Source organism: Lactuca saligna, chromosome 8 (assembly GCF_052625555.1).
Source record: "Lactuca saligna cultivar CGN05327 chromosome 8, ASM5262555v1, whole genome shotgun sequence".
NCBI lineage: Eukaryota > Viridiplantae > Streptophyta > Magnoliopsida > Asterales > Asteraceae > Lactuca > Lactuca saligna.
In genome coordinates, this window is record NC_136424.1 from 103,607,520 (window position 1) to 103,679,608 (window position 72,089).

Below are 72,089 nucleotides of genomic sequence, written 5' to 3' on the forward strand. Positions count from 1 at the left end.
TCGGGTCAAGATGGACTGTTGACTCGAGTGTTGACTTATGTTAACTTTAGGGTTTAGTCAAGACAGAGTTATGGTGACCATGGAGGGATAAAATGGTATTTTACCCATTCTATGAGTTTGAGAGAGAAAATAACTTTGTTTATTTTGAGTCGTGATTTAAGTGTTAATTAGAGATAATTATCCTATGTGTTAGGTGGAGGCTAGTTCGATATTCGTGTATGAGGTTATTTGCTTACTGGCTTACGAGGTGACTCTTCTAACTATTCTTACCTAGAGTGGTAATGTTTGTGTGACCGAAGGGTCTTATGTGCTTATATTGAGTATTGTGATATCCTGCATTATGTCTTTGTGATTTATGTTGTGCATTATTCTGAGCTTACTGAGTTGGGACCGTAGGGTCCCACTGAGACACATTGATAGGAGGGTTATATTTGAGTATATCCAAGAGAGGCTAATGAGTTATGTGTGGTATTTTGGGGAACTCACTAAGCTTAATGCTTACCGTGTTATGTGCTATGTGTTTCAGGTACTTCTCAGGATCACGGGAAGGCACCAGTTTGATTGCACACACACGAGTTGGAGATATGTTTTGGAGGATCCTGGATTTTGTTTTAAACAATTTACGAACATGTGTTTTTTTATAACCAGATTTGGGGTTTTTTTTGTGATTGTGTTAATGGAATTAATGTGATTTTTAAATGAAAATTTTGTTTGAAATTTACGGTGTTACAATTGTGTTATGATGATTTGAGATTTCTTATGTTCTTTTTATGAGGTAACAAATGGTAATTGTGGTTTTTATAACTAATCAAAACGAAATTTTTGGACCCCATTTTTCGGATGTTTCACTATTAATTTAATAATGATCGCAATACTTATATTGATCGCTTCGATTATCTTTCACTTCAGTCGTCTGGCTTAAGTCACATGTTATGTCGATCTTGGTTCTCTGAACCATGTAACGTACTCATCTTAGTCGGAATTGGTTTGATATGACTACTAGGGTCGGAATAACAATCATCTTCTTTGTGATACCGAAACAATGGTAATGACAGACATGAACAAAATGGGATCAATTACTAGTGCCTTAGTAACCTTTTGACTTTCCGTAATACAAGTGTGAGTCATGTGCTTCAGGTAGTATAGGCCTCTACTACCTTTCACACCTACTCATACTCGTCCCAAGTATTCTCTCGCAGTTCTCCAAGTCATCATACAAGTATTTCACATAGTCATTTAACACATACGAATGTATCCAAATAATTATAAAAATTTCCCTAGACGCTCGAGGACTTTTTCGATGGATATCTTCAACAACAATTCTGCTTCATCTCGGTTGTTGGTCGCAACATCAGACGATGGGATAACTTTAGGGATTATACTAAAAGTTATTTCTTTATGCCAATTAAAAGTGTACTTCTCTGGTACCTGACGTATTATCTATTTATATGTATTCTAAAGGCAAGATATCGCTTGTATGATATCTTCCGATAGGTATCATTCACTATCTTAAGCCTTCTCATTTCCTCCATTTGCTCAGTCTAGCATGGTTCACATTATTGCTTGAACTAATGCCTTTGTGATAGGTTCGGGTGCAGGTGCAACGACCGATGCTTGACCCATCACATGCTTAGCCTCAGGTTGTCGAATTCTGTTTCCTAATCCGTTTCGAGTTCCCACCATCTCGATCTATTCACCAAATCAGATGTTCGGTGTGCAGTGAAGATAATTTAGACTGGAAAGCTTTATTTACAATAAACGTATAAATCTCCTTATCTTTTCAAAAAGTTACACGCCAGTTCTAATACCGTGATTAAATGTTTAGAAATCTGAACACATCAAGTTTCCAAATCCAGTCGGCAACAGACCATAGATCCGATCAAACGATTACATCATAAAACATCAGAAGTCATTTAGCACATAAAAGAAATTTAGGAATCTTCCTTAAATAAGAGAATGCTTGTGTTTATTCAGGTGTACTACCTAAATTATATTAGACACACTAAACTCACAATCATCGCTTTGCATTCTAAGTTTAAATCTAGAAATAAATCCTTATTCCTAGTTTGCTTAAACTAACGCTCTGATACCAACTGTGAAATCCCCAAATTCACGTTCACTTTATAATATATATATATATATATATATATATATATATATATATATATATATATATATATATATATATATATATATATATATTGATGCTTATTTAAAATTCAAAGCATTTTTTTAAGAATAATATTGCGGAATTTGTTCCCAGAAAAACATGATAATAATATTATCAAACCATTTCCGAAAAAATGTATTTTCTTTTTATTAAAACTTTTGGGATGTCATCATCAATACAAAAACATAATCATAAACAAACATTACATTCATCTACACTAGTGATTTACATTTCCTTTAATCTCTCAGTGTAATGTAGCTTCATATCGATATCTGTGATACAAATAAACTGAATGGGTCTGGTTGAGAAATCTAGTAAGTACACAGGGATTTCAATCACACAATGTTATATCATATATATATATATATATATATATATATATATATATATATATATATATATATATATACGTTTTAGAATTCATAATATATACAATTTCACCTCATATAAGCTATTTTACCCCACCTCATCGATCCTCACAAAGACACGATCTATACTCTCAGATCTAAAATTAACCTCTTTACCTAATCCATATTCTCAGATCAAGTATGTCTAATTCATGCTCTCGGATCAATAACTATGCCCATTCCACACTCTCAGACTAATGACAATTGACTATGTCTAATCCATGCTCCCAAATTAATGACAAATAACTATGTCCATTCTCGGACTAAGGACAAATGATTATGTCTAACCCATGCTCTCGGATAAATGAGAAATCTTAAAGTTTTACTCTCCATGTATATCTCACCCACACTCATAAGTAGATACTACCCCAATATTCATCTTAATTAATTTAGGTTTGTCCAGTACCCTAAATCATCATATATTATCAGATATGCTCTTAACACATATTTCAAGGAATAAAAAATATTTCACATACAAACATATATCTAATACTTTATTCTATACGTGTATTAAAATGATGCTCATGAAAGCGACTATGTACTCACTTGTTAAAGTGATGATTCCAAACTCGAACAACGCTTTGCTTCTAACAATTCTACTCTCCTGCGGCAAAACCTAGTATCATTACCGCTAGATTTTAGCCTAATATTTATAGCGACTATTTATGAGCAATATTGTTTTATAAGAGTTTAACAATACTTTTCAACCACTATGTATAGACAGGGGCCAGACATGAAACACCGGAGGATATTATAGCACTTCTGAAATCTACCAACCCTATGCAGCCCTTCAAACCAGATTCTCCGTACCACGAGTAGTTAAAAGATATTATAATAACACTTTGTATATTATATTTTCTAAAATATTTATGGTTTATAAGTTTATAATAACAATATTGAACTTAAACATAAGTTATACTTAAAGTAGGGTAAGCATAACTCACTTACTAGGTGGTTTGGCTTGGAACCGGGCTCTACGGGGTCAGAACTTATCCAAAAGCTCTTCTTCTTGGAGCCTTCTGGCCCTCAGTGATTCAACTCTTATCATTTGGGAAGTAGTAAGGCTTGGGAGGGGTTTACTGAGATGTTTGAGAGAAAGAATGGGAGAGGTGTGAAGGATATTGAAGATTTGCGCCTCTATTTATAGGCTGGGAAATGGCCCAACCCGACAAGTTCTGAGCCTCCAACTCATCGATTTGAGTGCCAAGTGTCACCATCTGGTGGAAAGGCGTAGGGAGCAAGCAATGGTCAGAATTGTGCCACGAGTCACTCGGAGATTACTCCAAAAACTAATTATCTTCTAAAATTCGTAACTTTTGCATACTAGCTCCGTTTTGATGTTCTTTATATTCATGCGTAGGCAGCAACGTGATCTACAACTTTCATTTAGACTACGTCGGCTAATTTTGTATTTATTTTTAAAATTATATTTTAACAGACTTAGACAAGTAAAGTCCGTTAAAAATTCATAACTTTGTCATCCGACGTCCGTTTTTGTATGTCTTTATATCGTTGAACTCCTATTAATGAGATCTTCAATTCTCATTTAGATTATGTTGGTTAAAGTTTGATCAATATAATATTCAAATTCCGAGTTGTGCACTACTATGTTAAATCTTAGAAAAATCATAACTTCCTCATACGAAATTAGATTTGGACTTTCTTTTTATGAACGTTCTCGGTTTAACGTATACTACGACTTTTGTTTAGATTGAAAAAGCTAAAATTTATTTTATCACAAACTCACTTTTTACGATTCTCGGTGTCGTGTCGGTTTTGCCGTAAAACTTCGACGAGTCATAACATCTTCATTATAACTCGGATTTCAGCGTTCTTTATACGTACGAAACCTTTGTGAGATATACTATAACTTGGACAACATTATTTATTATAAATAATCTTCAACCAAATATTCATTTTTGATGCTTACTGTCTCTAAATTGACTAGCCCGAATCTGCAGACGTTACATTTTATAATCTAGTTAACGGTATATTATGTTGGATTAGGTATCTAAGCTCATAACTATAGTTGATACATATATATATATATATATATATATATATATATATATATATATATATATATATATATTGAATTGATAGTATCATAGTCCTTTTGGGTTGCCCTCAAGACTAGCAACTAGAAAATATGATTTTGGAGAAAGAGGTTGATTTATTATTTGATTAATAAGTTGAAAAAATAATTTATTAATATATTATGAGAATAATATATTAATTAGAAATAATAATATTTAATTAAAAATTAATTAGAATTAATTTTGGGATTAAAAGATTATTTAAAAGTGTAGAGACTGAATTGTAATTGTTCAATAGTTGAGCAAGAGGCAATCTAGAACCTCCATAGGCTATGGATGTTTTCATATGCCTTAGGGTTTCTAGAATATTCTTTATTAGATAATCAAGAAAGTGGATAATTACCCGAGTTAAGATAATCTTGGACTTGGGCTTATCTAGGGTTTCCTATCTGCACTATAAATAAGGACATAACCCTATAATTTATGGCTACTTGCACTTGAAGAATACTAGCCTAAATTTACAACCTCCCTCCTCCTTCTCAATCATTCTTACATTGCTAGTATTGGGTGTGAGGCACTAAAGGCATGACAATTGTGATGCTTGTTCTCAAAGTCTAAACAACACCAACATGTTTTGGATTGTTATTGCTATATAACAATCAAAGGGATGTTTCAATAGCCCTAATTGTGTATTTTTTTTATTATATACTAGTGCTCTAGGTTTCTACATTATTGTTAATATTATATGTTCAATTAGAGAAAACGTGGATCAATTTTAGGGTTGCATGCAAACATAGGATTGTTTCTTATGCTTAAAATCCATCAGTGGTATCAGAGCATAGGTTTACTTTTTATTGAGTTGATACAAATGTGAACTTAAACGAGGAGATCAAAACATAATCTTCATTTTGTTCCGCCACCACGACGTGGTGATATTCACCACAACGTGGTACCATACAATTTTGCTCTACCACGATGTGGTAATTGTTTACCACAACTTGGTAAGCTGTCAGATTCCAAATTTTAGGTTTTGAGATATATTATGAGTTAATTAAGATAATTACCTTTAATAATATTTTTTTTAATTGTATAAAATTGATTATTTTAAAATGTAATTTGATATCCTTATATAGAATTCATAATTGGTTTTATTTTTCCAATTTAATTAATTGAATATTAATTTTGAAATTCTAAAATAAAACCTAGTATTTTTTTGAAATATTTTAAAAATACACCATTATATTATATGTAACCATTTGTTGTCCCCAAGCTTGGTTATTGTCCCACCATTGATCATATTGAGGTTGATCAAAACTCCATTGGTTTGACCATTAGTAGCTTCCTTTCTCTTGCACTTCTTCCCATCTTCCTTGTAAATATGGACACATGTCAAAATGATGTCCATTTTGGGCGTAAAAATCACAAATAAGAGGCATAGGTTGCACACTTTGGTCACTTTAAATCATCATAACCAACTGAGCTAGCTCAGAAAGTTTATCTTCAATGCAAGGAGTGTTCATTACCAAACCATACTTTTTTCTTCAATTTTTGAGTTTTAAACTAGAGTACTTGCATAATGAGATCTAGGCATACATAAACAAACTGATTAAATATAAACCAATCCCCGACAACGACACTAAAATTTGGTGGTTGTCGAGGCCAACAAAATTAATAACCATAAATCTTTTACACTAAAATAGTGTATAGTGCTAAAGGGGTTGAATCCACGGAGATTGGTTCAATTTTATAACTTTATGAAAATCTCTTTGTAAAAATATTTCTTAAATAACAATAAAAATAAAAATGAGGGTTTTGGTGTTTTGAAATACTTGAAATAAACTAAAACTAAACTAATATTTAAATAAACAATTTAACAAAAATAACATTTTGATGTAAAATCAATAAGGGAAAGATGGTTGACTTAAGGTTTCCTCACTTGGACTTTTTGATGAACATATCATTAGAATCCAATGGTGCAATACTTGTTTTAAATCCTTAATTTGGCTATAGTCATCCAAGAAGCTTGAGATTACCTTGACTTTTCTTAGTTGTTGAAATTGTTAGAGAAGCTCATAACAATTTCCTTAGTCAAAGTCACTGATTCCAATAAGGAGAAATTAGTGAAAGTCAACTACATTAAGAACCAAAAAGTCACCAAATCCAAGAGGAGTCAAAAGCCTCCACTACCATGTTGGAAAAAATGTTTTTCTGATTGTGTGAAGTAAAACTAACACAAGAATCACTTGTTACTTGCTAATTTGAAGATCCTATACTTAATCAATAAATTAGCCAACTAATAACCACTAACACATTTAAACTCATGACTAAAAACATACAAGCAATGAAAAGATGTTAAAACACACAAAAAAAATTATAATGATTAAAACACAAATTCATGGATTCTTCAATATTCAACAAAAGTTCAAAGGATTCAACAAAAGTCAACTAATATTTGTTTAGCCAATCATGGCTAAACTCAAAGAAACAAAGTTAGTGAAGATTGTACCCAACATTTAACAAGAATCAAGAGATGAAATAATAAAGTTCTTGAGGGTTCTTGGCCTTCAAAGTGCTCCAAAACTCTAGAGAAAATGAGTCAAAATCGGATGTTAAAGATAAGGCTAAAGAAGCACACCAACATTCCCACTATAGAGCTCTCAACAAAATCCCGAAATTTTCCATTCAGGAATCCACGCGGGCTGCATGGAAATCTTACATGGGTCGCGTGACTATGACAAAGACTTGGGCTTCTTCAAGTCTTGGGCCCCCACAGCTATTCCATTGGCCCAGTTTGAATCTAATAAGCTTCTAGCCCATTTTCTTCAAGATTTCATCAATTTGAGCCCAAATTGCCACTCCAAATCACTCAAAGCTTCCGCAAACTCCCAATCATCGATCTCCGCATACTTGAAAATTCTCATGCGCCATGTAATTTAAAGTTCAAATCTTCCAAGCCTTCAAGCAATTGACAAGCCTACACCATGAATCACCTCCATACCCATCAAGATTGATAGCCCCATTGCCCTTCTAGTCCAATCGCCTCCTAAAAATCCTGCTCCGCTAGTCTCCAAAAAATATGCAATAATGCTCAAGAAATTATAAAGTACCTGAAATGGTCATAAAATAACAAAAACGAAAATATGCATGGAGATTAACTAAAATGCGGATGAAATGTGCTAAAATAAACTATAAAAATAAGTAAATAAAATGAAGCTATCAAATCACCCCAAGCTTAAACCTTACTTGTTCTCAAGTAAGACAAGACTAAATGAACCCGGGATGAACTATCATAAGAAAAGTAAAAAGAATGGATAGAACCGCGGAAACTGATAACCATTAGTCAGCATGGACAGAATTGATCTTGCTATTATTTCATTACTTTTTCATCCGATGACAATGAGACCATAAACCACAACTAAGAAAACTCCTCTAGGTGAGTAAAGAGGGATGGTCAGTCGCATCACCAATGGAACATGCATACAATGAAGAACATATGTAGTAGGGAGAAAACAACCGGATGGGCTCGTGTGGATCTTTTCTTTAAGTGTACACTCTTATCATGAATGTTGCATGATGTCTATCAGCCGCTCTCAAATGTGATTGGGTTTCATCGCTCGGGAAGCGTTGTAGGAATCAGTTCACCTAGTGTTGGCCCAAACCTCCCATAGTATCCGACTCAACAGTCTCCCTAACATCACTAATTTGCGAAAAACAACTTGATCTATATACAATAAAACATACCTAAATAAATGAATATCAAACGCCGAATGACCAAGATGTAGGAAAATTTGTTCAATACTTGAACCAGTGACCCATTAAAGATAATCGCCGCTTGGAATTTGCTTGAGTTTTTTCTTAAAGTAATGTACTAACATATCGAATTTTTTCTTTTTGCCAAGAAAACTTTTTGACTCAAAATTTGGTTCCCAAAAGTATGTACATGGAACCGAAAGACAATATTAATAATCTGAATGGTCTAAGTTATGAAAATGACCATGTGTGGAGCATAAATACGTAAACTCCTATTCAAACTTGTGATTTTTCCAATCATAATGAAAATGTCCAAATGTGGACTAAACGACTCTCTAAAATCCTAAGAAGATCGCAAAAAAATGGTGATGTAAAGAGACCAGTTATGGATTCCAGTCGGGGACAAGCACCAGTGCTTCATCCTATTGGTTCAAACATAATCAAGTGCTCATCTCGGAGGCATGGAATGCAAGGCTAAGAACATCCATTTGTATAGTATATCCTATAGTTGTTAGTATTTCATGCATAATTCTTCATGAAACTACATGTCCATGATCACTTACCCCTTTAAGCTTCCAGCATCTGATCCCGAGTATGAAATCCCAAATTGCGGCTAGTGGTCCCGGTTTCATGGGTGAGATAGCAACAAGATCCTGGACCAATAATGATACAATAATTATGAACCTGTTCCATGGCATCCAAGGAGGTGAGAATAAACAGACAACAAGAATGCATGAATGCTAATGCTTTATGCTAAATATTATGCAAAAATAAAAAGGGTGAAAAAGAAGAAAACAAATTTTTTTTTGGAATTTTTAAGAAAATAAAAAAATGAACAGAAACTAGCTTAAAACTAGAATGTTATGCAACCTAAAAAAATGCATGGAAAAGTAAAAGAAAAGGGAAATGCCCACCCCAAGCTTAAGAACAAGCATTGTCCTCAATGCTTAAGGTAAGGGAAGAAATGACCTAAATCAGAGGCTTGGGTAGAGCATAGGGGTTTGTAGAGGAGGAAAAATGGTGAAAATGGCAGTGGTATTGTGGGATTCCGACCGGTAGATCTCCGGGAAATCAAGTTTTTGGTCAGAGCGCGGGTGGTTCGTGGGCCGCGTAGAGGCCGCATGTAACATTCTTGGTTTCCTCTTGAGTTCACAGAAGGTTTAGAAGAATTTTGGGTCGAAACACGCGGGCCGCATAATGACCGCATAAAGGTTGCATGAACTGAAGCTCAAAAAATACTAAGTGTTGAAACTAGCCACGCGGGCCGCATGGAACCTGCACATTGGTCGTGTGTGTTGAACAGGGTTGGAGGTGATTCTTCTACGTAGGCAAGGAATGGGCCGCACATAAGTCGCATAAGACCTTAAGCGGGCCGCATGGATTTTCACACGGGCCGCTTGAATTCCTGCACTTCAAAATTTGAAGTTTTTCTAAAAACTTGATTTTTAGCCTAAGATAGAGTTAAGACAGCTTCAGCCCAAAGATAGAGTGGAAGATTTGCAAATTTGAGCATGGATCGAGCAACTTCGACAAGTGTTCTATTGCATCGTTCGACTACACCATTATGTTGTGGAGTGTATGGAGCAGAAAAGTTATGGTCAATACCCGTCTCGGTGAGAAAATTCTCAATGGTGAAGTTAGTGAATTATGAACCATCGTTACTTCGGATTCGCCTTAGTAGAAGTTTGATGAGAACTTCAATTCCTTTGATAAAGTTGATGATTTTGGAGGTTGTTTCTGACTTGAGCCTTAGGAAGAAGACCTAATTAACCTAGTAAAGTCATCCACAACCACAAGAATGTATTTCTTATGATGCAAACTCTCTACTGTTGATGGTCCACAAAGATCAATGTGCAGAAGTTCTAATGGCTCCAAGATAGATTTTCCAATAATGAGATGACCCCTCTTTGATTACTTTCCACACTCGCACGCAGTGCATAAATGATCATTTTCAAATTTAAGGAGTGGCAAACCTCTTACCATCTCAACTGAAACAAGATCATTCATATATCTAAAGTTCATATGAGCAAGCCTCCTATGCCATAACCAACTGACATCAGGAATAGATTTTGAGAGTAAGAAAACTTGGGGATTTCCAATGTTCATGTTGATGTCTAGAGGATACATGTTTTTGTTGCGGTTTGATTTTATTAAACATTCCTCTCGGTCTTCTAACATGATATAGTTGTGTTTCTTGTAGAATTCAACTCAATGATTTGCATCAGTGAGTTGAGCCACACTTATAAAATTACGCTTCAAATCAGCTACATATGCCACGTTTGAAATGGAGAAGTTGCCATTTGTAAGGACACCATAACCTCTGATCTGAGAGTTGGAGTTGTTTCCATACATCACATAGCCAATATTTAGTAAAAGTTTGAGATCTTGCAGAAATTCCTTCTGCCCGTCATGTGCATGGAGCAAGCACTATCAATATACCATATTGTTTCTTGCTCTAAAGCACAGAGTGCCTGCAAAATTAGTGAATTGTGGAGTTTTTAGGATCCGAGTTAGGTTTTGGGACAAAGGCATGAGTCTTAGGCTTCGGTTGTGACTTTTGAGCAACAGATGGTTTGGAAGGTTTGTTCTGAGATTCCTTGGGAAACAAACAGAAGGTCATGGCTCTTTCGTCTACCAAATCATCATACTCAGTGACTCGAGGATTCAGAACAACTTTTCTTGGACACTCAACTTCCAGAGCAGTGTTAGATGATACATTTGGTTTTGAAAGTTGTTGTGGTTTGAAAATTGTACCATCAGATTTGGCTATGAAAACAGATGAAACAGTCCAAGGAAAGTTAGTTCGAACGGTTTGAGTAACTACGATGCACTTTTTTGGATTAGGACTGACAATTTTCTTATGTTCTACCAGATTGGGAGGAATGGGACGTTTCTTGAGGGACTTAGTGGGTACGAAGGTGTTGTGACTCTTAGTTGGTGAATTGGCAGTCCGAGATACACACTGTGACAACTGTCAAATTTCGGTCAAGTCAAAGTCAACTAAAGTCAACAAGTCAAACCGTTTGACTCAATTTGCCCTTGGGTACTAGAATTTACATTATGAAATTTCTACACAACTCTCTATTCTAATGAGAGATCATAAATCAAAAAGTGCGAACATCTAGATCTCCTTAACCAAAAACTATGGTACGTGGCTAGCCAAACCGATAAAACAATGTTGCATACTCATCGGGAGTGTGTAAGATCCTTAAACAAGGCTTAACAGTATTTACAGACCTTGCATTGCGAAGCCGGACACTCACAAATACCACACTCGAAACCTCTCTCAATCGTTTTCACTCTATCTATCTTTATTTGAAATCTCTCCAAGTATGTGAAATCTCTCTCAAATATCTCTTTGTATGAGAAATCTCTCCAAGAATGTCAAATCTCTCCCAAATCTCTCTAAGTATGTGAAATCTCTCCCAAATATCTCTAAGTATGTGAAATCTCTCTAAGTATGTGAAACCTCTCCCAAAACGCTCTTTGTATGAGAAATCTCTCTAAGTATGTGAAATCTCTCCCAAATCTCTCTAAGTATGTGAAATCTCTCCCAAATCTCTCTAAGTATGTGAAACCTCTCCCAAAACTCTCTTTGTATGAGAAATCTCTCTAAGTATGTGAAATCTCTCCCAAATCTCTCCAAGTATGTGAAATCTCTCTCAAATATCTCTCTGTATGAGGAATCTCTCCAAGAATGTCAAATCTCTCCCAAATATCTCCAAGTATGTGAAATCTCTCTCAAATATCTCTTTGTATGAGAAATCTCTCCAAGAATGTCAAATCTCTCCCAAATCTCTCCAAGTATGTGAAATCTCTCCCAAATCTCTCTCCAAAGTTTCCCGTAACTTTTTAGAATCATTCGGGTCATTCCGATCCTTAATCGGGTCAAAAACGGCTTAAAACGGGGTAAAAACGAGAAAAATGGACCTTAGGAACCGAAACCCTCTTATAAGAGGTGAAGTCTCTTAGGACCCGAAGGTCCTCTTAGGGACCGAGAGCAAGGAGGACCCAAACCCTCCTGAGCCGAAGGTCCTCTCAGGGCCGAACCTCGCCCAGGAGGAACCAAACCCGAAAGAACCTTGCAGGCCCGAACCTCGTAGAAACAACCGAACCCAAAGGCTCCTGGAACCGAACCCGAAGGTACTGTTCATCTACTGTTCATTCGGCTCATTTCGGTTCTGACACCTTCGCCTCTCATCTCCGGACCGAGCCCTCCCTTCGCTTCCTCGCCCCCTCTCGCCTCCTCGCCCCCTTCGTTTCCCCCTAATTCGCTTCGTTTCCGACTACCGTCCTCAGCATGGACTGAACCTCGGCCTAGGACCGAGAGGTCTCGCTGGGAACCCATTTTCTCCCGGTTTTCGCGTAGTTTTGCGTTTAAGGCCCGTTTTTAATTATTTTAACGTGGGATTTTCACCCAAAATCATATTTTAACATAATAAACCCTAAATATTCACAATTTAATCATATTTTCATAAAAATATTTATTTAAATAATAAAAGCAAGTGGGTAAAGTACAAAGAGGTGGAGTGTTGACTTTGCTTTACCTTATGACATAAGCAACCACTCCCACACCCACTCTATGATCAGCCACACCTCCCCACCTTACCTAGGTCACATCAATGTCCTTTCCACTCAATTATCACTCCTTCCCACGTTTTTGAGAGCTGAATATTCATCCTCTCTCCTTACTTCTCTCATTTGCTCTCATTTCACAAGAAGATCAAACTCTTTCCTCTCTTACTTTCTCTCTCTAGAAATTCGAGATTCAAGGGATGATCTAGAGTTTTTCCTCCACATTTGGTAAGCATAATCCATTCTCCTTATGATTATTTCACTTGTTATACTCAAATCATGGATATCTTACACAAACTCCATCATAATTGTGTTAGAGCTTCGAATCTTCAAGTGATTCTTCAAGTGTTCTTGGGTTGAACACTTCTCTTCTTCAACACTTATCTACTGAAATCACTCAAGGTGAGTTCATACCCTTACATTTTCATGTTTTCTCAAGTTTTCAGGGGGGAATACAAGTTAAAACACCAAGAACATAACTAAACTTTTCTAACAGCCTTCATCAGAAAAGTTCAACTCCATTCACGGACTGTTTTGGGCATCTTAAACATTTTTGTTTTCAAAATTGTACAAGTTTCAAATATGTCAAGTTTTTAGCTTTAAAATGACTACTTGCACATCTCCATATGATTTTTCTACAATTTATGGTGATTTTTACAAAACTGTCTATCAGTTCAAACAACAATCCGGACCAGTCTGTGATTATGGACTTTTTCACCCAAGTTGGAGGTCATTAAAAATCGTGATAAAAATTATGAGTAAACTAGACACATTTTGTGAACTCTCAGAATTTACGGATCTAGTTTTCGACTTTGTATGATTTTTCTATGATTTTTACAAAACAGGGCAGAATGGCTAAAGTTAGCCAACAGCATGTAAATATCATAACACTTTGTATTATGTTGAGCAAAGTGTATAATCATAAGTTCTATTTATTGAATGTATTTCCTTGTTAGTTTTTCATCATGAACTGAAACTAAGTCATTCATAATAAATATTAATCATTCATTTTAGAACACGTATATTAAACTATAAAAGTATAGTTTAATAAATTCATAACACTAATACATTTCCATAAAAGAGTTCATACATATTACATACATTTTAGATAAACTATAATAGGTATAGTTTATGATACATCACACAACACACTTGTACAGAAAGGGTACATTCATACAGAAAAGATTTATATTCACACACATTTCACGTAAACTTGTTAACCTATATTGTGAGACTCTCTCTCTCTCCCCGTACGTCCGAGTGCAGGATATAATTCCTGGTAGTTATAATCAGAATCTCCTTGAGGGAGAACGTGATACTTGTATATAGATCTATATTAGGTTTGACACCCCACACCTTGCTGCTAGTTATAGTGGGACCTGCAGGTCTACGGGTGACAAATGTCATTTCAGTTTTCGCAACGCCTGAGAAACGTCGTGGCAGGTTCACATAGTCATAGTATGATTATAGCGACTCACATAGGGATATTACAATCCATAAGTTTACGGGATTTTATTTATAAAACCTAAATGAGTTTTATGTCTATTTAAAATCACTCTTTATCTCAATGAGTACAGATATTACTGTACACTTTTGGTTTTGGTAGTTACGACTACACATCATTTGCAACCACATTTATACCTTTAAGTATGGTCAATACTTGTTATTTCTCGGTCCTCGAATTTAGGACTACATATATATAAAGTATTAACAAACATGAGAACATACAGAAATTTCATTTAATTCAAACGCGTCCATGTCCATTTAAGTACATAACATTTTCTATTAATAAGAAAGGCTACTTATACATTTTGGTCTTCAGTCATAAGACTACATTACACATATTTTAAAGAAAATATCGGATTTTCTGGATACATATTCTAACGCTTTTACAAGGAAAACGATTTAATTTTCTAACGAAATCTCTTATGAACTCACCAACATTTGTGTTGACACTTTTCAAAACTATTTGTATTCTCAGGAATTCAGTGAATACAGGAAATCAACAACGTTTTGAGGATGGGACGATAAATTGTCAAACAGTTCATTCTGTATCATAATGTAATTGATGTGAATCATGTAAACATGTGCTTTGATGTAATGTTTTCAATTATATTTGTGATGGTTGTAATTACTTTGAGCACTATTATATTCATTGTTGTGATACTTTACATGAAGTCCTCCACCCCCGTATGTTTCCGCCATCCTTGGTTTGGGGGTATGACACACACTTTTTGGAGTTCTCAAGGAATCTAGAATTTTGTCTCGACTTAACTTCATTTTTGTGAGCATTATGGGCTTTACCTTAGGGTCAACAACATATATTCTATTCAACATGGGCTTCCTTTTGGAATGAAGCGAAGATTTGGAAGTTTGTCCTACGTAAGGATTGTTGAACATAGGTTTGATTGGGACTAGTTTTGTTTTGGAAATCACTTGGCGTTCAGAATCACATGAGATTGACGAATCATCAACGTCACTATCTAAATATGCCCAAACACACTCAGAGAATTCAGGTCCAGTTGTCTCTGGAAAATTTTCCTCAACAACACAGTTGTTAGAAGGACTGTGGTTTGGAATTTAAACAACAATGTTCAAAATACTAAAGTGGGATTCTGAGGTCTGATTCAGGTCCATGTTTATCAAAGGCGGAAGAGGCGTGAAATCAGGACACTTGACAACTATAGGCTTAAAACTCGAGAATTAGTGATACAAATTGGTTATAAGTCTAAGGAAGGGTTGACAAAGGTGAGACAGGGGTGTCCGAATGTTTGATGTTCAGAACGTCTCCCATAAAAGTTAGGTTTTGTAACTCCTTCAAGGGTTGAGCAGTAGATTTCGGAAACTCGCTTCCGAGACCAGGAGCTTTTGACCAAGGATGAAGAAAATTGTGAGTCATCCGTTCATTTGCTTCAAGAATCTCAATGGAATTATGCAAAGCATCTATTTTATCATTGAGACATTTTTTGTCAGAAACTAAAACATTTCTTTCAGAATAAGTGATTTCATATTTGTCTTTAAGAATGATACATTCATCTGGTGACATTACAAGCTCTCATTCTCAAGACTCTATTTTCAACTTCTTATCCTCAAAACGTAATCTAAGACGAATTAATTCACTTTTCTTCTTCTCACTGGCTTCTATGGCTAACTCATATGCTTTGTAAATGATGTTCAAATCTAATTGGATATGGGTTAGATATGGTTTACAAAGAGATAAGTCAAAATTATTATTAGTAATCATAGATTTTACATGTTCAACGATGCTTATGCCAGGTGGATCGTTGGTAGCCATGTAGCAGTTGTTTGCTTCAACATCTTCTTCATCTCTCTCTGACCCAGACGAACAATAGCCTTCATCACATTTAATTTCTTTTCGAGCCATAAGACACATGTTTTTGCCAGTGGTTATGTCATCATCATCTCCAAAAGACCAATACCCTTCTACATGCCTTGATACAGTGGTAACAAAAGCCTTTTCACTTCTGCCATTTCTTGAGCTCGATCTGCATAGTAAGCAGATTCATTCGTCTTGGGTTTATGTGGGACTTCGGCTAAGAAATCTTTGGCAAAGGGATTTGCATGACCACATTTGTGACATACAATCTTGGGTTTTCTGACTTCGGAGTCTGTGATGATTCTGAGGGGTGATTTGGTGTATGAAGGTTAGGATTGTAGGATGGTGGGTTTTCTAAAGGTTTGTTGAAAGGTTGAGGGTTATTTTGGTGAGGATCATGAAAACGGTTGTGATCTGCTTGTTATAAGGATGATTGTATTTCAGGGAAAGTAAGGAAAACTCCTATGGGAAGAGGAGTTCAGAGTCCATATCTTCAAGATTAAGGTCACCAATGGATTGATATGTTTTATTAGTGGGAGAAGGTATGGTCGGAGGTGAGGGTTGAGCAGGAGGGATATATGGAACAATAGCAGAGAAGGGGTCCGAAACAGTGAGGTTCGGAGTTTGTGAATCATAGGAATTGACTAGAGCTAGAGGGCCTCCAGTGCGTTCACGTAGGGTTTGTGCAACATTTGATTCATGACCTTGAAGCTCATCGAAAAGTTGGTAGAGCTTCATCTTTTTTCAGAGATCCATTACTCTGAATACATGATTTCACATTTCCCCATCCCTTTCTGAGGCTGTTAATGAACTTGAGGTTGTATTCAAGTGGGGTTTAGGCTATCCCATGAGCTGTCATGTTGTTAACGGCGATTCAGTATCTGTTTGACGCTGAGGCAAAAGATTCACCAGGTGTTGTGGTGAAAGTGTCGAACTCATTTACAACCGAGGTTAGACATTTGTCCTTCATGTTCTCTGACACTTTGAACAAATCTTGAAGTGTATCCGAAATCTATTTTGCATATTTGCGTAGTTTGATGTGCTCAAAGAGAGAAGGTGGAACACCAAACACCATTTTGGAAAAGGCAACTTGATCAACATACAGTTTTTCAAGCTCGTCAGCAGTAAGAGGTGCTTGACGTTGTTCATCTTGTCCCATGAGAGTTGCAGCAACATCTCTAACAATGGTTCGAACTAGAATATGAGGACCTTCTTTAACAGATATCCAGATTGATCCACCTTTTTCTTTTCCAAGTAAAAATCTTTCCATTCTGACTTTCCAGTGATCATACTCTTCAACAACTAGCAGTGGGGCACGTGTAGGGCAACCCACTCTATTTGGTATTTGCATTGAGTACATTTGTTGAGAAATAGAAGCAACCACTGAAGTTAAGATATCTTGAGCAAAAGTGGTATATAAAAGAACTTTTATCCTAAACACATAAATAATCTAAATACCAAGGTAATCTCGAATCAACTGTAATTTGTTCTTATGTATATAAAGGACAACCACTCAAGCTCTGATACCAATTGTGAGAACAAGGATCTAAGGACAACCACTCAAACGACGTTAACAACCTTTTCTTGTCTCATTAGTTGACCTTCTGGTGCCTCTGAAATCTTAGAAATGGGATACGTGTACTTCAAAGTCACGAGACAAATGAAGCACGCAACTTTCCCACCTACTTTCCCATGTCTGCCATCTACTCCCTTTAGGTGACACACTCGATCACCCTCCTACATTAAATGCCTTCAATTCATTTTGTCTCATCTAATTAATTCCAAGACCAAAACACGGTTCTAAATGAATCCATTTTTACCTTGGCTCGGACCCACACCCAATATCGGACCCTACCACTATGTTCAGACCCATATTTCTTTTGTGTTCAGACCTTCCCAACCCATTTCGCACCCTCACTTCTAATACTTAAAACTTCCAAGCCTTAAACCTTGTTCAGGAGTGAATACAATTTCATTATAGATCTACCTCCTAACCCATTTTTTAACTGTGAAATTTTTTTTCTCATTCCTTTTAAGTTTTTTATTAAAACCAATTCCCATTTTTTATAACTAATTTATTCCTTCATTTTTTTAAAACCAATTAATTATATTTAACACACATTATTTTTTAAAACCCATTATTTTTTTTAATACCAATTATTTTTATTTAAAACATTGTTTATTAAAACCAATTATTTTTTTAACACCAATTTTAGCACCATGGTTCAATGCTTCATTCTTCTTGCAGATTATGAGAGATGACATAAACGGTTCAAAGATTATTATGTGTGTCTCACTTCTACCGAGCTACTCGCATTAGCAGCCTCATATTTATGTGCTTTAGAGATTGATCAATTCTGAGGTTCGCATTTTTACTCCCTTCAGACTATTTATATATGGTCTTGGACCATTATTTGGGAGTTTGGGTTTGCATTTCGGTTTTCGGTATCACGTCAGTTCAACATTATGATTCTTCAGCAGCGGGTGTATATATATATATATATATATATATATATATATATATATATATATATATATATATATATATATATATATATATATATATTCTACAATGTTTGTTCAGTTCGGCGATACATCACCATGTCTACCCATGACCTAAAAATAATATCCTTATGTTTACGGTTAGATGCTCACATCAAGGGGGAGTGTGTGATACTCCATCCTATCCAACATAATCTCTTACCCGGTTTCATGATTATTTTTTATCTTTATTGCACTGACGATCAAAAATAGGGGATAATCATGAGCATCCATTCTGATTTATTATTGGAGTTTTGACATTAGAGACATTTGAAGACGAAGATTCATTTAGTAATGTGATGTGCCACTGGTTTTTGATCTTCACAGATCGAATTTTTGGCACTACTAGACCTTCTTCGGATTATGATTATTTATCTTCAGACTCTATACTTTGGGATGTCTCATTTGTGTTTGCATCTGTTTCATATCTTATGATTTCTCAAGTTTTCATTTGCTATATTTTGAAGACGTTGATTATTTTAGTGATGCGGTGTGACACTTATTTTTGATCTTCCGATCAAATTTTTGGCATTGCTAGACCATGTCTTCGGATTCATATTATTTAATATTCAAACTTCACTTTTGGATGCTTCACATTTTCAGCAGGTTATTCTTCAGAGATTATTTGGTGCAATATCATTCGAGTTCGGAATATTGAAGATGTTGTGTGATTCAATATTGTGCTCTCTGGTTCTACAATCGAGGGGGAGACTATGAATATGAATAGTTGTTGGGGACTGATCACATTCGAAGATTGGGACTCCATACTTTTATTCAGAGATTGGGGTTTCTTTGTTTGTTCTTTCATGCTAGATATTCCATTGCCATATTCCAAGATCATGACAGCTTCAACACTTCCGAGACCTTCAGCACCAGACCTACTGGACCCACCTGTCGGATGTTCTACCTTTTATCATTTCTTTCCCTCACCATTTCCAAGCATTTAGGGGGAGATTATTGGAGCATGAAAATACTCTACAATGTTGAGCGTTTATTAGGTTACAATATTCCTTTATATGAAAACATATTCCCTCCACTAGTATATAAAGTGGAGGTGATGGTCATTTTATTAGTAAGTGTTCGCTATTAATAAGTGTTCCCTCCACCAAGGGAGAGTTATCTCTCCCAAACCATGAGTGTTCTTGTAATATTTTATATCTCTGTCTATCTACTACAGTTTTTACTCACATATCTTGTTCATCATGTTCATACACGATTGTTTTCTCGATATTATATTTTTGCACCAATCCAATCGAGAAAATGGGAACCTACAATTGGTATCGTTGATCTCAGAGCGGCATGCTATTCAGTTTTCTTATTTGTCTATGAGGTGAGTTTTCTTCACTATATCCATAGGTCTAAGGCACCAATGTCAGCCCATTACTTGTTATGTGGAATGTTAGTTGTCTCTGTGATGCTTGCATGAAAGACTAGGATTTGGCCCCTCGCAATTGTATGAAAGACCAGGATCTGGCCCCAGACACTTATATGTAAAATCAGGATTTGGCCCTCGGTATTGCAAGGAAAGACTATGCAGGTAGCCCATGGCACTTATATGTAAGACCGAGATTTAGCACTCAACATTGCAATAAAAGACTATGGGGTAGTCCATGGCACTTGTATGTTTTGGGTATGTGGTATTTTGAGGAACTCACTAAGCTTTATGCTTACATTTTATGTTTATGGTTTCAGGTATTTCCTATTCAAAAGCGAAGGGCCCGACATGATGGCACAACAACCTCCCCTCTTGATTTCCGCATTTGAGATAATTGTACTCTAATGTTTTGAATAATATGAATTGATATTGGTTTTAAACAATTAATGAAACATTTTATAGACTTTTAAATGAAAATTTTTATTAGCGTTTTCGGGATGTTTCAAGTTGGTATCAGAGCTTTGGTTTGGGGGATTCAGGCACACTTTCGGGTGTGTCAGAACTCAAACTAAGGAAATGAATTTATTTAAGAAAAATGAAGAAAAAATTTAAAAAAAGATTTTTAATTAAAAGAAGGGATGTGATGCGTAGAATCAGCTGAGATCAAGTAAGTGGTTCCCAAATTACCCATACCTATGTATTATGATTAGTATGCTTGATATGAGAATGACATGCTAGATTAGGGTTAAGGATACCTTCAGGGATCATATGATAGAATTGCCTAATTTGTGTGATGTCTGATAGACTAGTAGAATGTGATGCTATGTATTACATGGAATTAATATTAGCTCAGTTAATTGCTAAGTGTATGCTTTCAAAGTAGTATATAATTAGGATTGTATGGCCCTAGAATGATCATTGGTGACAGATTGACCAAGAGTGTGCATCTCATACCGATTTTCGAGAGCATATATGTTGAGAAATTAGTCGATATCAATGTTCGAGAGGTGGTAGTTTGGCATGGGGTTCCAGTTTGGTGGTTTCAGACCGGGATGTTCGTGTCACCTCCAGGTTTTAGAGGAAGTTTCAATAGGAGTTGGTTACTCATCTGTATTTTAGTACAACATACCATCCTAGACTAGCGACCAAAGCGAGCGGATGATTTAGACATTCGAAGATATGCTCCAAGCTTGTGTGCTAGATTTTTGAGGGAGTTGGGATACTTACCTCTCACTGGTAGAGTTCTACTACAACAATAGTTATCATGCCGGTATCGACCGAACTTCATTTGAGATTGTTGGATTAGTGTCTAAGTCCATAACTATTTTGGTATGTACTTGACCCGATTGTGCATGGTCCTTTTGGGTTGCCTTCACCAAAGCAACTTGATATGATGATTTATGGAGAAAGAAGATTAATTATGACTTATTAATATATTATATAAATAATGTATTAAAAGATAAATCATATTGTTTAATTAATATTAGTCAATAATTAATTAAGAATTAATTTTGTGTCTAAAAGAGATTAATTAAACTTAGGGGGACTGGATTTGTAATTATAAGATAATTTCAATTGGGCTATGTATTACCTAATAATATATAGGTTGGACGAATTCTATCGGGAAGCCCATTAGAAATCGTCCAAGGGATATGTTAAAGGAATCCATGGGCTGCTTAGGGCCTAAGCAGTCAAATTAGGGTTTCCTTGTTTAATAACCCTAATAGCCTCACTATTTAAGTACCCCTAGAGCACCAAAAGTGTGGCCAAGAGTTTCCTTAGGGTTTCTAGATGTTTTTGGGTGCTTTTCCTCCTTTCCTAAGTCATCCTCTTGCTCTTGGTGTTTGTGAGCCATTAGAGGTACTATACTTGTGGTACTTGCTTTCAAAGCTAAGGAGATTCAAGGAACTAGTTGTTATTACTATATAACAACAAAAGGTATGTATTATATTCTTCTATGTGGATTTCGAAAATAGTACTAGCATGTTAGGTTTCCTTTTGTGCTCATAAAGTTGTATAACTAATAGTGAAAATATAGATCCAACTCTAGGGTTGCATGCACACATAGGATTGTTTGGATAAAACCCATTAGTGGTATCAAAGCCTTTGGTTTTTTGTTTTCAATTAGATTTTATACAAATGTATGAATATGAAAATTAGGGTTTATGGCTAATAAACCCTGGAGGCTTGATTTTCGAAATTAGGGTTTCTAAAGCCTAGATTTCGAAATTTTTGGTAAGATTTACTAAACCTTTTTCTTTGGCCCCAAGATTTTGATTTTAAGGTTGTCTAACCCTAGAATTTCGAAATTGCCTCCTTCCCCAAGATTAGATCCTAAATTTTAGGGATTTGGATAATGTCATATCTTCTATTTATCCTTTAAATGTTTAAATTTGGTAATTAAAGATTTTGAATTATCTCATCCCATTATTTCGAATTCTATGGGATTTAATGGATTAGGTTAAATTAATTGTTTAATTTAAAAGATATCCTTACCAAAATAAAAGATAATTGTCAAATTAATTAGATAATCATTTCCTTATGTGATAAACTTGATTTATTTGAATTATTTGATAGATTATCTTGCAAAAAATTGAATTAGGTCATATTTAGATAATTACTAATTAATTGGTTAATTATTATTATTTGTCATTTGATCTAGAATTTTCTTGCTTATGTTTTGAAAAGTTTCAAAACTTGCCCTCATGTTTTGGAATTTAAATTTTGATTAAAAGTTTAATTTTTGAAAGTCTAAATTCTAAAACCCTAATTTTGAAAGGTTCAAATTTACACCCTTGTGGTTTATTGATTTAATTACAAGTTTAATTAATAGAAAGAATTAGTAAGCCATAAATTGAAAAGGTTTAAGACTAATTAAATTAAATGTATAATTAATAGTTTAAACCACCTAGTATTTTAAAAGTGTAAAATACACCTTATATTATATATAACATTAAAAGTTTAATATCATATATGTATAACTTAAACTGCTAGTCTTACCGTTAGTATGCCTCATTCACGAAGCCAATCTATAAGTAGGGTATAAGGTTATAGCCTGTAAAATGGTCATTTAATGGGTGTCCACTCTCACCCACCGCTTCCTTGATTGGTGGATGGTCGTTAGCCGAATGGGTAGGATAGGGCAAACCCTCTCCTCATTAAAAGTATATTGAATAATAAAGTAGCTAAATGTTTACAAAATTCCCAATCTTAGTTACTTTAGGAAAAAGTGAATTGATGCAATTCCATGAAATTACACTTTGTACCCTTACTAAGATGTTAGTGGAGCATGTGTGGTTAACCAGCACACTAATTGAGTTCTAAGCAAAGGTGGCAAAGGGCGACTCAATGTTTGTCATAGTTCGGTGGAGCATGTGTGGTTAACCGGTACATCGAATAGGTGATTGTAGCATTGGGGGCACCATGTAAGTTTGCATGGTTATTCACACCCTGTTTTGTGATCCTCGGCATCCCAGTCATAAATCAAGGGGCATATCGAGATTTAAACATGCCATTGAAAAGTTCAATGAATCTTAAAAGATCTAGGAGTTTTCAATATATTTGAAACTTAAATTTCCTTTTCGTTTTTCATGGTGGAAATTGATAAATCGTCATTTAGCTACCTTCAAATATTCTACAACTAGATTACGGCATCCCACTTCTAGGTTGTAGAGTATTATGTTGCATCTTAGCTTGATGTTTCATTTGGGTGTCACATCAAGGATTCTAATCAACTAAACTTGATTTTTCTCCCGTTTTGTAGATGTCTAGTTATGACAATCATGGTCTTCCCAAATCCCATGGAACAAGCTTTCCAAATGAAGATGATGTTCCATGATATGATCGAGGAACAAGAGATCATGCTTCACTTCCTCCACCTCCTCCAAGTGTTCTCCCTAACCCACAAGTTCGAAGGCTTGAAAAGTTCAAGCTCACTCAAGCCCTTTTGGTAAGTAAACATGAAGATGGGAAACCTGTGTGTGTACACGTCTTAGAGATGGAGTCACACATTGATAGGTTAAGGATGTTGGGTGTCGAGATTTCTGGTGAGTTGACTGTTGACTGGGTTCTTCAGTCGCTTCTTGAATCATATAGTGAGTTCGTTAGAGAGTACTATATGATGGATCACGATGTGACCCTCATTGATCTCACCTATTTGCTTATAGTTGTGAATCAACAATGATTTGGCGTGCTGGTCAAGCAAATTTGTCTGGTGAGTCAAACTCCCAAACTGCAATGGACACTGGCAACATCGAAAGTCTAGAAAGAACTAAGTCTATGATTGTCCAATGTGTTGTGCCAAAGGAGTCCATTTGCTTTTATTGCCAAGAGAAGGGGAATTAGAGATGAAGCTGCCCTATTTACTTGAAAGATCTAAGAGATAGGAGAGTCAAAACATATGGATCTACTTCAGGTGAAATCCATTAACTAACTCTTTTAAGTTCCTATTCTAGATTCTTAATACATGATGTGATAAGATTACATTTTGATGCTTTGTAGGATCGAAGAAAAGAGAGGAAGCTTAAGGGAAGAAGTCACCTGAATCTAATCGTGAAGAAATAGTTTTCGATCGCATTACTTGTAGATTAGATTCTTGAGCTACTACTTGGAGTTAGAATAGATTGCTAAGAAATATGTATTAACATATTTTTTCAATTGAATTGCATTTTAAGGACAAATTATTCCGCAATAAAATAAATTTTGATTTTATATTCTTTATTTATCCTTGCAATGGTGTGTATGAAAAATTGATGTTTGAAGGTTTCTATCATTAGCAATAATGGATTTGATTCTTAATTATGTTATTTTTGGAAATGACAAGAATTTAAAAAATAGGGAGAGTTTCTCATCGCCTAAGTTTCAATTGGACAGAAACTTGGAATCATGCAACGAGTATTGTATGACGAATGGAAAACTTTCACATTTGGGAAATTTAGACGAATTCCTTGACAAAGTGTCAATTGAAGGACTAGGAGATCAAGTACACTAGGTCGTACGTTGATCAATTCTACCACAAGAGTGACAAAGATATTCGTCATGATTTACTAAAGTTTAGTGAATATGGTTATACTTATAAGATTGAGTATAATTCTGAGTTGATTGAAAGAGTTTCAATCAATAGCAAAATGAATAAGAATCAAGTAGGCAGAAAGATAAAAGTTTCTCTATTATAAGAAGAAGGGAGAGTACCTTTTATTATGTTTCATGATAGGTCTTAATGATTAAGAACCATGTCTTAATTAATCCTCCAAGTGAGTCTTAGTGCAATTGTATGTCTAAGAAGAGGAATCAAGAATTGAAGAAATGGTTAAATCAAGAAGTCAATCATACTTTGTTCCAAAAACAAGTCTTAGAGTTAAGATTGTGACATTGAGTGACAAGTCTAAAGAATGTTTATAACATTCATCAAATGTAGAATTTGGAAAAAGGTTTTCTTATTCTTGCACATTTGAAATTGGTAAGTTGTGATGTCTTGGATAATACAAAGACCAACTAGAACCAAATTTATGAAGTGTTTTGTCTTGGTAAAAGCTACACTAACTCTTGAATATTTGTTTATCAAGAAAAAGTTTCTTGACAAGAGAACCTTAAATGTAAAGGAGTCAGTGTGAGTCTTAATGATGGTCTTGAAAAGTTTCAAGAACAAATCAAGAATAAACCTAATTAATCATCACTAGCATACAACTTGAGGTTTATAACCTATCGTGTTGACATTATTTTGTTTCTGTGCCATTCCAGTTGAGTTAATTATGCATGTGAGTTCTATGAGTTCTAATTTGAATGCATAAAGACAAACCTCCTTGATCGATGGAAAGTACATTGATATGTAAGGAGAAGTTGCTAAACTACATGGAAGACATGGTGCGCACTCGTGTTACCATAAGGCAAGAAATCAAGATTGAGAAAGTTCAGTCCATATGAGTTTGGATTTGTCGCAAACTTTGGTTTTGGAAAATTCACATGGATAGGAACACATACACCATAAAATCTAAGTATCATAAGATTCCCTCCTTCATGAAAATGATTGTGAGGAAATGCTTTCACTAAGAGAGATTTTAAGAAGATAGAAATTGTGAAAATTGTATTCTCGAATTCGATTATCGTTACGGAATCCCTTTCCATAGTTCGAATTGTGAGATTTGGCAATTAGGTAATAGAAATATGAACTTAAGAACTTCAATAGGTATTGTTTTCTGGAAGTTCAGCTGTTTTCTGAATACATGTCAAAGCTAGTGGGAGCATAAGTGTTATGTTTATACGATAATAATCATCATGATAGTGGGAGCATAAATGTTATGCTTGTCTGATTATTAAGGCAAGTATTGCAAGTTAGCAATATTAATTATAGAAAACAAGAGTTATACTTTGCAAAGTCGTAAGGGTTGAAAAGTTGTTTTGCTATAATTAAGGGAGAGAATATTGTACTTCGTTTCAAAATCTAAAGCTTAGATTGAGAAATTTTAATAAATTTAGTCAAAGGATACATAGTGTGTTCTAAAATTTCGATTATGATTACGGCATCCCTCTTCATAGTTCGAATTGTAAGAATGTGACACATAAAATATTATGGCAAAAGATTGATAGAGTATCGTATCTTTATGTAAGACATTATACATCGTGTCCCATACGCTTCGAGTATAGGATCGATTGCAAGTGCTATAATATTTTACCATTCGAAAATTTTCCAAATGTCTAGCGCATTAAGAGGGAAAAAGGACAAAAATCGGTTTTGACTAAGATAATTAAACAACTATCAAAGGACGATCCAAAGTTCGCTGAGGATTGGTCGCTTGTGAGTAGTTGGAAGTATGGTATTGGATGGACCATATCGACATTATTATGAATATATAAGATTCTATTAAGAATGAGTTGTCATATGGAAAATATGGAAATGTTTCCATATTGGGAGTTGGATATTGAGAGTCTATGTCTAGATTAGAAAATTCTATGCAAAAGGTTGTTCAAAGGAATGTACTTTGAGTGAGAGACATCACGTCTATGGAATTGTCTTGTAACAATCTCCAAAACAGGACTTTGTAATTTCATTGGCAATAGTCATTGTGACTTTAGTGCAACGACATTATGAAAGGATTGTTGCATGAAACGTTAGAATATAACATATTCTATAAGTGGCAAGAATTTGATATTCTTACACTCGTGATAAGGATTGGGAGTTGTGAAATGATTATGATTGGAAATGTGTTCATTTGATCTATTTCATAATGTAAGGACCATAGGTAAACATTGTGTACATGCTAAGAGCATGGGACAATTTTAGTAATAATTCAAGTAATATGTTAATTAACAGAAACGAAAAATAATGAGTAATCGATATGGTGATGAATAAAAGGTGTTTTATTTATACTCAAAGGTTTGGGACCATATAGGATTAGTATTATTTTTGTGTTTCACTTTGCATGTTTTGACTTCCTGAATAATTACTTATTTCAGAATAATCAAATTATTCGAATGGTTTACAGTCGTTCCTATGTTGGAAGTAGGTATGAATGAAGACTGTCATGAATTGGTTTGTAGATCGTCTAAAGTGTATTAGATATAGCGAAGGTTTGCTGCAACGTTCATGAGTGATTATGAATATGATTTTGAGCATTGGATTAAACCGACGCTCACAAGAATCACTTCATGGATTTTATCACAAGTGATTGTGAGTCGATAATATTGTATATTCTAAAAACCGAGACGTGTGAGTTGTTATTTGCTAGTCGGTTGCACATTGATAATAAGTAAATGCACCAGTAACTTGGTGTCATAACACTTATTGTTGTGTGTGATTCGATGAGTGAATGCAAGCGAGCATATGAGTCGAAGTTTATCCATTCCTTTTACTCAAAGTAGGATAAAAGCGATATATGTGGGCCCCTCGATGATTTAGTGATGGCATAAAAGCTCTTGGCCAATTCGAGACTAACTTGATGCGTTCAATTGTAGTCTGTTGTTAGTCGTCATAAATCAGAAATTGGGAAACAAAAAATCGACTGAGAGAATGATCAAAATCCATGTCTCATGTCTATACGATATCTAGAATGGAGGAATATATGATCCCTTATCTAAAGGACAGGCTTCTGATAAGATCAGAGTTGACAGCGGCTTTTGAAAGCTATGATTGCTAATCAGGATCTGAAGTTATAAGCAGAATAGTTATTAGACTTATCCAAGTGGAAGACTGTTGGATTAGTGTCTAAGTCCATAACTATTTTGGTATGTACTTGACCCGATTATGCATGGTCCTTTTGGGTTACCTTCACCAAAGCAACTTGATAGGATAATTTATGGAGAAAGAAGATTAATTATGATTTATTAATATATTATATGAATAATATATTAAAAGAGAAATCATATTGTTTAATTAATATTAGTCATTAAGAATTAATTTTGTGGCTAAAAGAGATTAATTAAACTTAGGGGACTGGATTTGTAATTATAAGGTAATTGCAATTGGACTATGGATTACCTAATAATATATAGGTTGGAAGAATTCTATGGGGAAGCCCATTAGAAATCGTCCAAAGGATATCTTAAAGGAATCTACGGGCTGCTTAGGGCCTAAGCAGTCAAATTAGGGTTTCCTTGTTTAATAACCCTAATAGCCTCACTATTTAAGGACCCCTAGAGCACCAAAAACGTGGCCAAGAGTTTCCTTAGGATTTCTAGACGTTTTTGGGTGCTTCTCCTCCTTTCCTAAGTCATCCTCTTGCTCTTGGTGTTTATGAGCCATTAGAGGTACTACACTTGTGGTACTTACTTTCAAAGCTAAGGAGATTAAAGGAACTAGTTGTTACTACTATATAACAACAAAAGGTATGTGTTCTATTCTTATATGTGGATTTTGAAAATAGTACTATCATGCCAGGTTTCCTTTTATGTTCATAAAGTTGAATAACTAATAGTGAAAACATAGACCCAACTCTAGGGTTGCATGCAGACATAGGATTGTTTGTATAAAACCCATCAAAGATGTTGTATGTAAGAAGGTGTAGGACCCTGGTTTGTAGGGGGAGGTCAGGCTTCTTGTCATGGGGAGTACAGAGGTTATACTCAAGACTACTAACGTGATTCAGCAGGTGCATGACAAATTGCGAATCACGTAAAGCCGGTAGAAGAGTTATGCAGATCGGTGACATTAGAGATTTGGTGCTTCTGAAGGTGTCACCTTGGAAAGGTGTCATCCGATTTCGGAAGCGGGGCAAGTAGGGCCCTAGGTTCATTAGACCTTTCAGGACTTCGGCCTGGGTGGGCAACATCACATATCGGCTAGATTTGACTTATGAGCTCAGCTAGATCCATAACACCTTCTACGTGTCTCAGCTTCGGAAGTGTGCGGACGATGAGTCCGTAGTTGTTCCTCTGGATGATATTCAGGTTGATGATCGCTTGAATTATGTGGAGATATGAGTGAAAATATTATATCGGATGATGAAGGCTCTGCATAACAAAGGAGTGCCACTGGTTTGGGGCTAGTGGCAACATCGGAAAGGTTCCGAATGGACGTACGATCCTGAGGTAATGATGTGAGAGCACTACTCAAATGTATTCGCGGTAGCACAATTTGAGGACGAAGTCTAGCTCAAGTGGGGTGATAGTTGTAACATCTTGATTTTCAGTTATTCACTTTTAACCCTCGGGTTGTGTTTTGGTTGCAAGAATAGTCCCCATAGGCATTTTCGTAATTTTTGGATCCAGCTTAGTATGTTGGGCATACAACTTGGTACGTTGGCCGTGCTAGTACGCAGGGCATACGCATCTAGGGTACAAAACCTAATTTTCAGGGTTTGAACCCTATTTAAGCACCTTTGTAAAATCATGCACCCTCTTATCTTCAGCCTCCTTCCTCATTTTTAAACCCCTAAGTGTGTGACTGCATTGTGAAGCTTAAAGAGCCCTTCTTGGTGTCATTTTGGAGCCTTAGAGTAGAAGGAAGAACCTTGAGGTTGTGGTGTTTCACTCAAGGTATTTAATCCAGGATCTACTTCCCTTGGTGCACTTTTGGAGGTAAAAAGCTTCAACCTTGGTGTATGTTTCTTATGGTTATAGTTTTAGCTCAAAGTTGTCACCTTTTTGTCCCAAACTTGATCCTTGAGAGTAGAAGGTACTCCAAGACGTTTAAGTTGTCCTAGTAGAGGTTTTAGGGTGTACTAAGTCATAAAAATGTGTTTATGGTCACTAGTTTCTCTCCATGCATGAGCTAGAGTGTCTTAATGGGTAAAGAAGTTAGGGTTTTTGGAGCTAAGGTCTTAATAGGCATGCTAAACCAAAATGATGGAAACTTTATGGTTAAGGACATCCTTTTGAGCCAAGATTTGAATTTTGGATGTAAATGCTTAAGGAATAAGCACTTAATGACTTAAGTTGAGAGCAGCCGCGTAGACTGGGCGTACCAAGGGGTATGTTGCACGTACGTGGTCAGCTTCCCGATCCCTAGACAACCGCATAGTACACCACACGTACATAAGGAGTATGCCTTGCGTACTCACTGAGTCAACTCAGCTAAATATGTTGACTTTGACCTAGATTTTAGCAGGGTTTAACCTACGGGTATTTTAGGTGTTTTAACTTATATGCTGAAATTGTGTCCTTGAATTTATTATGGTGATTGGTAGTGTTGATCTCGGAGCGATGTGCTATTCAGTGTGTTTATCTGTCTGTGAGGTGAGTTTTCTCACTATATCCGTGGTTCGAAGGCACCAATATCGGCCCATTACTTGTGATGTGGAATGCTAGTTGTCTCAGTTATGCTTGCATGAAAGACTAGGATCTGGCCCCTGACAATTATATGAAAGACCAGGATCTGGCCCATGACACTTGTATCTAGGACCAGGATTTGGCCCTCATCATTGTAAGGAAATACCATGGGGGTAGCCCATGGAACTTGTATTTAAGACCGTGATTTGGCCCTCGTCATTGCAAGGAAAGACCATGGAGATTTCCCATGGCACTTGTATGTTTTGGGTATGTTGTATTTTGGGGAACTCACTAACCTTTGTGCTTACAGTTTATTTTTATGGTTTTAGGTACTTCTGATTCGAAAAGGAAGGGTCGGAATGATGGCACATCAACCTCCCCTTATGATTTCCACATTTGAAATAAGTGTACTCTGATGTTTTGAATATTATGACTTGATGTTGGTTTTTAACAATTAATGAATGATTTGATATACTTTTAAATGAAGAAATTGATTAGCGTTTGCAGGATGTTTCACAGACACACACACACACTCTATGTGTCTCTCTCCTCTCTCTCTCTCTCTATCTCTCTCTCTCGCTGTAAGCATCAATTATGACCCTTTCTTGGTAAGCATCATATTTTTTGTGTCAAATATGTAATGTTTTAACTATGTTTGTTACATCTATTGACAGGTGAAAAGTAAGAAAGTGAAAGCAGGTTTGAAGCTTAATAAGAATCCATCCTAACTAGGCCTAGTATTGATTTATATATTTTTAAGGCTTTCATGAGGTATGAAATGGTATATCAACTCCAATCGGATGGATGCTTACTGAGGTAATTCATCTTATTATATATCCAAACAAATAGATGTTGTAGTTTTCTTTCTTTGATTTTTACTTTTTGGAATGACTAACTATATAACACCCATAATTTCCACATATATCCCTATAACAGGTTTGATCCCTCGACCTCTCAAAGAGGGAGATGACGCCTTACCAATTAGGGGCAAACCCCATTGGTTATGTTTCTCTAATTATATTCACTTTATATTAGAATTTTAATGTCGCCAACAACTTTGCATTTTAAAGAGTGGAGACTATTTAATGAGATGGATGTTTGATTTTGTGATGATTAGAAAAAAATATTAAAAAGATAAAAATAGTAAAAAGACTGGTCATGGATATATAATCAAATAATATTAGACTTAAAGTTGCATTATAGAACCTGATTGCATAAAAGAGAACCACACAAAATAATGATACAAAAGAGGTTGATATTCTCCTTATATCCTAGTTTTTTAATTGAAACTGTGTTCTTTGAAACCTGAAAGGACCCAATTTTGTGTGATAGAACCGTGACCACTTCTCCTGATGTAGTCCCATTTTGTGTATTATAATCACCATATATGTCCCGGTTTTTATAAACAAGCATGGTCTTTTCAGGATAATAGGACCCGAGTTTTAAACCGGGTTTTATTAATTTTTTTCACACAGGACTCGCCGGTCATGTTACCTAGTTCAAAACTAGGTTATTTAATAGATTTAAGAAGGTTTTTTTTGTAGCAGTGAGGGAACAGAAAGAGGAAAAAATCCAAACTCGTGAAGATTAAGAGGGTTCTATAAGACTTGTTTCTGAAACCCATATTTTTTTTTTTCTAAAATCTAATTTTTGTTTTCCATTGCCACCAATCCCACCATGATTGTTTATAAAAACCCACGATTTTCTAGAGATAATTTTGGGTCGGTCGCGGGTTTCAAAAACAATTTTTACCACCACGATTGTTTATAAACTAATGAAGAAGATAAATACAATCTTGGGTCAGTGGTACAAGATTTTCTGAAAATCTTGTTTCTGAAACCCATGACTGACCCAAAATTATCTCGATCTAGTGGTACAAGATTTTCTAGCGGTGGACAAAATAAATTAAATGAAATACTCAAGAAGAGAAATACAATAGCAGTTACAAAACCTAACATACAAATAATAATGATTGTTCCAAACTCATTAAATAAAACAAATAATTTAGCAACGAATTAAAAGTGACCCAATAAATTAGATAGGGAAGTCTCTTCAAACCCAAGGACAAGTTAAAAAAATATTTACCACTCTCTTGTACTTTTAAATATATTTTTCAAAAGATAGTACCTTTGAAAAAAAATGAATCCTGAAAACAATTGTTTTGTACTTCTAAAAACAGGCTAGATTCATATGTGAGACGTAAAAGATCAATAACAAATAAACTTGACCCACATATTAATCAATCGCATTGATTTTGAATCAATTAGACGAAGTGAATTTTTATTTGTAAAGTGAGAATTCAATTAGACGAAGGGAACGATATACATGAACTGATAGAAATATCTGATTAATCAACCGAGAATAATTCTTGGATAAAAATGAATCTTTGCTTTAACATGGAATTCAGTCGTTTCTTGCTTCTCCACAGAATTCACCAGAGCGCATGCATGCCACCAAGTCTACTAAAGCTTATTTGGATGTAGCTCAATGGTACAATATACATGTTGTATACATTGTTTTTTATAAGTTGCTAGCCAGGTTATATGAAATCGGATGTTAATATAATATGGTATTTGGTTTTCTGTTTCAAGGCATTGATCACCCTGAAAGACATGTTGAAAAAGTTATCACATGGTTTTAAAAAGAATCTAGGATACCAACAAACCCGGAAGAGGTTGTTAAGGAAACTATGTAAGTTATAAGTTCAATCGTCTGGTAATTCTATTGTTGGCTACTTGACATGTTGATCACGCTTATAACCTTCTCGTCTTTTTCACTTTGTCTAATGTTTCTTGCTTGATGATACGGTCAGACAGAATCCAAGAATTTTGTATGATGTGATTAGTAATTGGTAGATGCAGATGGGAGGGATTGAATCAGATAATTAATTAGCAAAGGTCGCATGATGGAGTTGAAGTCAGTCAAAGGTTTCTGAGTGCACAATGGAACTGAAAAAGCAATTGATCGCAGTAGACAAAGTAGGGAATGTGGCCGAAGGGTGAAAGAGGACGAGAGTAAGAGGATTGATGCCTGTTGGAATACGTATACAGAAAAAGAGTGTGATTTTATTGATCTGCTTTGATAAACAATACATGAAACAAAGCTTCCTATTTATACACTTAAATAGGCATAACAACTAGAGCAAAAAAATCGAGAAATTATTCAAAAGCTAAATGACTCCTAAAATTACTACCTAGGACCAGGTCGGTATCACACTCATTCAAATTTTGAATCAACTTCTAACACTCCCCCTTGATTCAAATTTGCATACTCCTAACTTGTTCCTGAAGTACATGAACTTTGCAGTAGGCAGAGCCTTTGTTAGAAGATCGGTTGGCTGTTCATGAGTGTTACAATACTTAACAAAAATTTCACCATCTGTTATTAGCTTGCGAATGAAATGAAAATGAGTGACAATATGCTTGGTTCTGCTATGTAAAGCTGTGTTCTTGGCCATGAAAGTTACAGATTGATTATCACATAAGACATCGGTTGCTTGGTCCTATACTTCGTGTTCTTCCTTCAAGAGTGATCTAATCCATATTGCTTGATATGCTGCAGAAGTTACTGCTATATACTCAGCCTCTATACTTGAGAGTGCAATGATACTCTGCTTCTTGGAGCTCCAGGTGATGGCAGTTGTAACACACATGCTGATATACTCTTTCTATCATCCACACAGCTAGCCCATTCACTGTCTGAGAAACCAACTAGCCCAACTCTTTCCACGTGTGTGTACCACAATCCGTATTTTGTTGTTCCAGCCACGTATCTTAGATTTTTTTAGCTCCAAAATGGATTTTGGATGGTTGATGCATAAACCTTGATACCATTCCAACCACAAATGCGATGCCAGGTCTTGTATGGGTCAAATATATCATACTTCTGAACCTTGTTGGGTCAACATTTTCTTTTCCATCCTCCAGACTTAGCTTCTCATTAACATTCATTGGAGTTTCTATGATGATGTAGTTTTTCATTCCCATTCTTGTCAGAAGCTCTTTTGCGTACTTTGCTTGACCAATAAATATTCCATCTCTGGTTTGATGTACTTCTAGTCCCAAAAAGTAGTGCAAAAGACCCATGTCGCTCATTTCAAGCTCCTCTTTCATCTGGTCCTTGAATTCTTCGATCATTTCACTTAAGGAGCTAATATAGATGATATCATCTACATATACACACACAATAAGAAAGTCAAGTGCAACACCTATTTTTTTTGTGTACAGGGTCGGTTCAGTTTCACTTTGATCAAACCCCTTTCTCTTAAGATGGCTATCTAGTCTGCTATACCACGCACGTGGTGCATGTTTAAGGCCATAAAGAGCTTTATGCAGCTTGTACACTTTCTTTTCTTCTCCCTTGGCAATGAATCCTTCTAGTTTATCAACTTATACCTCCTCCAAACGTTCTCCATTAAGGTAAGCTGACTTAACATCAAACTGATACACCATCCATTTCTTTTGAGCTGCTAATGCTATAATCACTCGGACCGTTTCAAATCTTGCCACAGGAGCGCAAGTTTCCTCAAAATCCACCCATTGTTGTTTTTCGTATCCCTTTACAACAAGCCTTGTTTTATGCTTAAGCACCTTACCATCTGCACCATACTTTGTTTTGAAAACCCACTTTAGGCCATGAGCTTTCTTTCCATCTAGTAGATCTTCCAACTGCCATGTTCCATTCTTGTTAATTGAAGATATCTCTTATTCCATGGCTTGCTGCCATTCTTGTTTTCTTTCTGCATCAGTATACATGAGTGGGTCTGTGGAAACAAGAGCATACTGACACAAAGCATACATATCTGCTAAGGATTTGTAGCCTCGTGGACCAGCGCGTTCTGCTGATGAATCTGTTTCCGAGTTAGAGTTTGGTTGCATACTTGATGTTGATGGTGTGATGGGTGTTGAAATGATTTTTGACTGATTTTGTTGTTCCATAGAGCCATTGTTGGAGGCAACTTGTATTGCTATAGTTCTTTCCATGTGGGCTTGATTTTCATTTTTCCAACTCCATTTCTCTTTTTCAATCACAACCACGTCCCTTCTTGTAATTATTTTCTCTTGCTGTGGATCATATAACTTGTATGCCTTGGAATATGTTGAATAATCAACAAAGATGCATTTGGTGGATTTGTCATCCCATTTCCTTCGTACCTGAGATGGGATCAAAGCATATGCGATTAAACCAAAAACACGTATCGATGACGTAATTCCAGTCCAAGCCTAGAATGGAGCCATGTTCATCGCTGCTTTAGTTAGGGATATATTTAGCAAATATATTGAGGTTTCAACAGCCTCAGCCCAAAATTTATTTGGCAACTCCTTATCTTTCAACATGCTATGTTACATTTCTTGCACAGTTCTATTTTTACGTTCCGTGACTCCGTTTTGCTCTTGTGTGTAGGTTGTCGTGAGCTCTCTATGTAAAACATTTTCTTCACAGAACAAAGTGAATTTCTTTGATGTAAATAGTGTTTTGATTTTGCATTCACCTTGCTTTTCTACTTTGTCCTTGAATAGCTTGAATTTGGAGAATGTTTCTCCTTTGTTTTCCAAGAAATAAACCTAGCTCATCCTTGTATAATCATCTGTGAAAAGTAGAAAATACAAACTACCTCCAAGTGATTTGTTTTGCATGGGTCCACACAAATCTACATGGACCAGACCAAGTGGGCTTTGAGCTCTTTGCACACCGGCAGTGGGAAACGACTTCATGTGTTGTTTTCCATAAATACATCCTTTACACATATCCATATTCTTAATGTCTGGTAACCCATGAACCATACATTTATTAGAGAGAAGTTGCAGACCCTGTTGATTCAAGTGTCCATACATTAAGTGCCACACTCTTAACATGTCTTCACCTTTTGCAGTAAGTGCTACGCTCTAAAGCTTTGAAAAATCGAGTGGGAAGGATTTCACCTGTTGATCACACATGTTGTATCTTCAAAATGAATTGCATATCCGACCCTCATCATTTGCCCAACACTAAGCAAGTTGTACCCCAAGTCTGACACATATTGAACACTTTGCAAGGATTTCATTCTTCCATCATCTGTCTCTACCTTCACTGTACCTCTGCCTTCAACTTGTAAGGATCTCTTTTTGCCCATTCGTACTATCATCTTTTGTGCATCATTAATCATTTTGAATTTTAATTTCTTGCTCATCATATGATTAGAGCACCCGCTATCAACAAACCACACATCATTTTCAGTGTGACATGCACATAGAACAAACAATTTCTCCTCTTCATCTTTTCTTGTCTCGTCTCCTTCACCAACCCAATTTAATTGTTGATCTTTAAACCAACAATCATTATTGACATGGCCAAACCGTTTGTAGTGATCACATTGCAACAGAGAGTTGCTTCTTCCTCTTCCTCTGCTTCTACCGAAACCTCTTCCACGTGATCGTCCACGTTCACCTCCACTTGATGAGTATTGAGCTTGAAAGGATTTTTCTTCAACCTTGACAGGTGACCTTCTGATGATCCTGGCCTCATGTGACTGTAACGACCCCATGAGTTGGTTAAATGTGAGATCAGCAAGATCTTTTGATTCCTCAATCGATGCAACCACATGATCAAATTTCTCAGGCAAACTTCTCAATACTTTCTCCATTATAGTCTGATCGTTTATCGTGTCTCCGTTGGACCTCATCTTGCTTACAATGTCCATGCATTTTGATAGGAAATCTCCAATGGATTCATATTCCCTCATAGCCAGATTTTCGAACTCTCGTCGTAAGGATTGAAGCCTGATTACTGTAACTTTGGCATCACCATGAAATTCTTCTTTTAGCACTGTCCATGCTTCTTTGGATGTGCTTGCTGCTGCAATTCTTGAAGACATACTATCATGAACAGGTTGTTGAATGATCGCTAGAGCCTTTGCGTCTTTTTTTTCTCCGAGTATGTCATTTTCATCTTCAGTCAGGTAGCCATGTTTAATTATCTCCCACAAATCTTGTGACTAGAGTAAGGTCGTCATCCTTATGCTCCAGTACTGATATCCTTCACCCTTGAACATTGGAATCAGCTGTTGTATGGACGACATTGCATTTGCCATTCTTCACGAGTTACCCTCCTTTTTGAAAAAAGAGCTTGTGCTTTGATACTACAATGTTGGAATACGTATGCAGAAAAAGAGTGTGATTTTATTGATCTGCATTGATAAACAATACATCAAACAAAGCTTCATGTTTATACCCTTAAATAGGAATTAAAACTAGAGCAGAAAAACGGGAACTTATTCAAAAGCTAAATGACTCCCAAAACTACTGCCTTGGACCAGGTCAGTGTCACACTCATTTAAACACTCATTCAAATTTTGAATCAACTTCTAACAATGTCGACGCAAGGTCTGTGGAGCAAACAGGCGAAGATGGTTTCTCGTTAATGTTGATATCAGGGGTTCATCATTTGTGTCGCTGTAAGGGTTCGTCGGCAAAAGGAGGCCGGCAAACAACATGGGGGAATAAGATGGTATGAGTAATGCAATCGCGATGGCGAGCACAAATTTTGACCGTGGGGAAGATGACACTAGGAGAAGGTGGGTCCCTTCTTTTATTTCCTTTTTATAAAGAACATTTTCTTGTAAATAAATTTCAAAAGACAAACATTTTGTAAATATTTATTCAAAGTATAATTTTTGGGTAAAAAAATCAATATGGGACAACTGTAAGAAAATTTTTAATTTAATTTATACTATTTCTTTTCTTCTCTTTATTCTAATAAAAGAATAATTTTATTCTCATTTTGATATGTATCATTTTATTAGACCTCTTAATTAATGCATGTTTTATTTTTATTTTTGTCATATATCACCCTATTATGTCTCGTAATTAATATTTGCTACTTGTCAACCTATTTATTATTCATTTCAAATTTTAAATTTCTCACTCTATCTACATTAAATTAATAACATTAAAATAAAATTGATACAAATTATAAAGTGATGTAATTTCACATATTTATTTAAATCAATGATTATAATTTTATATAACTAAAAAAATCTCTTAATTAATAATTTATTTAAAATAATTGATTAATAACTTTAAATTTTTACTATAAAAGTTTAATTAATTTTGTAACCGTAGTTCCCACGAATTATAAACTAGTTTTTTAATAAGACAAACCATATCTCTTTTAGGCAAGACGCAATCCATAAATTTTGATGTTATCAACCGAAATGTGATAACTTTGGGAAATTGAATACTTTAACATTTATAAACAATCATTTTAATAAAACCGTACCTCATTTAGGTAAGACACGTCTTGATGTTTTGTATTTCCATCGATGTGGGACATCGATAAGACAATCTTTAATGCAATCCATAAATTTTGATGTTACCAACCGAAATGTGACAACTTTGGGAAATTGAATAATTTAACCTTTATAGACGATCATTTTAATAAAACCATACCTCTTGTAGGTAAGACACATCTTACTGTTTTGGATTTCCATCGATGTGGGACAGCGATTAGATAATCTTTAATGCAATTCATAAATTTTGATATTACCAACTGAAATGTGATAACTTTGGGAAATTGAATAATTTAACCTTTACAAATGGTCATTTTAATAAAACCATACCTCTTGTAGGTAAGACATGTCTTACTATTTTGTATTTCCATCGATGTGGGACATCGATAAGACAATCTTTAATGCAATCCATAAATTTTGATGTTATCAATTAAAATGTGATAACTTTGGAAAATTAAATAATATAACCTTTATAAACGATTATTTTAATAAAAATAATCAACATTTTATTTGGTAAAATGACCACATGCTCTGAAACATAACATTCTGGAGTTGTGGTCTCCGTTCCAGAATTCCTATTCTGGATTATAGCATCCGTTGGAATGTAGTCAACATTGATGTTCCCTAATTTTTTTGTGTTACGGTAAATCAATGCAATATATCCATAATAACGCTTACAGATGCAATTCGCGAGTACATTCAATGAACTTTCGTTGAACACAATTTAATGGCAGATACAATATCGGGTGCAAATATTAAATTATTTAATTACTTTTACACGAATCTTATCTAATCATATTTACTTTTTAGGGAGGTTGATTAACGTACTCATCCCATATGTTGAAACGGTGCTTCATAAAAGAATGCAAAAGTCTGTTCGATGACAAGCAACAAAGATCCTGCCAGAGATCTCGTTTCCTCTCCCGTCCGACATTTATCGAGGTTTTGATTTAAAAAAAAAAAAAAAAAAAAAAAAAAAAAAAAAAAAACTTGTGTTATTGTTCTGAACCGTCATACATGTTCATGTGGGAAATCGTGCAGTCTGGATATAGCGTGCGATCATGCTATTGGAACATCCCGTTATTCGAATATCCATGAATTACCTTATATGGTTCAGATATATTACCGGACTGATGTGTTTCTGACTGCCTACCAAAACCATGCACCCTCTTCCCTCTCCATCAGAATGGAAAATATCAGACCCTTTGATGACAGTTTTATTGCCAATATAATTGCAATTAATTATATTTGTAATTGATTTGTACTGTGTAATGAAATATATTATTATTACCCTAATATTTGTTACATATTACAAAGATAGAAAAAAAAATATAATCTACAAGTACCATAATAATACTAACAAACAAGAAAACATTGCATATTAAAAAGATTAATAAGCATTACAGAAACTTAGTTGATGAACATAAAGCTTACAACTTGTACACAAGAATTCGAAAAAAAATCCGGCTACAAATTAACGTTATCTTCAAGTGCATATTTTGGGTTTCAAGTTTCTTCTTCGATTGAAATAAGTTACCGATTATCGACGAATTATTGTCTTTTGCTTTGTCAATCCAACAGATAAACCCAAGCTGTGGTCCCTGAAAATTTAAGATCAAACACATGAAATATATTGTGTAAATTGATATTAATTCAAAGACAAATAATAAAAGGATAACACGGTTTCCTCTTTTAGACAAACATAACAAAGCCATCCATGATAAAGAGTTTGGACGCTTGATGGTGGTTGTCGAGGCCAACAAAATAAATACCCTAAATAATACACACTAAAATAGTGTATAGTGGTAAATGGATCATATCCACTGAGATTGGTTCAATTTTATAACTCTATGATAATCTTGTTGTACAAATACTTGTAAAACTAAAATAAAATAAAATTGGAGGATTTTGATCTTTTGATATGTTTAGAAGAAAACTAAAATTACACTAAGATTTAAAAACACAATTCAACAAAAGCAAAGTTTGATGTAAAATCAATATGATAAAGATGGTTGACTTTGGACTTTCATCACTTGAACATTTGGTTAAATAATCACGAGAATACTAAGGTGCAATATTTGTGTTTATAATCTAACTTGGCTATAGCAATTTATAAGCATAATTTGCCTCAAGTCTTCTTTTGTATTCAAATGACTAGAGAAGCTCATAGCACATTTCCTAAATCAAACTCACAAAACTAATGAAGTATGTAATTTTGTCAAAATCAATTAGCATTAGGTTTTAACAGTCACCAAATCCAAAGACTAATCTATTACTTTCATTACCACTATGGAGAAAATATTTTCTTAGTCTAAATGAAATGAACACAAACATTTAAACTTATTGTTGCTTGTTAAATTGAAGACCCATTACTTAACCAAGAATTTAACCAACAAAAATAACATTCTCATATAAATATTCATGACTAGAGATATATAAACATGAAGGAAGTTTTCATAGAAAATATAATCATAGATATTCGACACAAGTTCATGGAGTTCTTCAAAATAACCAAAACATTCAAGCAACTACATCCAAGTCAACCAAATATGAGTCTAGCCAAGCATACCCAAAATGAAAGAAATGAAAAGTAGTTTAGAAATACCAAACATTGTTCTAAGTGCAATATAAAATGAAATAACACCAATCTTCAAGTTCTTCCCAAGTATTCTTGAGAGCAAAAGAGTAGTTCTCCCCAAGTTTTGATGATGAATAATGCTTCAAATCTCCAGCAAAAAGTGTTTAATCCCGTATTCAAAAGCTCCCCCAAAATCCATCCACCAACCTTCCCAAAATATAGTCAAAAAGTCAAAATCCGGATTCACTTCAGCACGATCCACGCGGACCTTTTGTGGATCCACGCATACCGCATGGGTCTCGCTGATTGTGGGACTTGGCCCATTTAGAATATATTCCAGCCCAATATTCTCATTCACACTTAAACCCACATGCACAACTCTTAGGAGCCCAATTATGTTATTCTAAAGCCTCCAATGATGGTCCACTACTCCTTTTGTCTTCCATAGCTCAAGTCCTCGTCCAAAGACTAAGCCCAACGCGCTTCTCGCTTATACTGACATCAAGCCCAATTACACCACCTCAAGTCCACAAGCAATCGACAAGTCCTGCAATTCCTCCATACCTCCAGTAACAAATAGTCTTCAGTAAATCCTGCAAAAAAGCTCAAAAGACTGGAAAGCACCCGGTAAAGGAGAAAGATAATAAAAAGAGAAAATATGCATGAAGATTAACTAAAATGAGATGGTTTTAACTAAAAATAAACTACGAAAAGAAGTTATAAAAACGAAATTATCCCTTGAATTCCTTTATATAATGACATTTACTATGGTTATGATTCCTGACACTATTCTAAAAACACATTCCGGAGCCACATACCGAAATTGCTATTTCAGACCCTAAATTTGGAACAATAATTGTCATAGATTCCTGACATATGGGCAGTCATTCTGAAGAGTAAAAGTCATAGATTCCTGAAAGTATATGTATTCATTCCGAACAATAAATGTCATAGATTCCTAACAGTATTTCAGACCCTCATTCCAGAGCCACATCCCGAACTGGCTATTCTGGACCCTTGTTCCGGACATTGCTTTTGTACGTAATTGTCATAGATTTCTGACAGTATTTTGGACCCTCATTCCGGAGGAAGTTTCCATAATGGCTACTTTAGACACTTGTTCTGGACATTGCTTTTGGACCTTAAAATACACCTAACATGCATCCTCAACATTTGAAAATATTTTGAATGAATTCATCTTACAATGGTGTTTGGCATTCTGAAGTAGAAGATTGTTATGTTCGTTCAGATAATAACCCTTTTCCGGAAGGTCAAAATTTCCCACTCCCGGATAAAATGTCTTATGACATTTTCGTAGCTATGAAGGATACAAAAGAAGCAAACGAAAAGGACTCTGAAAAAGTTGCACACTAAATCAACATGCATATGATCTAACGGAACAAGTAAATTAAAAAGAAAAATGGGTTACTGAAGCTATGTAAGAAGCGAAACAAACTAAGAAGTGGATTGAAAATCCAAATGTGGAGATCAATAAGCTTCGTGCAGAATGGGACCGTCTAACAGATGTTGTTGGATTTAGAGGAGATTTTATTGACAGGGAACAAAAGGTGTATCCATTATAATTTCCTAAATTATGGAAACCAAATCTAAGTATGTATTAGGATTTATAACGCTCTTTGCAATAATGTTAATGAAAAAAGGATAATTGTCATTTTAGATAATCATATTGTTCCTTTAACAAAATTCAGTTTCATAAAACATTACAATATCCATACTTAAAATTAGATTACATTTTTGGCCGATAACTGGGAACTTGCATCCGATGCAAACTAGTTGTGTCTACATGATTTTCAAACAATTCAATGTAGGTCTCAATTAGTTTGAAGCCATTACCAGTCATTTCGACTTGATCTTTTATTATTGGAGTTGTCATACGTGTTTCTTCGATGATGTCCATTGTGTTCATAAATTGTCGTATATTTCATAGATGGTAATGAGGAGCATTTTCATGTTATACAATGCTACTTTTCTCCAGTCCTCAGCCGGTAATGAGATTTTCAGTATGACCATTTCTTGTTTAGCACATTGATAATCACGAATCATTTCTAATGTAGTCGTATCAACAAGACATTGTTGCTCGTCTTTAAGGTGTGGTATAACATACTTTATAGGTAACTCATCATCATCGTTCGAGTCACTGGATGTTGGAGACTAAAAGTAGAATATACTTAAATTATATTAACATGCTATTTAAAAACCAATGTGCATAAAAGTATTTAATAATAATAATAATAATAATAATAATAATAATAATAAACACTTAGTGAAACATATCCACACCAAAAAAAACATAATTACAGGTAGTCAATCTTAAAAGGTTTGTTTACACTTCCTCTGGTGCCATCTTGCGGAGTCCTATCTGTTTTTAATTTATGTCTTGACACCATTTTTAATTTTTTCTTAATTTTATGGGTGGGTTTGCTGATTTATTTTTTATCTTATTTTGAAACTCATCACCTTCTCTTTTTTATCTGCGAAAACAAAATTTCAAAAACATTTTAATACCTTACCGTTAAAATAAATTATAATTATAAAATTATTGTTTTTTTATTTTATCTTTATCGAGCACAATTCTGAAAACTCCTGTAAAGGGAATACAACTCCGTCGTCTGTAAAACCCACTTTTTTTAAGAACATCCACTCTAACTCACCATTGGACTAACATAAGTTATTATACAATACTTAAAAAAAATGTAAGTATAGTTATTTCAGATCATCATTCTGGAATAGATCATCGGGTTCCGGACTACGTTCATCATGTTTCGGACCTACACTACTATTCTGTAACCCCTACAATACCTAATTTTGGACTAAAACAACAGATCTGAAACACGTTATAAAATACTTACATGAGGTTTATACACGTACAACGAGGAAAAAGGATAACCTTGATATTTTGGAGTTGTTCCTCGTATTTCGAACAATTTAGAAATGCGCACATCGTTTTACAAAATCAAATGCAAAGTAACTTAAAGTGTAGAACTTACTTGGTTTAACGAATCCATATTGAAAATTTGGTCCGAAATGTGGATAGATTAGGGATGTCAAAAAGTCTCGTGGGACCCCGTTCCCGTGGGAGCCCCGTCCCGTTTGGGGGATTTTTTTTTAAAATCGGAGCGGGGACAAGGTTAACCCTCGTTTTAATATCGGGTGCGAGAGCGGAGGTAGACAATCGCGTCCTGAAATCCCCATGGAGACCCATTAATAAATTACACACACACACACACACATATATATATATATATATATATATATATATATATATATATATACATATATTAATTATATAAATATAATAAACAATAACATGATTTTGAGCTTCAAAAATTAATCAAAAAACATGTTTTTAAGTTGTTAGTATATTGATTTTAAGATGTCATAGCTTTTTTTATTTTTAACATCTAAAGTTCAGCTATAAATAATTATGTTTTTACCAAAAAAAATAGCTTCTTTTAGTTTAAATAATAACTTCTTTTAGCCCAAAAAAAGGAAGCCCAAATCAATCGGGGCGGGGGTAGGGATAGGGGAACGGGGAAATTTCGGGGGCGGGGTGGGGGCGGGGAATTCACTCCTCGTGCCGTTTTCCCGTGTTGACATCCTTAGGGTAGATTGTGCTTCGGATCTGCAAATTCGGGAATACGTATTCCTGGTTTTATATGTGGGACCAATATATATATATATATATATATATATATATATATATATATATATATATATATATATATATATATATATATATATATATATATATAAGTTTATTTAAAAGAAAAAGCTAAATATAAAATTCTAACCATTTGAAAAGTTTAAATTTATAAGAAAAATGCGAAAATATTAAATTATAAAAATTAAAGTATTTTTTTTTCTTTAAATTTAAACAAATAATTTTGATAAATAAATAAATAAATGAAATTAATGAAGTTTTAATTTAATAACTTTGAAATTAAAATGAAAGTTTGTTAACCAAATTAATATGAATGTATTATTGCATTTAAATATTATGTGGAATTAATAAAATAGAAAAATTATAAATGAATGTATTATTGCATTTAAAGTTTTTTCTCCACATTTGTCCCTCCAACTTGTGTAACTGTACACATTCAGTCCTTATGATCTGCTACTCCAACTGAGCTGGAAAAAAATAACTTAATAGTATAATATATTTCTCACTTTGTACATGTTTAGTGCTTAATATTTTTTTTTTCACATTTAGTACTTAATATTTTTTTGGTTACAAAATAAGTCATTTATGTTTTTGTACATATGTTTTTATCATAACATCTATTAACGTATCCCTCAGGGAGAACGTCAAAATAGGAGAAGTCAAACTAACATCGGGCATGGCCTGGTCAGAACCCAGTTCGAAGCCAAGATCGGACCTTCGCCAATGCGAAGATCACTAGTGTGGCGGTTAAGGTGTAGAACCGCGCCTTAATCTCTTCTCTAAGGAATTACATCCCAGCAAACGTGGGACCAATCAGAAAGTTTCACTTGCCCATTAGACGATAGCTACGATCTTCGTAATGATTAAAAGACTCCCTCTAGCCAATGAGAGAATGAGTGAAAAAGACGTGATGGAGGATCCTCCAATATGGGTCTGCCATGTCTCACCCCACAAGGGAATGCTTAATAGAATCAGTTAAGGGGCACACCTCTCAAACAAGTATAAAAGGATCCTTCTACCTCATGAAGAAGGGTACAGAACTCTTTTCCCTGTGATTTACTATTATCTCTCCGTGACCTCATACTAACTTCATCATCAGAGCTTCGTCCCGGGAATTCCTCCCGGACGTCGACTAACAGTCATATTTCTCTTTTGCATTGTGATATCAGGAGAATATATATACATGGATCTCATCTACAGTCCTAACCTCTCCAACATATCACAACATTCGGCGCCATCCAGGCGTCTCTCTAGAACGATACATCCGCGAAGGAAACCCAGAAAGCAACGATGGCAGGTGACATACCAGTGACATCAAGGATAGTGGAGAGAAGCCCACTACGTCCAATGCAGTCACTGGATAGCGAGCAAACTTCCTTTTAGGAACAACACGCCTCAAACCGCACACCAATCTCACATACACCATCTAGTTCTACAGCTGAAATGATGGCAACTTACATAGCCAGTCTATGGCGCCCAAAAGCCAGCACAACTCCACAAGTAGCAATCGTAACCACAACTCCACAGATTATTGCAATGCAACAAACAGATATCCTTGTTTCGCAACAACAATCCTTCTCGCACACTTCAGGCATCGGAACCTGAATCCATCACACTATCCAACTGCAACCACAATATCCCTCGATGGTCCTCCCATATGCCACCATGGCAGGGTTGCCTCATGTGCCGCTATTTCTACAACAACCACCGATCTTCAACCAGCTTGTACAACATACTCCAGGTTCAATCCCTGCATTGACTCAGCCGCAAGTAATAAGCGTCTAGACCTCGACCAGTCAGGGATCCGACGCTTATGGATCCGGTGTTCAATTCTCAGAATCAGTAGAGGGGCACACCTCTCAAACAGGTATAAAAGGATCCTTCTAGCTCATAAAGAAGGGGACAGAACTCTTTTCCCTGTAATTTACTATTATCTCTCTAAGACCTCATACTAACTTGATCGTCGGAGCCTCATCCCGGGAATTCCTCCCGGACGTCGACTAACAATCATATTTCTCTTTTGCATTGTGATATAAGGAGAAGATATATACACGGATCTCTTCTACAGTCCCAACTCAACCCTCTCCAACATATCACAACATTTAGCGCCATCTGGGCGTCTTTCTAGAACGATGTATCCGTGAAGCAAACCTAGAAAGCAACGATGGCAGGTGACATACCAGTGACATCAGGGACATTGGAGAGAAGTTTGCTGCGTCCAATGCAGTCACTGGATGGCGAGCAAAATTCCGTTCAGGAAGAACACGCCTCAAACCGCACACCAGTCTCACAGACATCATCTAGTTTTGCAATTGAAACGGCAGCAACTTACATAGCCAGTCTATGGCGCCCAACAACCAGCACACCTCCAAAAGTAGCAATCGTAACCACAACTCCACAGATTATCGCAACGCAACAAATAGAGATCCCTGTTTCGCAACAACAATCCTTCTCACACATTTCAAGCATCGGAACCCGGATCCATCACGCTATTCAGCCGCAGCCACAATATCCCTCGATGGTCCACCCACACACCACCATGGCAGGGCTGCCTCATGTGCTGCTATTTCTACAACAACTGCCGATCTTTAACCAGCTTGTATAATAGACTCCATGTTCAATCCCTGCACTGTCTCAGCCACAAGTAACAAGCGTGTAGACCTCGATCAGTCAGGGATCTGACGCTTATGGATCCGTTGTTTAGTTCTCAGTAGCATCTAAATTCATCCCCCTCATAGCAGTCTCTCAACCGTTGAGCCTGTACACACAACAGTACACAGGAGCAACCCCATACATGACTCCCCCGGCACGGCAATATGCAATCCAGCTCTTTGGATTACTACCAAACCTACAACTGTATCAACCGTACATTTCACAGGCGGCAATTCATAACCAGATGTGCGCGAGCCCCTACCAATTGTAGCAACACATGGCTTATGGTGGTATGTCGTACTCGTACATGGACAACCCCATGTGAAGCGCAAGCTGCAATTTCAAAAACGAATTGTTGTAGTATGAGATCCTGCACAATGCGATGATACCAAACATGCCAAAGTACGACGAAACTACATACCCAGATGACCACATCGACAACTACGAATGGATGATAACATCTCCTAAGATGGATCGCTACTTCAATTGCACGTATTTCCCCTGCACCTTAACAGGAAATGCAGGCAAGTGGTTCAAGTCTCTAAGGCTCGATAGTATCTCGAGTTTCATCATCTGAAATATCTTTTCCACAACAACTTCATGCAATTGAGGAAGGGAAAAGGGGATGCCAACTCTGTGATGGCGTGCAAGCAAAAAGAAGGAGAATCGATTCGTGACTGTAATGATTGATTCACACTAGCTACCTTGAATGTCCCATTAAAGACCCAAACTTTCATATTTCTGAAAGTCCCAAACTTTCATACTTGACAATTGTTACTCCAAAACATGCTACATCCATATTCATAAAAACAATATTTTTCATTGATAAAGTGATTACAAACTACTGGATACAAACCGACTATTACAAAGTGTTATATATTACATAACTTCCCAGGATACTATAATTTATACATACATGAGTACAAAATATAATAGTATCATAACTATTCTAAACCTTCAAACAGTATACAACTATACTGGTTAAACATTGAGAGGGGTAAGTGGTGACACTTAGTGAGTTCAATAATAGATACAATATAACGTTATGCCATATATATACTTCAATATGGCAGAATCAAAGAGGAACAAGGAACAACAAAGGCATATGTGAATCATCTGACAAACTTTCCATATCAATCAATGATTTGATTTAAAGATATACAATCAATGACACATAATGATTTCTATACTTGATATACATCAATAAAGCTTTAGCCCAAATGGAACAGAAGACATACAACTTTTGATTAACATTTTGGTAGATTTCAGGCTTATAGTCATGTCTAACCTTCTACAAATGCCATAGAATAGAAGTCATTCTCTTACGGAGACACACTCTACGTAGCCAAAGGCTACATACCAGTACCAATGTGAATCTAAGTCCTTTCACTGATAATATGGTCAAAGGTATTACTTTGCTATTAAAATAACGAATAAAAATAACACAGGAAAATTACACAGAATAATAACACTGAAAAGCTCATATCACATACAACACATAACATACAATTGTTCCTATATATTGAACTCACTGTGAATTAACCGGGGGTTAAAATAGTAGTTTGTACAGCACTTCGTTATAATAAATAACTTTATTCATTGAAAACTAGGAGATTTATTGAAAACTGGGCCCTACGAGGGTTTAGCTTTAAACCAAAAAGATAAATTTATCGGGCTCCTCGGGCACTTCGGGGCGTGTTTTGGGTGCTGGAAATGATCTCGGGGCTTCGGGGGAAGTGGAAATAGCTAAAATATGAAATTAGGGGTGAAAAATTAGCAATATTCTAAATCTATCCGGGAGGTCTTACACCCTTTATATAGGTACGAACCTCAGATCCGAAGCGAGAGGAAACGGAACACGTGTCGCAACAGTGAGGCTCGGAGGCGAGGGAAGGCAGGTGGCGACTTCTGATGGGACCGAGGCTTCAGGTGCGAGGGGGCACGCGTCTGACGCCAATTGACCTGCGCTTCGGACAGCTCACCGAATCAGACACACTTCTGCTGACTCACCGAGATCGTACACGGGGCGGGTGACGTGTGCGAGATCCGACCTTATCCATACGAGATTCCTTAGAAATTGAGCCCCAAACATCTAAAATCCATAACTTTCCCATACGGGCTCCGTTTTTTACGTTCTATATATGCACGCGTAGGTAAAATTATTCTCTACAACTTTTGTTTAGACTTCGTCAGCTAATTTTGACTTATTTTTAATATTATTATTTTTAGCAGACCGGGATAGGAAAATACGTTAAAAATTCATAAGTTCTTCATCCGACATCTGTTTTCGTCTGTCTTTTTACCGTTGTACTACTATTGAGGAGACCTTCGATTCTCGTATAGGTTGTGTCGACAAAATATCACTCGATCTTCATTTCGAGTTTTTAGCTGTCTACTACTATTCTGAAATGTAGAAAAATCATAACTTCCTCATACGATGTCACAACTAGCCTTTTTGGCTAGGAAATTTCATCCTCAAGTAAGCAAGGACTATTGTGACACTTGTGCTAACACACCTAAGTGTTCAATACGAGTTCTTAAGGAGCCATATAGTGTAGAATGAAAATCTCTCCAAGTAAAGTGAATCTCTCCAAGTATATGGAATCTCTCCCAAATCTCTCCAAGTGTGGTGAATCTCTCCCGAATCTCTCTAAGTATGCGAAATCTCATCAAGTATAGTGAATCTTTCCCAAATCTCTCTAAGTATGCGAAATCTCTCCAAGTATAATGAATCTCTCCCAAATCTTTCCAAGCATGTGAAATCTCTCCCAAATCTCTCTAAGTATGTGACATCTCTCCCAAATCTCTCCACGTATCTCAAATCTCTTTCAAATCTCCCTAAGTACCTTCCTCAGTCGAAAACAGCTCAAAACCGGAAGAGGAAACCCCAAAAGGAACCTCTTGGTCTGGAACCCTCTTGGTTCGGAACCCTCTTGCTCCTGAACCTTCCTTGCTTCGGAACCTCCTTCACTCCGGAATAAGCTTCCCATCCGGACATATCAGATCTGCTTTGGAATTTCCTAGCCGGCTTCGCACCTCGGTCCGGACTGCTGGCTTCGCCCTAACTCGCACGCGACTTCAGATCCGAGAAGGTTACTCCGAATCTCGCCTGTGGACTCTGGAATTAGGAGAGGAGCTCCGAAACTCGCCCAACACCTCCGGAAATTGTAATGTAGCTTCGGAATCCACATGATACCTCCGGAATTCACCTCTTAGCTCCGGATTTTGGACTATTTCAAATCTTTTTATCATTTTAAGGTATTTTAACGTTAGGAATCCCACCAAACTCGTGTTTTTCTTAACTAAGACCCCTAAAACCCCTATTTTATGCTAAAATTAATTATTTTAAGCATATTCTTCATAAAAAATAAATGGTTGGGATTTATGAAAACCTTATCCTAAATGAAGATAAGGACAAAGAGGTTGACTTTGTGATTTGATGGAATCCTCATTTCCCATGCAAATCATAGTATCCCATGCTTTACCCACCAAATATCCATGCATAGACCAACAGATTCCCATGCACCAAAGTTTCCCTCCCTTTTCTTACTCTTAAGCTCGTCAGTAGAAGGAAATATGGACTTTTCACATTTTGCTCTCACTTTACTCTCTTTTTGTCCCAAAGATTCATTTCCAGAGTAAGAACAAGATCTTGCTGGAAACAAAATTCTCAATTTCTTCCTTGGAAATTTAAAGTAAGTTCTCCAATTCTTCTAGTATTTTATAATATTTCAAGATGAATCCATATTATTTTATTCGTAATAATATGTGATGATCATCCTTAGGAAAGCATCCCTCCCAGGGAAGTTCCTCATCTCAGCCAAGAGTTTAACCTTGAGATCTTCACTCCATAACTCAAGACAACTCCTCAACTAACTCAAGATGAGCTTCATACCCTATTTTTTCAATGTTTTCATGTTTTTGGGGGAGAGTACAAATCAAATCTTGCCTAAATTCTTAATTGATTAAATATTTATACATATGTTTGTATGTGTGTGTGAAATATTATTAAATTAATATTTTAGTAACATACTCATGAATGTAAGATTACACAATTTAATAAAGAATAGAGGACACTTTGTACAAAAGCGCCTCTCAAACATTGGGTGCGTCCAACTTAACCCCTTTATGTATGTTTTCATGTCTAAAGATAGAAGTTATAAAAATGGACCTTGATAAATGGACACCATTTCTAGCACATTTCAAAAAAATGGAAATTTTGGGGCTATCAGGGTGTATTTTATAAATATTCAATATAAAAGTTTACGTCAAGAAAATATACAAAAAGAGCCTTTATGACAGAAATATTTGCATGTCATAAGCTGATGTCGTAGAACCTCCAAGAACATAAGTAATGTTCTATATGTCATAAACAGAAAATGCGTGTGATAACCGGTTGTTATAAATTTATACAAATTATAACTTGACACTTTTTCTCTTGACTAAAATGAATCATTTTTCAATAAACGAAAAGGAACAAACACGAGCACCCAGTTAACGAGCACAATCAACAATATATAACGATAACAATATTTCTATTCAATGAGTACAAATTCCGTTATTTATCTAACAAATAATGGAACTCTAACGATTGTTCAAAAGGTTGTTAATATTCTAGTCACACAAATCTCAAAAGTACCTAAATATGAAAATATTAATGTATGTCTATGTCCTGTAAGAAGTTATAGTCAGAGTCTCCTGGAGGGAGAGCGGTAATTTGTGTATAGATCTATATGGGGTTGACACCCCACACCTTCGTTGTTCGCTACAGCTAGGCAGGCCAGTCTAGGGTGACAAATGTCTTTTCCAAACCGAGGGCGCTTGAGAAACGCCAACACAGGCCTCCGTCATGATTAGTATGGTTATAACGACTCACTAGAATATGTTTTATTAACTAGAAATTGATGCAAGGAAAACCTCATAAATAAATTTTGGCACATTGTGTTGACTGTCCTACATGAGATAGGTGATGGTCCACATTTGTTGTGTTGACTGTCCTACATAAGATAAGTGATGGTCTGCATTTGTTGTGTTAACTGTCCTTTTTCATTGCATTGAATGTCCATAATTGCCATGTTGACTTTTTCTCCTAACTAGTATAGAGTCGAAATACGGCTATTTTACAAATTAAAAAGCGTAGGACTATATGGAAAACGATTTTTTACAATTTCAATAATGATAAACTAGAATTTACAAATATTTTATAGCAGAAAATATAGGATTTTCTGGAGAAAGCGATTTTCTACGATTTCAATAACGATAAACTAGAACTTACAAATATTTTATAGCAGAAAATATAGGATCATCTGGAGAGAACGATTTTTCTACGATTTCGATAATGATAAACTAGAATGCACACTCAATTTTACTCGATAAGAGGAACAAGATTTTCAACCATATTTCCTTTTTTAAATTAAGGGATTTTCCTTGAAACGGTTCATCATTACTACTCCAAAGAACTATTCTCGGACACAACTCGCTTTCACAAATTACAATACTTTTCAAAGATCACTCCTTATAAGGGTGAACAAAATAAATGACATGCACACATATAACCATGATTTTCAAGGCAAGACTTCAAATGATTTCATAGAAAATATCGGATTTTCTGAACGTACAATGAGAACGATTCTAATCGAGTGTAAACGATTTTATACAAAAATGCTTATGAAATCACCAACTTTTTAGTTGATGCTTTTCAAAACGACTTGTATTCTTAGGGATCTAGTAAGCAGGTAACAAAGGACGTTGATGTAATACCATTTAGCTGTAGTTTGGAGTCTTTTCTACTTATGTATCTTTTGTATAACTCGAAGAACGAATACAATATGTAAACTATGTAAGTTTGTTATCTCAATTTATGATGTTTGGATTGCTCTGTTTCATGTATATTCAATTGTTATGATACTGCACAATGAAGTCACCCGCCTCTGGACATTTCCGCCGTCTGGTTTGGGGGTGTGATAAATTGGTATCAGAGCACTGTTTATAGTGAACTGGTATATCAAGCCATACGAGATATAAAACTATAAACACAATGGGACTAAAACAAACTCTACCTAAAAGTATACTTTAAGAAGATAAGTATTATAAAAGTATACATAATTACTAACGCAGTATCATAACGAGAAGAAACCAAAAGTAACTAAAGGTTGAACACTATAGTCAAACCTGGGCAGTTATGTAATCATCTTTGGGATCAATATAGCCTGATCAACTATATTTATTTGAGATATGACCAACATGTGCTTGGGAGTGATGGTGGTTTTGCAACAAACCTAAACCTAACAACTATGCACACCAGAGAATACTAGAATCGAACATCAAGTTTAAGATACTATAGGAGTATTTTAGGATACTATAACCCCCCCCCCCCACACACACACACACACACACACACCTAAACTATCCCCGTATACCTCGAGTTGTGACTCTTGCACAAACGAAATGGTTGAAGTTCCCTCGCCAAAACTTCTACTACCCCTTCATGGTGATTGCGGATGAGGCAAGGAGAGACCGAAGGAAGCCCAAGTGGAAAATCCAGAAGTGGATCCTAAGGGATACCCAGGGAGGAATTGCGAAAGGGAGAATTCTTACTAAGAACCTAGCAAGGATAAAAGCGCCAAGGAAACCCTTGACGAGCTTTACCCAACATAGAGTAGACCCGAGACCCTTTCACCTTTCTCTTCCCAGATACGTAACCACCCGATATAAGTGCCTCTGGGATGAACATACCTAGAAACAAAACGATACCGATGCAAAAACGAGTTGAGCAATTAACTCTTACCCGGTTCAGGTCGCATCTCCACAAAAGACAATTCGATCCACAATCGACGTGCACCGAACTCCGATAGCCAACATCCTCACGAATCAGACATCTGTTTGGGTCACGAGTAACCCGAATTGACTCCTGGTTTCCAAACCTCCGTCATGGAGTAATAGAGACTACAAAAAAATCCCAATGTACAATAGTGGAAATCCGATCCCCCACGAGTAACAAGAACACCATTCCAAATGCCTTATAAAACCCACCAGTAAGACCAGAAAACTATGTAGACCATATACACTCCTTAAAATAGGAAATGGTCATTTGGAGACCACAACTCATAGCAATCAAGGCTAGGATAGCCTTAGCAGCGTAACGAACATAAAAAGGGCACCCTTAATATAATTGGAATGGCCAAGAACTTTGTGCGCCAAAAGAGGATCGCCACACTACTCACCTTAGGTTCATGATGCCCTTAGTCGCAACCAATAATAGTGAACCAAGATGAGTACATCCTCTAAAAATCCATACAAGCAAATCCGTCAACCATATTGCTAGCTATGTGCTATGTGGACAGACTTTACGTCAGGCAATGCATGTTTCCACTCTCTACCATAACTGCATCACAGGGATGTAGGTTGACCCGATTAACACCAGTACATTAAGATCATACGATTAAACTCACTTGATACTAACTACGAGTACTTACAAGCTCACTTTTTGTGTTCAACAGAGTTATGTCTTCTCATGAAGGTAACCAGTACCCCGACCATGCTCCAGTCCTACGAATAGACCCCACCACTCTCCAAGCCACTGTAACAGCGGTTGTAGCAACTGTCATGGCATACTTCAATGCCAATGACACAAACGAAGTTGGAAGTAGTGTCGGTAACTTCAATTGTTACAATAACCAAGGAAACCAACAAAGGACAACTCACCCATACACTCAAAAACCTAAACCTAAGAACAAGAAATGAAAGTTCGGGAACGAAAAAGGAGGTAGCTCGACTCAGAGTTTTACAAATAGGAAACAGGCGGGACCAATCCCTACCCCTACTAACCCTACTCCTCCCACATCAAGACCTTCATACCTTAGGAACAATCCACCCTGCAATAAGTGCAAATACCATCATTGGGAACCTGCCAGACATTTCGTTGTAAAAGGTGCAACAAAATGTGACACACCTCCCGCTACTGTAGGGCCTCGACCCTATGCATCACTCCAACTCCAAACCCAGAAGTAAGTCTATCTTGTCACAAGTGCGGTGCAACAAGGCATTTCAAGAGAAATTGTCCAACGGAGATGATTGATGAGGGAGTTAACAACTAGAAAGGAAGAGACGACAAGAAATCCTACCGAGATTCTTGGTACGTTTCAAACAAAAAACTCTATGTAATGGATGTTCACAGAAAGGTCTTGCAAATTGAAGACATAATAAAAAACTATTTCCCCATTTGATCAAATCCATAAAATCACGGAGAAGCTAGAGAATCCTTACAAATGGACCATGATGGTTCCATATGAACGTTAGTATCATATATAGTTAGGATTCCATAAACTAAGAACGTGCGATCCCACATCATTTTCCTATCCATGGTCTGATTGCTGATTAGAACAGAGCCCCGCAGTCAATTACCTTTTGAGATCCTAAGTATGTGCGGTTAGGTCACATCCATCTATAGCGGAAAAACCTAGCAAAAGTCGGATTACGAATTCCCTTGACTTATAGAAGCACCTTTGTGTCGCTAATACACCTAACAAGAAGAAACAAGAAAGATCCAATAGTAACAATGAAAATGAAACTAGCAATGATAAGAACATGAACATTAGAACACCTAACAAGAAAAAACAAGATAGATCCAATGGTGACAACGAAAACGAAACTAGTAACGATAAGAAAACGAACTCTAGAACACCTAACAATTAGAAACGAGATAGAACCAATGGTGACAATGAAAACGAAACTAGCAACGATAAGAAAATGAACACTGGAACACCTAACAAGTAGAAATGAGATAGATCCAATGGTGACAATGAAAACAAAACTAGTAATGATAGGAGCATGAACATAAAACACCCTGTCATTCCTAACCACCAAAACTCCTCAAATTGATGTAACAACAAGGAGTCCAGTGTCATCAGTTGAGACGGATAGGCTTGATTCTCACTGTACAAACCTCGAGCTATGTAAATACACTTTTGTCTTATGCAACCGAATAACAAAACTCATTCAGTCGGTAATGACAAAATCCCTATCAACCAGATGCCTAAGTTATGGCGTAAGGAATACCACGCCCCTCCCTAGCCCCAGCAAAGATTAAAAATAAAGGAGCAAAAGGCATAAAAATGAATCCAAAAGGCTTCCAACATTCCTCCAGAGATTCCCAAAATCTCTTAGAAAACCCCAACCATGTGCTAAGCAGAGGTAGAATCACCTCGACTCCTGGAACCACCTCAATGACCAAACACCTAACACCACTTAGCACGGTCACAAGAACAAATAGTGTCTGATCATAAGATCGGCATATTGTGTAAGGGAAACATCAGACCCAGTCCCTAAACACAGGAAGCACCTGTCTAACTCATAAGGGGAGAAAGACGAAATTGCCATAAGGACCACCGGCTATGATTAAGCCAAATTAAAACTCATCCTTAAGGATCGATACTCCCTACCCCAAATTGGAGACACGATTAACCAACAGCAAGGAACTAGAAAAGGCCGTCCTACCATTAGTTGGAAAGACCCTAGGGAGAAAACTCCCAAGATAATCGAAGACTCATGAGGTCAACCACATCACACACAAACTCAACCTTGGTAACCATAGCACAAACTCTTAAGGCCCCAAAAACCCTACTTCTAGGACACCAGGATCTCGATCCCTAGAAAACCTTTCAAAAGGCCTCGCCAAGAAACAGCCTGATGACCCATAGTCCCCGATTAACCTAAGAGCTCAGTTTAGGCATTTTACATCAACACTCATAAGAGCCAGACCGCCGAAGTCCTAGAAATCCCACTTGACAAGAATGAGGTAAATTAGAATCCGCACCCCAAAGAGAAACATGTGTAATGGATATTGAAAGAGTTGGCATACCAACCTACCTCTACTCGAGTACTCATATACCAACAACTGCCACCCTAGCATGGGAGTTGTATGCTTCGAGGCCTTACATGGCCGGAAATGCAGATCATCCTTTGTTGGGCTGAGGTGAGAGACACCCAACTGACAAGAGGAAAAACACTCAATAATACACTCCCTAGACCCAAAATTATTCAAGAAACCACAAAAAGGATAGTCAAAACCCGAACACAAACGCAAACATCGTAGAAGTCGACAATAAAACTATACAAATAGCAGGTTAAAGCCTCTGAATCCCAAGTAAGGGATCATAGTATTCTTAAATATCTTCCCTCATGGAAGAATGACTCGATTTGGAAGGTAAGATAAATTAAATCCCCGATGTACCGGACCATTCGAGATCCTCGCACGAATTGATCTAGTAACCTACAAACTCCAACTACCCTCCAAGCTTAGTAACGTATATCTTGGGTTCCGTGTGTTGAACATAGAAAGGATCCGTCAGGAAAAAACCCTTCCAGTCCTACAAGAAAAGGTTTAGTAGGCTAGAACCTCCTAAAAATGTATCAACCTATTGAGACTATGGATAGAACGGTTAAGCATACCAAACAAAACCACATCCCGATGGTGAAGGTTCAAGGGAACGCTAGGCATGAGCCGGTATTCACCTGAGAATGCAAAGACAAAATAATTCGAAAGTACTCTCACCTATTTCCGCTTTCATAACCTTATCTTTCAAAAGAATTTTGGGACGAAATTCCCTCTAACGGGGGGATGATGTCACAACTAGCCTTTTGGCTAGGAAATTTCATCCTCAAGTAAGCAAGGACTATTGTGAGACTTCTGCTAACACACCTAAGTGTTCAATATGAGTTCCTAAGGAGCCATATAGTGTTAGAATGCAAATCTCTCCAAGTATAGTGAATCTCTCCCAAATCTCTCCAAGTATAATAAATCTCTCCAAAATCTATCCAAGTATGGTGAATCTCTCCCAATTCTCTCCAAGTATGTGAAATCTCTCCAAGTATAGTGAATCTCTCCCAAATCTCTCTAAGTATGTGAAATCACTCCAAGTATAGTGAATCTCCCCCAAATCTCTCCAAGCATGTGAAATCTCTCCCAAATCTCTCCAAGTATGTGAAATCTCTCCACGTATCTCAAATCTCTTTCAAATCTCCCTAAGTACCTTCCTCAGTCGAAAACAGCTCAAAACCGGAAGAGGAAATCCTAAAAGGAACCTCTTGGTTCGGAACCCTCTTGGTCTCGAACCCTCTTGTTCCTGAACCTTCCTTGCTTCGGAACCGCCTTCACTCCGAAATAAGCTTCCCATCCGTACATATCGGATCTACTTTGGAATTTCCTAGCCGGCTTCGCACCTCGGTCCGTACTGCTGGCTTCGCCCTGACTCACACGCGACTTCGGATCCAAGAAGGTTACTACGGATCTCGCATGTGGACTCTAGAATTAGGAGAGGAGCTCCAGAACTCGCCCAACACCTCTGGAAATTGTAATGTAGCTTCAGAATCCACATGATGCCTCCGGAATTCACCTCTTAGCCCCAGATTTTGGACTATTTCGAATCTTTTTATCATTTTAAGGTGTTTTGAGGTTAGGAATCCCACCAAACTCGTGTTTTTCTTAACTAAGACCCCTAAAACCCCTATTTTATGCTAAAATTAATTATTTTAAGCATATTCTTCATAAAAAAATAAATGGTTGGGATTTAGGAAAACCTTAACCTAAATGAAGATAAGGACAAAGAGGTTGACTTTATGATTTGATGGAATCCTCATTTCTCATGCCAATCATAGTATGTCATGATTTACCTACCAAATATCCATGCATAGACCAACAGATTCCCATGCACCAAAGATTCCCTCCCTTTTCTTACTCTTAAGCTCGTCAGAGAAGGAAATATGGACTTTTCACATTTCGCTCTCACTTTACTCTCTTTTTGTCCCAAAGATTCATTTCCAGAGCAAGAACAAGATCTTGCTGGAAACAAAATTCTCAATTTATTCCTTGGAAATTTAAAGTAAGTTCTCCAATTCACTAATATTTTATAATATTTCAAAATGAATCCATATTATTTTATTCGTAATAAAATGTGATGATCATCCTTAGAAAAGCATCCCTCCAAGGGAAGTTCCTCCTCTCAGCCAAGAGTTTAAGCTTGAGATCTTCACTTCATAACTCCAGACAACTCCTCAACTAACTCAAGATGAGCTTCATACCCTATTTTTTTCAGTGTTTTCATGTTGTTGGGGGAGAGTACAAATCAAATCTTGCCTAAATTCTTAATTGATTGCATATTTATACGTATGTTTGTATGTGTGTATGAAATATTATTAAATTAATATTTTAGTAACATAGTCATGAACGTAAGATTACACGATTTCATAAAGAACAGAAGATACTTTTTACGAAATAGCCTCCGAACCATTGGGTGTGTCCAACTTAACCCCTTTATGTATGCTCTCATGTCTAAAGATAGATGCTATAAAAAGGGACCTTGATAAATGGACACCGTTTCTAGAAAACTTCAAAAAAAAATGGAAACTTTGTGACTATCAGGGTGTATTTTATAAATATTCAATATAAAAGTTTACGTCAAGAAAATATATAAAAAGAGACTTTATGACAGAACTATTTGAATGTCAAAAGTTGTTGTCGTAAAACCTCCAAGAACATAAGTAATGTTCTATATGACATAAACAGAAAATGCGTGACATAACCGGCTATTATAAATTTATACAAATTATAACTTGACACTTTTTCTCGTGACTAAAATGCCTCATTTTTCAATAAACGAAAAGGAACGAACACGAGCACCCAGTTAACGAGCACAATCAACGATATGGAACGAGAACGATATTTCTATTCAATGAGTGCGAATACCATTATTTATCTAACAAATAATAGAACTCGAACGATGGTTCAAAAGGTTGTTAATATTCTAGTCAGACAAATCTCAAAAGTACCTAAATATGAAAATATTAATGTATGTCTAAGTCCTGTAAGGAGTTATAGCGAGAGTCTCCTGGAGGAAGAGCGGTAATTTGTGTATAGATCTATATGGGGTTGACACCCCACACCTTCGTTCTTCGCTATAGCTAGATAGGCCAGTCTAGGGTGACAAATGTATTTTCCAAATCGAGGGCGCTTAAGAAACGCCAACACAGGCCTCCGTCATGATTAGTATGGTTATAACGACTCAGTAGAATATGTTTTATTAACTAGAAATTTATGCAAGGAAAACCTCATAAATAACTTTTGGCACGTTGTGTTGACTATCCTAACTGAGATAGGTGATGGTCCACATTTGTTGTGTTGATTGTCCTACATGAGATAAGTGATGGTCCGCATTTGTTGTGTTGACTGTCCTTTTTCATTGCATAGAATGTCCACAATTGCCATGTTGACTTTTTCTCCTAACTAGTATAGAGTCGAAATACGGCTATTTTACAAATTAAAAAGCGTAGGATTCTATGGAAAACGATTTTCTACGATTTCGATAATGATAAACTAGAATTTACGAATATTTTATAGCAGAAAATATAGGTTTTTCTAGAGAAAGCAATTTTCTATGATTTCAATAACGATAAACTAGAACTTACAAATATTTTATAGCAAAAAATATAGGATCATCTGGAAAGAACGATTTTTCTACGATTTCGATAATGATAAACTAGAATGCACACTCAATTTTACTCGATAAGAGGAACAAGATTTTCAACCATATTTCCTTTTTTAAATTAAGGGATTTTCCTTGAAACGGTTCATCATTACTACTCCAAAGAACTATTCTCAGACACAACTCGCTTTCACAAATTACAATACTTTTCAAAGATCACTCCTTATAAGGGTGAACAAAAGAAATGACATGCACACATATAACCATGATTTTCAAGGCAAGACTTCAAATGATTTCATAGAAAATATCGGATTTTCTGAAAGTACAATGAGAAGGATTCTAATCGATTGTAAACGATTTTATACAAAAATGCTTATGAACTCACCAACGTTTTAGTTGATGCTTTTCAAAATGACTTGTATTCTCAGGGATCTAGTAAGCAGGTAACAAGGGATGCTGATGCAAGACCATTTTGCTGTAGTTTGGATTCTTTTCTACTTATGTATATTTTGTATAACTCAAAGAACAAATACAATAAGTAAACTATGTAATTTTGTTATCTCAATGTATGATGTTTGGAATGCTCTGTTTCATGTATATTCAATTGTTATGATACTGCACAATGAAGTCACCCGCCTCCGGACGTTTCCGCCGTATGGTCCGGGGTGTGACATACGAAGTTAGATTTTGTCTTTCTTTTTATGCTACAAAGTAGTTTATCAAAAACTCACTTTTTACGTCATTCGTGTCGTGCCGGTTTTGTCGCGGATCTTCGATTAGTCATAACTTCTTCATTTTAACTCGGATTTCGATGAGGTTTTCGCAAAATGTTTCTAACGATATTCTTTAAAACTTTCAATAATAAAATTCTACTTATTTCAAATTTTATATTTTCGTTAAATTTAAATATTTTCCTTCTATTGGAATCTCATAAGACTTCCAATATTTTCTGAGTGATTCTAAACATAGTTTTACTTCATTTCTAGTAAAAACTATCTATTAGAACTCAATACTCAATATCACATAATATTTCATAATATTATTTACTTTTAACATTTACAAAATACGATTTTAAAACGTGTATGTTAGAAATACCTCCTCCTTTTGAGGATTTCGTGCCCGAAATTACATCGATTAAAATAAATGGTGATATTTTAGTCTTATCTCATTCTTATTTTCCCAAGTATAATTTGGGTCTCGATGGTATTTCCACTTGACAAGCACCAACTCTACTTCTTTAATACATAGCTCATTCGTTCTTTCGTTTATGATCTCTTCAGGATCTTCTACATAAGTTAACCTATTATCCAGTTTCACCTCGGATAATGGAACTGCCTCATCATATATTCTTAAACATTTACGTAGATAGGTCACATGAAACACATCATGAATACCTGCCAAATCTTCCGGCAATTCCAGGCAGTATGCTTGTTTACCAATTCTCTGGATGATTTTGAAAGGACCAACAAATTTGGGGCTTAGTTTTCCTTTCTTCCCAAATCGCATAATGCCTTTCCACGGGGATACCTTCAGCATTACGAAATCACTCACCTGGAATTCTATGGGTCGTCTTCTCTTTTCTGCATAGGACTTTTGTCGATCCTGGGCCACTTTCATTCTTTTTCGTACAATTTTAATCTTGTCAGTGGTGTCTTGAATCATTTCAGGGCCTCCAAGGATCTTCTGTCCTACATCACACCAACATAATGGTGTACAACATTTGCAACCATATAATGCTTCATATGGTGGCATTTCAATTGAAGTGTGGTAACTGTTATTATACGAAAATTCGACAAGAGGTAAGTATTTATCCCAGTTACCACTGAACTCCAAGACATATGCACGAAGCATATCTTCTACTGTTTGGATTGTTCTCTCCGTCTGACCATCTGTCTGGGGATAGCTGTGTTGAGAGCAACTCGAGATCCCAATTCACGTTGCATACTCGTCTAAAAGTGAGAAGTGAAGCGAGTATCACGATCATAAATGATATTTAGTGGCACACCTTGTCTTGCAACAATTTCATCCAAGTATACTTGTGTGTATTTATCCATTGGATTCGTTTCATGCATGGCAAGAAAATGTGCACTCTTACTCAGGCGGTCGACGATTACCCAAATGCTATCATGTTGTCGAGCAGTCTTTGGCAATTCGGTAATAAAATCTATGGATAGTTCTTCCTATTTCCATACAGGAACATTAAGACTTTCTGGGGTTCCATAAGGCTTTTGGTGCTCTGCTTTGAGTTGTAAGCATACTAAGCATTCATGTACATATCTTCCAATGTCTCTCTTTAATCCATACCACCAATAATCAGCTCTTACCTCATAGTTCATTTTACTTGTACCAGGATGTATTGACAGTTTAGATTTATGGGCTTCATCTAAAATCTTATGTCTTAATCAACCAATCTTTGGAATCCATAGCTAATTCTTGAATGCCTTTAATCCTCGTGGATTATCAAGTAAAACATCAGCATAATGTACCATCCCTTCTTTCTTCACATTTTCTGGCTTTAGGGCCTCCACTTGCTATTTCTCTAGTTCATCAAGAATAGTGAACTTTAATGTGGTGTGAGTAATAGTATAACACATACTATTACGATAAACTTTTCTGCTAAGTGCATCGACAACTACATTGGCCATTCTAGGATGATACATGATTTCACAATCATAGTCTTTGATCAGCTCAATGGCTCATTGTTGTCTCATATTCAAAGTTTTCTGACTGAATATGTACTTGAGACTTTTGTGGTCGGTAAAAATTGGCATTTTGTACCAAAAGATAATGTCTCCAAAGTTTAAGGGCAAATACCACTACAGCGAGTTTGATATCATGGGTGGGATAATTCTTTTCATACTCTTTCAGTTGTCTTGAGGCATAGGTTATCACTTTACCACGTTGCATCAACACATAACCGAGTCCCAATATTGAAGCATCACTATATATGGAGAAATCATCATCACCTTCTGGAAGTGATAAGATTGGAGCATGAGTCAAAAGATCTTTTAAGGTTGAGAAAGCTTTTTCTTGGGCTTCACCCCATTCAAACTTTACTTCTTTTTGTGTAAGACTCATGAGATGTACGACAATACGATAAAAGTCTTTAATGAATCTCCAGTAATATCCTGTGAGACCCAAGAAACTACGAATTGCGGAAGCATTACGGGGCACTTCCCAATTTTGAATGGATTAGATTTTGGTAGGATCTACGAATACACCATCACCAGAAATCACATGGCTGAGAAATTGAGCTTGACGAAGCCAAAATTCACATTTTGATAATGTAGCATATAGTTTCTCCTTTCGAAGAAGTTCTAATACCGCTCGAATATGAACGGCATGATTAGCTTCAGACTTGGAATAGATTAGAATATCGTCAATGAATATGATGACAAATTTATCGAGCATTGGGCGGCATATCCGATTCATCATATCCATGAATACAGCAGGAGCATTTGTCAAACCAAACAGCATCACAAGGAATTCGTAATGTCCATATCGAGTACAAAAAGCAGTCTTTGATGCATCCTGCTCGTGAACTTTCAACCGATGATAGCTAGATCTCAAATCAATCTTTGAGAAATAGCTAACACCCTGAAGTTGATCAAATAAATCATCAATGCAGGGTTATGGGTACTTGTTCTTGATAGTTACTTTATTTAGCTCACGGTAATCAATACACATTCGCATCGATTCGTCCTTCTTCTTGACAAAAAATACAGGAGCACCCCAAGGAGAGGTACTCGGTCGAATAAAGCCTTTGTCAAGTAATTCCTACAGTTGGATCATCATTTCTTTCATTACAGCTGGCGCAAGACGATAAGGAGTCTTTGCAATCGGAGCAGCACCAGGCACAAGGTCAATTTGGAATTCTATTTTCCTGTCTGGAGGAAGTCCATGCAATTCATCGGGAAAAACATCAAGATATTCGTTAACAACGGGAACATCATTTACCGTTTTCTTCTCCTCTTTTGAGACATCAATTGTGTAGGCCAAATAGATAGAACATCCTTTCGATATGAATTTACGATCTTTAAGGAAAGAGGTTATTTTTTAAGATTCTGTGTTCACCGTAGACATAGATAGGATTCCCCCCTTCAATAGGATTGCGTACTATCTTTTCATAGCACAAGAGTTATGCGTGGTTCTTTGACAACCAATCCATGTCGAGTATAATATCAAAGTTAAGCAAGGAGATAAGGATCAGGTTAGCAAGAAAATTCTAGCCTTCAATTTCTATAACACAATCCCTATAGACTTTATCAGCAAGTAATGATATACTTCCCGCAGTATCTACGTGAAATGGTTGCGCGAGTGCATAGCAAGAAATTTGAAAAGAATGTGCAAATTCATAAGACAGAAAAGAGTCTGAGGCACCATAATCAAATAATATGTGATCAGGTCTAGAGTTGACAAAAATGTACCCGTCACAACATTCAGGTCTTCGCGTGTTTCCTCTGTGGTAATCTGGAATACACGACTCTTAGCTTTTGGAACCTCCTCCTTTTTAGGTGGAGTACCCTTTGATTGTTGAACAAAAGTTTGACTTCTCGCCAGTTGTTGAATAGAAGCTTGACTTCTCATAATTTGACTAGTAAGAGTAGAGCAAAATCGTTTCTTGTGGCCAGTAATACCACATGCATAGCAAGTAACATCCTTTCTTGGTCAAGTTGGCTTTATATGACCAGTTCTACACATCCATAACAGACAACGGATTCCTTTTCTATTTTGCATTGGCCCGGATGATTTCTTCCACAAATGTGACATGAAGGCGATTAAATAGAAAAAGATTGTGATCTACTGCAACCACGAAAAGCACTCTGAGATTGCACTTGCCTGTTAGGTTCAGATCGAACGGATTGAGCTGGTAGAATAGAGGGAACAGGAATAGTTCTTTCAGCTCGTGGATGCTTTAGAATAGTAAAAGTGTCACCACGTCTTTCTAAGTCATGCTCGCGCGTTCGAGCATACTCAACGGCTTTATCGAATGACAGAACATCCCGATTGACAACGAAATTGTGGATTTTGTGTCGTCGTCCCTCCATGCATAACTAATTTTTCTCGTCTTCAGTTGTAATATACTTTGTAGAAAACCTTGCTCTTTGATTAAACTGAGTTTCATACTCATTCACAGTCATTACACCTTATTTGAGCTCGAGGAATTCCTTCTCCAATCTCCTCCTCATGTTTAGAGGACAATACTTCTCTAGCAAACGAGTTTTGAACATCTCCTAGGATAAATTCTCCTTGTCATACCCATTGAGAGCTTCATATGTTTCTTCCCACCAGACTAAGGCTTCTCCGATGAACATAGCAGAAGCATAATTAGCCTTGTCATCATTATCCACATGAGAAATACGAAACACTTTTTCTGTGTTCTAGATCCAAGTAAGATCAACAATGGGATTAAGAACACCAAAAAACTCTGTAGCACCTCTACTCTTGAAATCTTTGAATGAGGGACACTTCACCTCCACTTTTGAAGATTCTCCAGTGGCTTTCTTTTTTCCTTTATCACCATTCTTTTAGTGTTCTTCGAGAGTCTATCGAATAACACCGGTAAGTTTACCCAATAGTCGCTCCTCATGAAGAGATACTGGAGTATTCACTTCCTTAGGTTGAGGACCTCCACCCACCTCAGGGGTATGGCTACTAACCTGTTCAGCCATTGCTCTGCAATATGAAGTAACATTGTATTTTAGAATATTAGGGTTTATCATTACCTAATACTCTACTTAAGTCTTTCCTAAGGTTTGTATCCATATAATTACAATGAATCAGTTCATATCTTGAACTTCCAACAGTTTAAGTCTAAATACCAATCCGTGGAATTTATTTCACTTAAATTACTACTCTGATACCATGATTGAAAGACCGACACTTTCATATTTCTGAAAGTCCCAAACTTTCATACTTGACAATTGTTACTCCAAAACACGCTACATGCATATTCATAAAAACAATATATTACATTGATAAAGTGATTACAAACCACTGGATACAAACCGACTATTACAAAGTGTTATATATTACATAACTTCCCAGTATACTATAATTTATACATACATGAGTACAAAATACAATAGTTTCATAACAATTCTAAACCTTCAAATAGTATACAACTATACTGGTTACTTATCTACTGCAATTTTTTAAACATTGATAGGGGTAAGTGGTGACGCTTAGTGAGTTCAATAAGAGATACAATAAAACGTTATGTCATATATATACTTCGATATGGTAGAATCAAAGAGGAACAAGGAACAACAAAGGCAGATGTGAATCATGGGACAAACTTTCCATATCAATCAATAATTTGATTCAAAGATATACAATCAATGAGACATAACGATTTCCATACTTGATATACATCAATAAAGCTTTGGCCCAAATGGCATAGAAGACATACAACTTCTGATTAACATTTTAGTAGATTTCAGGTTGATGGCCTTGTCTAACTTTCTGCTAATGCCATAGAATAGAAGTCATTCTCTTACAGAGACATGCTCTACATGACTAGAGGCTACATACCAGTACCAATGTGAATCCAAGTCCTTTCACTAATGACATGGTTAAAGGTATTACTTTGCTATTAAAATAGCGAATAAAAATAACACGGGAAAATAACCCGAAATAATAACACTAAAAAACACATGGCACATATAACACATAACATACAATTGTTCCTATATATTAAACTCACTGTGAATTAACTAGGAGTTAAAATAGTAATTTGTGAAGCACTTCGCTATAATACATAGCTTTTTTTCGTTGAAAACAGGTAGCTTTATTGAAAATCGGACCCTGCAAGGGTTGAGCTTTAAACCAAAAAGATAAATTTATCGGGCTCCCCGGGCACTTCGGGGTGTGTTTCGGGTGTTAGAAATGATCTCGGGGCTTCAAGGGAAGTGGAAATAGCTAAAATATGAAATTAGGTGTGAAAAAAGTGGCAATTTTCTAAATCTAGCCAGGAGGTCTCGCACCTTTTATATAGGTGCGAGCCTCGGATCCGAAGCGAGAGGAAAGGGAACACACGTTGCAACAGCGAGGCTCGGAGGCGATGGAAGGTAGGTGGCAGCTTCTGATTGGACCAAGGCCTCGGGTGCGAGGGGGCACGCATTGGACGCCAATTGGACCGCGCTTCGGACGGCTCTCTGGATCGGACATGCGACAGCTGACTCACCGAGATCGAACACAGGGACGGTGACGTGTGCGAGATCTGACCTTATCCATGCGAGAATCCTCGGAAATTGAGCCCCAAACTTCTAAATCCATAACTTTCGCATATGGGCTGCGTTTTTAGGTTCTTTATATACACATGTACGTAAAATTATGCTCTACAATTTTCGTTTAGACTTTGTTGGCTAATTTTGACTTTATTTTTAATATTATTATTTTTAACAGACCGGGACAGGAAAATCCGTTAAAAATTCATAACTTCTTCATCCGACATCCATTTTCGTCTATCTTTTACCGTTGTACTAATATTGACGAGACCTTCGATTCATGTTTAGGTTGTGTCGGCTTAATTTCGTTCGATCTTCATTTCGAGTTTTTAGCTGTCTACTGCTATTCTGAAACTTAGAAAAATCATAACTTCCTCATACGAAGTCAGATTTTGATGTTCTTTTTATGAAAATTCTCGGTTTAACAAATACTACAACTTTCATTTAGATCACCAAGGCTAAAAAGTAGTGTTGGGCTGAAGTTTTATTTTGATGTTGCGTCTTTTGGGCTCGTTAGTTTAGCCATGTATACTCCGGTTTGGGCCTGTCCAACCGAGAGCCTTTTATGTATTGTATATAAGTTAATGCTTGCATGCATATTAGGTCAACAACGAGATAGAGGTTTACGAGATAGATTTTACGATTAGCGATTCATCTAGAGAAAAGAAGGTTTCTTTAATCGTTCTTGTAACCTCTCAATCCTCTACAGTTGATGTTCTTAATCGAGCTCTTCTGAGGATTTTGTTTAAATCATTCGACACGTTTGATTCAATCTTGTCTTGTTCTAATTATTGCGTTCTTACTATTTTATATTCATATACTTGTTCAAGATCTAATCGATCTTCATAGATTAATAATTATTTTAATCCCATCAATTGGTATCAGAGCGGGAGGCTGTGTAATCGATACAGATATTTTTTGTGAAAAAGATTTCCATTAGGGTTTTTCCGCAATCATCAATATTTATTGAGCCGTCATCTTAATTGACATATCTTGATATTTATTGTTTTGCCCTAATCTGCTTTATTACAAGTCTGATCTTTGAACAGGTTTTTACGATCATAATGGACGCGACGCAATCAAACCCTATTAATATTTCCAACAGCATCGGTTCGACGACAAAGATTCCAATCTTATACACCCATGACTATGAAGTATGGGCGCATCATTTTGAAGACTACGTGATTGGATCGGAGGACAATGGTTACCTCATATGGGAAGCCATCATCAATGGACCGTTTTCTCATTCTGCAACATCCATAATCATTAAGACACAAAAAGAGTACAACGATCTGCTTAAGGACGTGAAGGATATTGCACAAGATGAAAAGGACAAATTCCAGTGCAATATTAAGGCGTTAAGGTTGATCAGATTCGCCCTTCAGTCCGACACATTCAGACTGGTCAGCTCATGCACAACGGCGAAGGAAGTATGCGATAGACTTCGTGAACTGTATTCCACAGACGAAGATCTTGAACATTCCATCCAAACCTTGCTTCTATCTGAGTTTGGAGAATTCAGGCAAGGGGCCGAAGAAACGGTGACCCAGACGTTTGATCGCTTCAATCATCTTCTCAGCAAAATGATCAAACACGACATTGAAAGGAAGCTTATCGAACAGAAGGTTACTTTCTTGAACGGACTGAGGTCTGAATGGAGAGCAGTGGTTTCCAAAGTCAAAGCCCATGAGCAGTTTAAATCATATTCATTGGCGAAACTGGTGGGTATTCTAAAGTCCCAAGAGAAGATTGTGGTGCAAGAGAAGAGCGTCGTTTCTAGTCTTGGTTCGTTGGCCCTCCTATCTAAAAGTAAAGCTGTAATGGAGGATGAAGAGCTCAATTTGGAGGAATATGACCTCACATCTGAGGATTATGCCATGATGGTGTCCAATCCCAAGAGGTTCATAAAGAAGAGATTCCCGAGCAACAAAAACCGAAACTGGCAGGGGAGTTACAGCTCTGAAAAGGTGAACAATGAACCGAAGGCTGAGGAGCCCAAGAAGGAACCGAAGGCAGATGGCGATTCCGGAGTAAGCTGTTTCTACTGTGGTGGCAAAAACCACTATGCTAAGGACTGTGTTCTTAAAAGATGGCTGAAAAGGACGATGGAAATGATGAGGAAGCCGTGCTGCAGAAGAGACTGGATGAGTTAAGAAAGAAGAAGTCTACCGCTAACCCCTCTATTAATGCTCTTATTGTGCAGGGTTCGGTTAATGATGACGAGTTCGGTAGCACGGAAGTTTGGTCTACCGACTCAGAAGACGAAGAAGTGAGGAAGCCTACCCATGGAAAGGCATATGTGGCTAAGGAGGAAAGCAGTGATGGAAAATGCTTCATGGTGACTGACGTATTTCAAATGAGGGGATACAACACCGATGGAGGAAGCGATGGACCGAAGGTACAGGAGGATATGTGCTTTACGGCCAAACCACTCAGCCAGCAGTTCAATGAGCTCGATGAACTGATAAAGAAGGTACAATCTGTTTTTGTTTCATCTAAAGTACCACCATCCTCATATGAGAAAGAACTAAAAAACGTTAATACAAGAATTTCTCATCTTAATAGTAGCTTAACTCAAACTCGAGTCACCAATTCTAACCTGACTGATCAATTAAGCAGGGTGGCGTCAAAGAGTGAGGAGCGGCGAATGTGGATTGAGTTAAAGGAGTCGGAATTAGTTAAAGTTAAAGACAAAAACATTTATTTGTAGAGAGACAATTTAAAATTGTTAAAACAGCGAAATGTTTTTTGTTTAATTGCTAAACGTTTATATTCTAATATTACTCAACTTCACTTGTATTGTGAGATAGGCCAAAGGATCCATCGCATGATTTTGCCCTTCCTAGAGTTTAAGGAGGATGAAATCGATGCCGAAGCCTACAATTGTGAGAGTGTGATATCGTCTGATGATGTCAATCCGACCTACATGTATGGACTAGACAAAATTGAGTCCTTCATTAAATCCAAAGACCACAAGGACATGCTCAAAAATCTTTTGGATGAAAATGACAGACTTAAACTGAAAACCGAAACCATGCAAAAATTTGAATCTTTAAACGCCAATGTAAGCTCAGAAAATAAAATCGATGTTGAAAATTCATCTGAGCTTAACGAGGACGAAAACATGAGTGAAATTTCTGTAGAGGACACGGTTGACTGCTCAGAATTTGTTAAAAGAGAAACTGAAAACCACAAAAATCTAATTTCTGAAAATTTTGTGGAGTTCGCTCGATTGTCCCAACAAAAGTCCCCGAAATTAGTAGAGAAAGCTGTTGTGTATCAAAAGGTCAGGACCACTCCGAATCAAGTATA